The sequence below is a fragment of the Rutidosis leptorrhynchoides genome, chromosome 3 (genome assembly GCF_046630445.1).
Source record: "Rutidosis leptorrhynchoides isolate AG116_Rl617_1_P2 chromosome 3, CSIRO_AGI_Rlap_v1, whole genome shotgun sequence".
In the NCBI taxonomy this organism is placed as follows: Eukaryota; Viridiplantae; Streptophyta; class Magnoliopsida; order Asterales; family Asteraceae; genus Rutidosis; species Rutidosis leptorrhynchoides.
This window is the reverse complement of record NC_092335.1, coordinates 684,279,729-684,351,817: the sequence shown is the minus strand read 5'-3', so window position 1 is coordinate 684,351,817 and position 72,089 is coordinate 684,279,729. Positions and strand designations below refer to the sequence as shown.

At 35.1% G+C, this 72,089-nt stretch overlaps 2 protein-coding genes and 1 pseudogene across 2 annotated transcripts; 1 reads left to right on the top strand and 2 right to left on the bottom strand.

Annotated features, from left to right (window-relative positions):
* The first annotated feature begins 17,390 nt into the window (after nt 1–17,390).
* Nucleotides 17,391–18,519, top strand: LOC139899458 (autophagy-related protein 8i-like). Its single transcript, XM_071882285.1, has 5 exons — nt 17,391–17,457; nt 17,551–17,606; nt 17,718–17,770; nt 18,169–18,287; nt 18,383–18,519. The coding sequence occupies exons 1-5, from the start codon at nt 17,418–17,420 to the stop codon at nt 18,484–18,486; spliced, it is 372 nt and encodes a 123-aa protein (XP_071738386.1). The 5' UTR covers nt 17,391–17,417; the 3' UTR covers nt 18,487–18,519.
* A 9,673-nt stretch (nt 18,520–28,192) lies between these two features.
* LOC139899457 (ERBB-3 BINDING PROTEIN 1-like) lies at nt 28,193–32,452 on the bottom strand (annotated as a pseudogene).
* A 4,555-nt stretch (nt 32,453–37,007) lies between these two features.
* LOC139899456 (uncharacterized) lies at nt 37,008–41,196 on the bottom strand. The gene is made up of 7 exons (XM_071882283.1): nt 40,864–41,196; nt 40,441–40,746; nt 39,359–39,567; nt 39,234–39,282; nt 39,034–39,123; nt 38,886–38,948; nt 37,008–38,757 (listed from the first exon to the last, which is right to left on the bottom strand). Exons 1-7 carry the CDS (start codon nt 41,029–41,031, stop codon nt 37,225–37,227), a joined length of 2,418 nt encoding a protein of 805 aa, XP_071738384.1. The 5' UTR covers nt 41,032–41,196; the 3' UTR covers nt 37,008–37,224.
* Nucleotides 41,197–72,089: the final 30,893 nt, after the last annotated feature.

Genomic DNA, 72,089 nt, shown 5'->3' with positions numbered 1-72,089 from the left:
ACCTGGTTCGCTAAGACCACCGCTCTGATACCACATGTCATAACCCGTCCTTAACCATAAGAACGTGTTAGATAACGTATGATTTCATTGCGAGGTATTGACCTCTATATGCGACATTTTTAAAAGAAAAACTGCATATATTTTACATTACAAACCATAATTCTTATTTTTGATACAAGCTTTAGATAATAAAAAGATGATTATCGTTTAGCGATAATCTTAGACTTACAAACTTTACATATAATGATAACAACACGATTTCTAGCATATTTTACAATACAAATCCTTGGATATGCAGTTTTGTTTTTGACACAAATATGAGTACGCAAGATCCTGCTCAAATTCAACATGTTGCAGCGGAAGCTTTTAGTTATCACCTGAGAATAGACATGTTTTAAAACGTCAACATAAAGTTGGTGAGATATAGGTTTAATGCCGGCAGCAATATATATATATAGACCACACGATTTCATATATAAACATTTAATAAAAATATTCTAAGTGGTTGAGCACTTGGTAACCATACTTAACATTTAATCACGTCGCATATTCCCTTTATTAAGAAATCTTACTACACCGTACCAAGGTGTAGTCACGAAACGAAGTACTGTGCAACCGTTGAATACTGGTCGTCCAGTCCGGTTGGGGTTGTCAGGCCCGATAGATCTATCAACAGGATTCGCGTTTACAATACCGCTGTAAATATTAGTTACCAAGCTACAGGGAAGTATGCCAGTTGTACAACTCAACGTAGAATATATTTTTCAGTTACTTGTGTCCATAGCGTAAAACATAAAATACATGTATTCTCATCCCGAAATACTTAGAGTTTAAAAGTGGGACTATATACTCACTTTGCCTTGAAGATATATATTTTAACTTGGTCTCCGATTGATATCACGAACCTATCCATATACAATATATCAATACCTTTTCTTTTTAAACAATCGTCACATATATATACTTATAATACTTTTAATACTTTTAATAATTCCTTAGTCCGTAGTTAGCAGTTCCGATGTTAGTAATTCAATTTTAATGGTTTATTTTTAGGTGTTTAATAACCCCCAATGAAATAAATAAAACCCCCATCGTATATGTATTGGTCGAGATTAATCTTGACCCACGGTACCGGTGTTGTCAAATGACGTGTTGCGTACATAAAGTACCGGTGTTGTCAAATGACGTGTTGCGTACAATCATGGGATCTTATGATTAATCTTCTCGTATTGTTTACGGGTGATCCTGAACCATATAAAATTAAATTATGAGTACATATATATAAAATATCATGTTATTTTAAAAAGATGTGATTTATTTAATTTTCTCCAATTATTTTCGTAGCTAAACTAGTCTTGGATATCCGATTTTGTTTTGGTCATAGTTTCTTCGTTACAACTCCGTTTTCGTTGATTCAACTTGCCTCTTCCTTGGATCGAGTCCCTCTTTAAGACTATGAACTGTAAATACCTTAGTTTGTATTCAAAATCACAGGTCATAGGTCATACTTTGGTGAAACTTATGAAGTTGATCATTTTTCATCATGTAAACAACCTTAAATGATTATTTTTCTAAAAAAATACTTATACTTTGAATTAAATCATGAAATTTTTATGTGTTAACATATTCATAAGAAATATCATTTTTCCAGAATATAAACCTCCAATTCAAAGTTCAAGATGGTTTTTAATTATCTAACCCAAAACAGCCCCCGGTTGCACTCTGACGTCGTAAAAACAGTTTTTAAGGTGTTCTTTGAAAAACCAAGTTATACCTTGTTAAATTAGCATATATTTATGATATATTACAGGTCTTGAAGTATTTTAAAAGTTAAGTTAGAAGGATCTATTTAGTTTGCAAACAAGTTTGAAAACATTCAAACTATGTTCTTGTTGTTAAAATTTTATACCACAAAATAAGATAGCTATATATATATGAATCGAATAAGGTTATGAACAAAGTTACTACCTCAAGTTACTTGGACAAGATTGCTGTAAAAGAGGAGTAAAAACCTAGAACCAAAAGAGTGATGGAGTTGAATGAAAGATTGGAAGTAAACTTGTGTTCTTGGAAGGATTCTTGAAGTGTTTTTGTAAGAGTTTTCTTATGGTGATTAAGTGATGTTTTTATGGCTAGATCTTCATGAATACTAGCTGAATGGTTATGGAGTTTCTTAAGAGTGTGTTTTTGGTTAAAGAAATGAGGTAGTAAAATTTGAAAATGGAAGATGTATTTAAGGCCATAAAAACATGATTAATGGAAAAACATGGACAAAATTTCATGTTGTATTTTTATGTAATTAGTCATACTAAACATCAAAAGTAGTTACCTTATACATAAGGCATGAACAAGAGAGTTACCTTATACATAAGGCATGAACAAGGGCTGGTTGGTGGTGATTTGATGTGTATATACCAATAGTAAATACGTATAGAAGCTAGGTATGATACGAGTACATGTACTCTAATATACGTATAGAAATCTTCTGAAAAATGGAATGAGAATTCCAATATAGCTATCTTTTGTGAATATACTTATATTGTTTTATGTATTTAAGTCCTTAAAAAGTGATTAAATACATTACATATACGATATATGTATAAACATTATAGGTCATAAGTATTTATGTCAAATAACGTTACGTATGGTTATCGTTTTGAAAACTTAAATTAGTAGTTTCAAAATATACTTATAACTTATTGTTATTAATACAAAATGAGATATTAAAACATTCTTAGATCATGTTAAATATGTATATATACATATATATACACAAACGTATAATTATCATATATTGTATAGTTCGTGATATCATCGGTCAAACTAGACGGTCAAACGTTGTGTAAAACTCTTTTCGAAAACATAAATTTCAACAATTTGAATTGCTTATCATGTTGGTAAGGTTTAATTTATATAAATATTAATCTTATATATGTAAAACAATCGGAAAAATCCGGGTCGTTACAGGTACTAACTTGCTAGTTGTTGTGTGATAGATGTCCGGCTCAGAACTTATTATCATATTCAGCGACTCCGAACCCGATTCCCCATATGGTATTACAGTCATTAACCTATCCGATGACAAAAACGACACCTTTGGGGAAGACTCACAATATCCGGATGAACTAACTATAGAGGACCCGGAAAGTGATCCGGAGGAGGACGAAAAACATGAAATTACGAAAGACGAGATCAAGCGAGGAAAGAAACGAAAGGCTAATGAATTAGAAAATTCAAATCCCGAGATTAGTAAGGATGTTGTGGCACCAACTCCACTAGACACTACCACCCCTATCCCCGATATCCCTATTATTGCTATCCCGACATCTGGTTCTTCGGCCCCTCAGCCAAAACGTAGGGAGACAGCTAGGATTCGCGTTGGGGGATTCCCTGAACATAAACGTTTTGGGATATAGGCTGAATGATGCACTGTTGTTTAAAACCATGGGATCAAATAACGTTTTGTACAATATTACTAGTGTGGTTTGCTTAATGTTTGATGTAAGATAAGCTTATGTAAAATAGTGGAGTGTGAAATGCAATAATTTTCCATGGTTGAGTATTATTTGGATGGTAGTAATTGATTTCCGTACTAAGCTATTAAGTATGAACTTTAACGGGTAGGTACTACCCCAGATATAATTATAAAATGCTAATAAGAAGAAAAGGCTTTTATACTAATAACTGGTTCATATTATTAATAAGCTGCGATGTACTGTAAATACACACTACATCTATAATATTCCATGTGAATAATTATTTCTTTTTCTCATTCTTATAGAAGAAAATGGCGCGAGTGAACCGAATGACGGAACAAGAAGTCGAGGAACTCATAAATCAACGAGTGAACAACAGAATGTTATGGGTCGAGGCTGCAAGAGCTGCTGCAGTTAACCCAAATCCTCATGTAGGATGCACTTACAAGACTTTTCAAGGTTGCAAGCCTTCATCATTCAGTGGAACAGAAGGACCAATCGGTTTAACCCGGTGGATCGAAAAGATGGAGTTCGTGTTTAAAATCAGTGGTTGTGTTGAGAAGGACATGACCAAGTATGCATCATGCACTTTACAAGATAGTGCACTCACATGGTGGAAAAACTATGTGAAGGCTGTAGGAGGAGATGTAGCTTATGATACTCCATGGGAAGAATTCAAAACAATGCTAACCAACGAGTATTGTCCAAGGAATGAGGTTAGGAAATTGGAAGCTGAATTACGAAGTCTGAAAGTTGTTGGTACTGAACTCACCAATTACAATCAGCGATTCATGGAATTAGCTTTGCTATGTCCCGAATTGGTACCGACCGAAGAACGAAAGATTGAATTGTACAAAGATGGTTTGCCCAGAAATGTCAAGGCAAATGTTACAGCCTCGAAACCTAAGACTATTCATGAAGCCATTACTATGGCAAATGAATTAATGGACCAGATTATTCTGGATAAGAATACTGATGTTAAGACATCGGAAAACAAAATAAAGTGGGAAGGTAATCATAATCGAGGTCACCATCAACAATCCAACAAGAAACCAGAAATGGTACAAGGTGCGGGTAGTGGGACCAACGCAAGATACGTAAGACAACCACCTTATTGTAATAGGTGTCACAAACATCACACAGGCTTTTGCAGTATTGAGTGCAACAACTGCCACCGAAAGGGTCATCATGCTAAGGATTGTTGGATTTCTGTCGCAAGAAATATTAAAACTCCTGCCACTAACGCAAATGGAACTGCGTTAGCCAACGTTATTTGTTATGGATGTGGAAAGCCATGACATATCAAGACTCATTGCCCGAATGCAGAAAAGAAGGAAGAACCTGCTCGTGGAAGGGTGTTTAATGTCAATACTAGAGCCGCACGAGAAGACCCGAAGTTGGTTACGGGTACGTTTTCTGTTAATAATTTAACAGCATCTATTATATTCGATACAGGTGCCGATAAAAGTTACATGAATAAAGACTTTTACACTAAGTTAAATTGCTCATCATTACCATTGGATTCTATGTACTTAATTGAATTAGCTAATGGTAAGTTATTAAGAGCCGATAAAATCTGTCGTGAATGTGAAATAGAGATAGCCGGAGAAACCTTTAAGATCGATTTGATACCTGTTGAATTGGGAAGTTTTGATATAATTGTCGGTATGGATTGGATGTCCAAAGTAGGAGTCGAAGTTGTGTGTGCTGAAAAGGCAATTCGCATTCCTCGAAAAGATAAATCAATGATAATGATTTACGGAGATAAAGGTAACTCAAACCTAAATCTCATTAGCTGTTTGAAAGCTCGAAAGTGCCTAGAAAAGGGATGTTATGCCATCCTAGCACATGTAAAGAAAGTTAAAGAAAAGGGGAAGAATATTAACAATGTAAATGTAGTAAGAGATTTTCCCGATGTATTTCCGGAAGAATTACCAGGACTACCTCCTTTTAGGTCTGTAGAATTTCAAATAGATCTTGTACCAGGTGCTGCACCGATTGCTCGTGCTCCATATAGACTTGCACCGTCCAAGTTAAAAGAACTTCAGAGTCAGTTAAAAGAATTACTGGACCGTGGATTCATACGACCAAGTACTTCACCGTGGGGAGCTCCAATCTTCTTTGTTAAAAAGAAAGATGGATCTTTTAGGATGTGTATAGATTATCGTGAATTAAATAAGTTAACTATCAAGAATCGGTATCCATTACCGAGAATTGACGACTTATTTGATCAATTGCAAGGATCATGTGTTTACTCGAAAATTGACTTAAGATCGGGCTATCATCAATTACGTGTCAAAGAAGAAGACATTCCAAAAACAGCTTTTCGGACACGTTATGGCCATTACGAATTTTTAGTCATGTCGTTTGGGTTGACAAATGCGCCAGCTGTATTCATGGATCTCATGAATCGAGTTTGTAGTCCGTATTTAGATAAGTTTGTTATCGTTTTCATTGATGATATTCTTATCTATTCTAAGAATGAGCAAGAGCATGAGCAGCATTTAAGGTTGATATTAGAGTTGTTAAGAAAAGAACAGCTATATGCCAAATTTTCTAAGTGTGCTTTTTGGTTGAAAGAAGTGCAATTTCTTGGCCACGTTGTTAGTAGCAAGGGAATTCAGGTTGATCCAGCTAAAATTGAGGCCATCGAAAAATGGGAAACTCCTAAGACACCAACGCAGATACGCCAATTTTTGGGTTTAGCTGGTTATTATAGAAGGTTTATTCAAGATTTCTCCCGAATAACTAAGCCATTGACAGCATTAACGCGAAAAGGGAAGAAGTATGAATGGACTTCTGAGCAGGAGAATGCATTTCAATTACTAAAGAAGAAGTTGACTACAACGCCTATTTTATCGTTACCAGAAGGGAACGAGGATTTTGAGATATATTGTGACGCTTCGCGACAAGGTTTTGGTTGCGTCCTTATGCAACGGAAGAAGGTTATAGCATACGCATCTCGACAATTGAAGATTCACGAGCGGAATTATACGACGCATGATCTAGAATTGGGAGCAGTAGTGTTTGCATTAAAGATATGGAGACACTACTTATATGGAGTTAAATTCACTGTGTTTACGGATCATAAAAGCCTTCAGCATATTTTTGATCAGAAACAGCTAAATATGAGACAACGTAGGTGGGTTGAGCTGATAAACGACTATGATTGTGAAATTCGCTATCATCCCGGGAAGGCGAACGTGGTGGCCGACGCTTTAAGCAGAAAGGAACGGGAACCAATTCGAGTACGAGCAATGAACATAAAAATACGCATGAATCTCAACTCACAAATCAAAGAGGCTCAACGAGAAGCTCTCACTAAGGAAAACATAGGAAATGAAGTAATGAAGAAGTATGAGAAGCAACTCGTTATACGGGAAGACGGAATTCGATATTTCACAAACCGTATTTGGGTACCGAAGTTGGGTGGATTAAGAAAGTTAATATTGAATGAGGCACATAAGACAAAATATTCGATACATCCTGGAGTTGGAAAGATGTATCAAGATCTTAAGACGCATTATTGGTGGCCTAATCTGAAGACAGACGTTGCAACATATGTTGGGGAATGTTTAACTTGTTCCAAAGTCATAGCAGAACACCAGAAGCCGTCAGGGTTACTTCAACAACTAGAAATCCCAGAATGGAAATGGGATGGTATTACCATGGATTTCATCACAAAGTTACCTAAGACTGCTTGGGGTTATGACACTATCTGGGTGATAGTTGATCGTCTCACCAAATCTGCACATTTCTTGCCTATAAAAGAAACTGATAGAATGGAGAAACTATTACGATTGTATATAAAGGAAATTGTTTCAAGGCATGGAATACCTATTTCTATTATATCCGATCGTGATAGTAGATTTACATCGAAGTTCTGGCAATCACTACAGGAGGCACTGGGGACACGTTTGGATATGAGCACCGCATATCATCCACAAACTGACGGGCAAAGTGAAAGAACAATTCAGACTCTTGAAGACATGCTCAGGGCATGTGTGATCGATTTTGGAAACGGATGGGATAAGTATCTACCATTAGCTGAATTCTCGTATAATAACAGTTATCATGCGAGCATTAAAGCTGCACCCTTTGAAGCACTGTATGGAAGGAAGTGTAGATCCCCTATCTGTTGGAATGAAGTAGGAGATCGACAATTAACTGGTCCTGAGATCATACATGAAACTACTGAGAAGATAGTACAAATTAAGGAGAGAATGAAAACAGCCCGTAGTCGCCAAAAGAGCTACGCCGATGTCCGAAGGAAACCATTAGAGTTTCAGATCGGTGACATGGTTATGCTAAAGGTGTCACCTTGGAAAGGTGTAATACGTTTCGGTAAAAGGGGTAAATTGAACCCAAGGTATGTAGGCCCGTTCAAGATCATTGAACGTATTGGACCGGTAGCTTATCGACTAGAGTTACCGCAACAACTCGCCGGAGTACATAATACGTTCCATGTCTCAAACCTTAAGAAATGTCTTGCAAAGGAAGATCTCACCATTCCTCTTGAAGAAATCCAAGTCAACGAGAAACTGCAATTTATAGAAGAACCAGTCGAAATTATGGACCGTGAGGTTAAACGGCTTAAGCAGAGCAACATACCAATCGTTAAGGTTCGTTGGAATGCTCGAAGGGGTCCCGAGTTTACTTGGGAACGAGAGGATCAAATGAAACGAAAGTACCCACATCTGTTTTTCGATGACGCATAATAGGTACAATTTTAAAATTTCGGGACGAAATTTATTTAACGGGTAGGTAATGTAACGACCCGGATTTTTCCGATCGTTTTACACTTATAAGATTAATATTTACACAAATTAAACCTTACCAACATGATAAGCAATCTAAATTGTTGAGATTTATGTTTTTGAAAAGAGTTTTACACAACGTTTGACCGTCCAATTTGACCGATGATATCACGAACTATATAACATACGATAATTATACGTTTGTGTATATATATGTACTCATATGTATTTAACATAATCTAAGGATGTTTTAACATCTCATTGTGTACTAATAACAATGAATTATAAGTATATTTTGAAACTACTAACTTAAGTTTTCAAAACGATAACTATACGTAACGTTCTTTGACATAAATACTTATAACCTATAATACTCATACATGCATCGTATAGATATGTATTTTATCACTTTTAAAGGGCTTACATACATAAAACAATATAAGTATATTTACAAAAGATAGCTATATTTGAATCCTCGTTCCGTTTTCTCAAAGATTTCTATACGTACACCTAGGGTATAGGTACTCGTATCCACTGTTGTAAACGGCGTCCGTTGCGTCCGTTGCGACACCCTTTGCGACGTTTTGGTGACTAAACCGTTTCGGCCCCGTCCCGTTTTTTTATAATCCGGTCAACGGTCAAAAGTCAGGTCAAATGCAGGAAAAATTGGGTCAACGCCGGTCAAAAGTCATAAATTCTGTTAAAATCGGTGATAAGTCGGTCAAATCAATCAAAATTGAATCAAAATTGACTTAGTTTAGTATTCCATTTTGTATTATATTAACGCTAATAGCAATTATAGGTAAAAACTTGTCAACGAAGGTGTTCTAGCTCTAAAATATGTGTAAATATATATGTATATATATAAAAGTCAACATTAGTCAACATCCGTTTCGACCCCGTCTCGGCCCCGTTTTTTCCGTTGCGACGTTTTGAGGTCGCTACCGTTTCGGCCCCGTCTCGCGTCTTTTTCAACCTTGCCCGTATCATACCCATCTTCTAGATGTATTTACTATTGGTATATACACATCAAATCAACCTTTTAATCAACCATGTTACTGCCCTAGGTATAAGGTAATTGGAATTTGGAAGTTTGTTGACTAATTACATAAGATAACAAACTAAAATTTTGTCATGTCTACCTTAAAATCACGTTTTTAAGGGGGGGATAGGATCATCATTTTGATTCAAATTTTACTTCCATTTCTTAGCTAAAAACACACATCCTCGTGAGCCTTAAACACCTTAACCATCTCAGCCCACAACCATGAAGATCTAGCTTCAAAAACAACACTTAAACATCATAAGAAAACCTTTCCAAGAACACTTCAAAAATCCTTCCAAATTTACAAGTTTACTTCCAACCTTTTGATCCAACTCCACCAATCTTTTGGTTCTAGGATTTTACTCATCTTTTACAGCAACCTTGTCCAAGTAACTTGAGGTAGTAACTTTGTTCATAACCTTATTCGATTCATATTTATATAGCTATCTTATTTTGTGATATAAAATTTTAATAACAAGAACATAGTTTGAATGATTTCAAACTTGTTCGCAAACTAAATAGATCCTTCTAACTTAACTTTTAAAATACTTCAAAACCTGTAATATATCATAATGATATGCTAACTTAACAAGATACAACTTGTTTTTACAAAGAACACCTTAAAACTGAATCTACGGTGTCAGAGTGTAACCGGGGGCTGTTTTGGGTTGGATAATTAAAAACCATCTTGAACTTTGAATTAGAAGTTCATGTTCTGAAAAAATGATATTTCTTATAAATATGTTAACACAAAAAAATTTCATGGTTTAATTCAAAGTATAAGTATTTTTAGAAAAATGATCATTAAATGATGTTTTTGTGACAAAAATGATTACTTTCATAAGATTCACCTAGAGTTTGGACTATAACCTGTGATCCCGAATATAAACCATGGTATTTACAGTTCATATTCTTAAATTTTGACTCGATCCAAGGAGATGGCAAGTTGAATCAACAAAAACGGAGTTGTAACGAAGAAACTACGACTAAAATAAGATCGGGTATCCAAAGCTTGTTTAACAACGAAAATAATTGGAGAAAAATTAAATAAATCATATCTTCCCTAATTAATATGATATTTCATATATATTTACTCATGATTTAATTTTATATATTTCAGGACCACCCGTAAACAACACGAGAAGATTAATCATAAGACCTCATGTACGTACGCAACACGTCATTTGACAACACGGTACTTTATGTACGCAACACGTCATTTGACAACACGGTACCGTGGGTCAAGATTAATTCCGATCAACATGAATACGATGGGGTCTTTATTTATTTTATTAAGCAACTAATTGTGGACTACTAACATCGGACTGCTAACTACGGACTAAGAGATTATTAAAAGTATTAAAAGTATATATATGAAACGTTTATTTCTTAAAAAGAAAATATATTGATATATTACATATGGTTAGGTTCGTGATATCAATCGGAGACCAAGTCGTGTTATTATCTTCAAGACAAAAGTGAGTATATAGTCCCACTTTTAAACTTTAAATATTTCGGGATGAGAATACATGCATTTTATGATTTACGTTATAGACACAAGTGATCAAAAATATAAATTCTATGTTGGGGTGAGTTTTGGCATACTTCCCTGTAGCTTGGTAACTACAATTTACATGTGGTATTGTAACGCGAATCCTGTTGATAGATCTATCGGGCCTGACAACCCCAACCGGGCTGGACGACCAGTTCTAAACGGTTGCACAGTACTTCGTTTTTATATTACACCTGGTATGGTGTAAGATGTTATATGAAAGGGAATATGTGACGATGATTAAATGTTAAGTATGGTTACCAGGTGCTCAACCACTTAGAATATTTTTATGTTTATAAATATGAAATCTTGTGGTCTATATTTATATCGTTGCCGGCATTAAACCTATATCTCACCAACTTTATGTTGACGTTTTAAGCATGTCTATTCTCAGGTGATAACTAAAAGCTTCCGCTGCATCATGTTGAACTTAAGCAAGATTTAGAGTTCGCATATTTGTGTCAAAAATAAAACTGCATATCGGAAGATTTGTAATGTAAAATATGTTGGAAAACGTGTTGTCGTTATTACATGTAAAGTTTGTAAGGCTAAGATTATCGCTAGGCGGTAATCAGTATTATGTTGTTTAAACCTTGGTTTTTAAATAAAAGTTATGGTCTGTATTGTAAAAACGAATGCAGTTTTTGAAAAACGTCGTATATAGAGGTCAATACCTCGCAATGAAATCATATGTTATTGTATTCATCCTTATGGTTAAGGTCGGGTCCTCTCATGTGGGTTCAATGGTAGACACAAAGTTCACATGCATGCAGAAATTGCTGGTTGCATGTCTCCTTGTCTTAACACCACTAGCCAGATTACCAATAATTTGTTCAATCGGGTGCTCCTTTGTCCATTTATTGTTATGAACAGGTGAGCTGGTTGTGGAACACACAACATCTTGATCATCAGCTGGTTCAGTAGATTGAGCAGCAACAGGAGAAAGCTGTTCAACATCAGTAGAATCAGCACCAGCTTGTGATCTTTCAGAACTAGCAGACCTAGGCTCAAGTTGTAAAACTTCAGTAGAGCCAGTAGGTCCTCCTGGTTTGGACACAGATGGAACAGAGTGTTCCATTTCATCATCAGAGAATCCAGCAGCATGGATTAGTGGGGGTTGTGCTGCTGGCTCTTCATCATCTAGAGCTTGCTGAGAAGGCTCTTCAAACAGTAACTCTTCATCTTCATGATCAGTAGATGAAGTAGGGGCAGTTTCATCAAATGTAACATTAATGGATTCTTCAAAACAACCCCTTCTCTTGTTGTAGACCCTATATGCCTTTGACATGTTGGAATATCCAAGGAATATACCTTCATTAGCCTTAGCATCAAACTTGCCCAGCTGATCCCTATTGTTTAGAATGTAACAGGGAGTGCCAAATATATGAAGAAATGAAATTGAGGGTCTTCTACCTTTAAGAACTTCATAAGTAGTTTTCTGATGTCTTTTCACTATAAGAGATCTATTCTGGGTAAAACAGACAGTATTCACAGTTTCTGCGCAATACGAATTCTTCAACCCAGACTCAGCTAACATAGATCTTGCTGCTTCAATGAGAGTTCTGTTTCTTCTTTCTGCAACACCATTTTGCTGAGATGTTCTCACAAGAGAAAAATTCTGGGAAATACCTTTGTCAGCACAAAATTCTTCCAATGTAGCATTTCTGAATTCTGTACCATGATCACTTCTTAGCTGTTTCACCAGTTGCCCATTCAAAAGCTCCATTCTTTTGATAAAATTGATAATTTCATAAGCAGCTTCACTCTTTTGCTTCAAAAAGAACACCCAAGTGTATCTGGAATATTCATCAACAATAACCAGTGTATACTTCTTCCCACTACAGCTAGCCACATTAACAGGACTAAACAGATCCATATGAAGTAAATGAAATGGTTTCTCAATAGATGAGATTTGCTTTGATTTGAACGAGGCATGGTGATGTTTTCCCTTTTCACAACCAGGACACAATCTGTCCTTCACATAAGACATTGTGGGTAGCCCAGACACTAAACTTCTGCTGGATAATTTGTGAATATCTTTGAAGTTGAGATGTGAGAGTCTCTTGTGCCATAACCACTTCAGGTTGTCTGCTGCCTTTGAATAGAAACAAGTATCAGTTGTTGTGACTGCTGTGCTCATGTCAATTTGATACATGTTTTCATGACGTTTTGCAGTCAGCTGTGGCTTCCCTGTCTTATCAAAAATAGTGCCAATTTTTCTTCTGAATTGGACTATCTTATTCTTGCTTGTCAGTTGGCTTATGCTGAGTAAGTTATGTTTAAGCCCAACTACATATGCAACATTTGAGAATGTGACATTCCCATTTGTCAAAGTACCAAAACCCTTTGTATAACCCAACGAATTATCTCCATACGACACAACTGGACCATCCTTTTCCTGATAGCCCATTAGCAGGGACTTACTTCTGGTCATATGTCTCGAACAACCACTATCGAGATACCAGATTTCCTTGTTTTGAATGCCCTGCACAATAGCTTAGAGATTAGTTCTTTTTGGGAACCCATCCAAGGATGGGTTCTGGAAGAGTCATCTTTGATGATCTCTTCTTTTCTGCTGGCTTGCTAGAAGAAGCAGTAGCAGAGGAGGTTTGGATTTGAGTACACTGGTTAGCCAGGTATTTTTGCTGCCACACTTGTAGCACTTTCTCACTTTTGGCCATGGTGGCTGATCATACACAGATCTAATAGGGGCAGTAAGATCGGTTCGACTTTTGGTTACTGCCTCAATTAGCTGGTCAAGCTTGACTGTCATTATCTCAGTGATAGACAGCTCATCATCTGAGTCCACTTTTGCTTTTCCCTTATGGGCAACTATCTTTTTAGAACCAGTACCATAGTCATGGCGTATTACCTTGCCTTTATCATTTGACGAGCCAGCGTGGGAAGTTGCTGGCTTGTCTGCTGATGCTGAATGACCAGTATGAATCTTAACTGCTGCTTTTGACTTTCCAGTATTTCGTTTCACTGGTTTATCTGCAGCTACTGGGTGACCAGTAAGTTGGTCATCAGCTGGCTTAGCACTGGTGGAACTCGAACACGAAGGGGAATCAGTTGGTTTAACTTACCTTTGATTATTCTCAGTGATTTCCCTTTTAATTCTTCTTTCTTTTGGAGTCATGTAGTAGATGCTTGAGGGGTCAGTAGTCTCATCAATTGAGATACTGGCTTCTCTTGCTCTCACTTCATCCTCTAAAATCTCTTTCATGGCAGGTGGTGGGGCCACAACTGGTCTAACAAACTTATTTGTCAAGACCTTTTTACCCTTAACTATCTTGGCAAACGTATTTGGCAAAACAGATTAAGGATCAGTTTCAAGAATTGGGTCCATGAAAGTAACTTCTGCAATAGCAGCAGCAGCAGCAGCAGCATAGTCACCAGCAAAGAAAGCTTCAACTTGGGCAGGCACCTGCTTGTTAACACACTTAGCTGTTCGTTGAGCAGATGTACACCACGAAGCGACAACTCTTTTAAGATTGTCCAACTGGTCCTTGACTTCTGCTGCCTCAGCGTGAAGAGACTTTAAAGCAAAGTTTTGTTTTTCAAGTTTGGAAATATCATCTTTCAAGATTTTAATTTCATCATTTTTGCTTTCAAGTTTCTCATTTAAAGATTTGTTATCAGTTTTCAAAACTTCTTCACGCTTGCTGCCTCTACATAAGTCAACTCTTAGGTAGTCAAACATTTCGGCTTTTGCATCATCAGTATAAGTTCGAAAATTATCAACCTTATACATCATTTCAGTTTTTCATTGAGGAGAATCTCTTTTCTGATCAGCTTCCCTCATATCAGCCAAAAACTTACTACCACCATCATCCTCATCAGACTCCTCGACCTCTTTGGCCATTAAACACAATTTGTTACCAGTAGCATAACCAGCACCATCATCATCAGTATCACTATCAGAAGATGAAGACGAGCTGGTTTCATCCCAATCATGATGCTCAGCAACAAGAACCTTTTCTGGCTTTTTACCCTTCTTGTCAGTCTTAGCACTTTTCTTCATCTGAGCTTTCATAGCTTTGTACTTGTTCTTGTACTTATCAGCTTTTGAGAAAGAGTTAGCATGTGAAGTTGAGGGTTTCTTGGACATGCATTCAGCAGCAAAATGTCCAACCTTCCCACAGTTATAACACTCAGATTTAGGACCCTTGACTGACTTACTGCTATACCTAGCACTTGGCTTCTTACTCCCTTTGTATGACTTGCTGGTTCTATTTCGATTGAACCTTTTGAACTGCCTAGCCAGCAAATCCATACCTTCAGCAAACCCTTCTACATCACTTTCATCATCACTGCTTTCTTCAGACCCAGTACCACTTTCTCCATTACTATCAGCTGACTCTTCTTCTGCTAACAACTTTTGAACCAGTAAAGCTTTTTGAGCTTTCTTCTTTTTAGCAGCAGCAATAAGAGCAGTATCATCTGTTTTAGACGATTTTGAAGTGGTGGGGGCAGACCTAAAGTTTTCTTTCAGGTTAAGTTCAGATTTTGCCTCTACCTTCTCATGATTCCAAAGGGAACTGTAGAGATAAGAGATGTTAAAATTCTTTAAGGTCTGAGTGGTTCTTAAAGGGTCAGTAACAAGTTTCCATTTAGCAGGCAGTGAATCAATGAATTTGTTCACTTGTTCAAATTCAGTGTAGGTCACATTCAAAGTGATCAGGTCTGCTATCAACGAGTTAAACCTAATGAAGGTTTGCTTAAGGGTTTCATTCTTATAGGCAAAGAACATTTCATACTCTCTTTTCAAGGCAATCATCATGTTCTGCCTTACCTCTCCCATACCCTCATAGGTGACATCTAGGTAGTCGATGATAAGGTTAGCATTTTCTTTTCCCCTAATCAGTTTGAACAGTGGGTTAGGCAAATTTATTGCTAATAGGGTTCTGATTTTAGGGTCAAGTCCAACACGACGTTTATCCTCAGCATCCCATTTAGCAGGAGTGAGAATAACCTCTCTGCCAGGAACGACAGGAGTGTCAGCTGTAGCTGGTGCACTACCAATAGTCTTAGTAGGAACAAAAGGGCCATCTGTGGCAATGACAGGCATGAGTGGGTCAATAGACTCAAGGTGAAGCATGAATCTTGCCTTTCAAGTTTCATACTCATCTTCATCAAATTTGGGTGGTCCATTGGATGAGCCATTTTCAAGGTAAGCTGTATTTGAGTATGCAGCCATGAGAGAATTCAGATCCAAGATATTAATTATCAAGACTGAAGCTCTGATACCAGTTGTTGGTCCCTTAATAACATCGGTGAATACAATTTCTTCTTAATTAACTTGACAGTTAAACACGTTTAGTATTCTATCATGTAAATTAAATAGAGTCAAAGGTAATTTTCAACTGTTATTCTTTATTGATTGAATCACAAAGAATCACCACTATCCTTGGCGGAATGATAGTTGGTTGATACAGATCACCTAGATTATAGCTAAGAGGTAAACTAAAAGCTATTACACGTTTTGGACTCTAAATAATAAAACCCACACCACTAGTTGTTACAATAGTGGATACAACAATTTATAGTAGTCCTATTATCCGTGTAATTGATCCATTGTCCAGTGGTACATATGATGTCTGTACTTGAGGGCACACTTGTGTAAGAAGGCGTGCTCCCTTCTTTCCTCTTTGGTAGCTATTTGCAGGAACACCCCAATTCGGTTTGGCGCCACTATTTGTTTAAACAAATAGAATGTTGTGTTCCCTAGGCGTTGACAAAGATAACTCATGTCTGCACATAAGTTAAACTTCTGCATTCCCACGTGGTCTTGTAAGGTCACTTGTCAGCCGCCGACGCGTGTCCTTCTCTGTTCAACTTTGTCTTCGACTTCTGTTGAATAGTACGTTTGATGTAGACCACTCAGGGAAACTACCATGCTTGTAATGGAGCATGGATGTCTTGTGTTGTATGCTGTTATCCAGACTTACTGGTTCTTCATATGCTGAGTCACTTGATATTCTTGATTTGCTGAGTACACATCTTGTGCTGATTCGAAGAATACACTCTACCTTGTGCTGGTAGACTAGGCAGCATACTAAACACTCGACACAGCTATATCAGCTGACTATACATAAACAAACTTGTGCTGGCTGCACATAACATTTTAGTGTAAATAAATTCTATTTTGTCATAATTAAATCCTTAATTATTTTAGAGACTCAACAATGTTCCTTATTCGAGTCTGTATAGATAGTTTCCTTGAGTAGATTTCCTGATAGTTCGTGTCTTGTTCGCGATTGTATTCCTGTTTCAGTTTCTGCATAGCTACTTCTATGCATGTATATTGTTGAGTTATTAATATAAGTCTTGGCTTTTCAAAAAAAAAAAAAAATAATAATAATAATAAATAAATAAATAAATAAATAAATAAATAAATAATGCGTGGCAAGGTTCCAAATATCATATCATAAATCTTTTTCTATTTTCCTTATTTTTTTTAATTAAATAAATAAAATGATACGAAAAGGAGTATTATAGGGGTAAGAGGTTAACGTGTCGTATTTATCCAGTTTTCAGCTTCACTTTACATTAATTGGTACCTCAACCGGATAGAGAAACCAGAGATGGGGAAATCATCTACTTTCAAGGATACTTTCTCATTCGGTTTGTTTACTTTTATTTTATTACAGTACCTTTTATTAATATTAATTTTAAATTTTAATTTCGTCAGATAATTTTTAATTTTGTAAATTACAGAGGAACGATGCCAGGAATCACAAGACATCATCGCCAGATACCCCGATCGTCTACCGGTAAATTTTATTCATCAATTTCAATTTCAATTTCAAATAACTCAATTATTTAGTTAATTAAATTAGTTATTTGTGTTAAATAAATACTGTCTATATTTATATTTTATGCAGGTGGTAGTTGAAAGGTATACAAAAACAGATCTCCCTGAGATGGAAAAGAAAAAGTATGTTAAGTTGCTTGAATCACAGATTACTGTTTTGTTGATATCACAAGTTTATCATGTTTTCATTGCTTGCTTAATTAAACTGTTATGCATCCTAAAATATTAAAATTTGTCTTAGAATCATTGGTACATAATTTTACCTTAAACAGTTCCTTTATGTACAATTAAATTTCCATGAGCTGTTTGATTATATACCTATACCTATATAAGAATATATGATTGTCTCAAGTCTAAATAAGCACATTGGGGGCATTATCATATGCAGCCGGTTTGGATAGTTAATTATCTAGTTATGATTATTCCATATCACCTAATCAGTTAATCATTTTTGAAAAGCAATATTTAGCACTCAAGTGATATATATTTACTCATAAATTATTCTTGATTTTTTTGTTTAGATATTTGGTACCTCGAGACATGTCTATTGGGCAGTTTATTCATATACTTAGCGGGAGACTTCAACTCGCTTCTGGAAAGGCTTTATTCATATTCGTTGACAACACATTACCTCAAACATGTATGGTTCCAAATACGATTACACCTTACCAATGTACATTAGTTGTTGGATTTTAAAACAATCTGCTAATATATTTAAACAAATTTTATATGCAGCTAGCTTGATAGAGCACGTTTACGAATCTTTTAAGGATGAAGATGGTTTCTTATACATGCTTTACAGCAGTGAGAAAACCTTTGGCAGCATGAGTGATTTCTGATGTATTGTAATGGTTGGTGCATCTGCTGTTAATCTACATCTACACTTTTTATTAATGTATAAACTTATATAATCAACTGATATTATAAGTACTGTTTGTGTATATTCAGCCACTGTATTTAGTTCATATCTATAATATCCAAGCGGTACTTATAGGCATGTACTTGCGTATGGATACCTAAGGAGAACCTGTCAATCATCTACAAAAGTGTATGTCATCTAATAGTGTTTAGTCACGGATTGGTGAAATGGGTTGATATTTGTGTAGCGAAGAGAAGTTCAAGTTAGGTGTTAAGATAGGGAGAGGTATTACAATCAACCACTTAAACCTACTAAATCGATAGCTTACCCTAAATCAAACTTCTTACATCTCGCTTGCTCACGCGAAGAAGTTTTTCTCTAATTCCAAAAAGTAAAGCCACCATTCTTCAGTGATGAGCTCTAGCGAACAAATCTTATGTCTTTTTCCCTCCAAAGTAAACATGTCTGATTAGCTATTTACAAGTAAAACAAAGTTGTGAAATTTAATGTAAATTCATAGTAATATGCAATTTGAGATAGAGAACAAGCAAAACATATATTGATAATGACCTACATGAGTAGTACTCATTGTCAATATGCCTATAGAATACTTAAGATATATAAGAAAACAATTCAAACAATTGGTGGTGAATATACTCAGTCAGTGTATCAAGATAATAATTAGTTAACCTAAAAAAAAACCTCAAGTTTAGCTCAGCAATATGTGATCGAATACAATCAATTTGCCGCGGATATCTGTAGGGCTCTAGAAGCTTCATAACACGAAACTGTCGATGAAGATCATCACAACCTTGAAGAATATCAACCAACCAAACAAACAAAGTTTAATACTAAGATAATTCTATAGATAGATAGATAGATAGATAGATAGATAGATAGATAGATAGATAGCATAAAAAGGAAAGAAAGATGGGCGAAAACGACAACTCAGCCTTGTTTACTTCCTCCCCGACCTTGTTGTTACCAACAGAAGGTGTTGTCGCTTGAGCAGGCTTTCCGCCACCAGATAGAACTGAAAAAAGGCTTGAAGGAAGAGTACTCTTTTCCTGGCTTCCAAATTGATCGTCAATCAGTTCTGCGATGTTATTGATATATATATTAACCAATGGTTAACCCCGTCTATAAATCTTTTACATAAAAATTCAAACATTTCAATAGATTGGTATGAATTTTCTAAAGATGCAGTTTTTTAAGTCAGTATAGCCTCTTTCGGAATATTGATAGCATTTTTTTTATATAAACATGTTTAGTTATCTTTTCATAATTTGAACTTAATTAATCCATTTGTAGTAGACAGAAAGGTATTGGCAACGTTGAAGAACTCGGAACTTGGGAAGTTCTCGGCGGAACAATTTTTGGGAGTTCTCGGATCGGGAGAACTCGGTCGTTGAATGACGTTGACTTTTTAATATAAATATATATTTTCGAATATAATATATGTATAGATTTTAGACTTTTAAGATAATTTTTATGATACATCATATACTATATAGCTACAAACAAATGTTGACCGAGATTTGACCGAGATATTCAATTTATCGGGCGTTGATCGAGATTTAACCGATAAACTCAATTTATCGGTCGTTGACCGATAAAATAGGCCGTTGACCGATTTTTTGCCGATTCAGTAAACGAGAACTCGCCAGCCTCCTGAAAATGAGTTCTCGGCCGATTTTTTTGATTTTTGCAACCTTGGGTATTGGTGAGTGCTAAAAAGGGGGATTGAGTTTATAATTAGACAAAATTGCCCATTTCGTCCTTGTGTTTTCCACTTTTTGTCCGTTTCATCCCCGTATTTTATTTTTTGCATTTTTCATCCCTAAAAGTATTTTAAGGTCCCAATTTCATCCCTCACTCTAACGAAGGTTAACTGAGTCCGTTAAAACTATTTACAGGGACTATCCACGTAATCTTTAACTAATTAAAGAAAGTTGAATAAAAGATGGGCTAAAACCATAAAAGATGGGTTTTTTTTTATGAAAGTAAGATATCATGTAATGTTTTAATGAATTCTATGCTAAGTTTAGCAAGACGATCGATGAACTAGAAGCATACTGGAAAAGCAATATTATAAAAAAAATTACGGAGTACTATACTGGAAAAGTCATCCTCCATTCTCTATCTCTAATTTCTCTATTAAATAAAAAATGTTTACTAATAAATACAGAAACCTCATCATTCCTATTGGTCTTTGCAACTGAGAAGAAAACCCACCATATCCATAAACAACATATGACGACCCGACCCAATCCATTGGGACGAATACAATAACATGTGATTACATCGCGAGGTACTTGACTTCTATATGATACATTTTACAAACGTTGCATTTATTCCATAAGAGGCAATCTAATATTACATCAGAAATTTACATGTTCACCTAATATTTCATAATATCCAAATGACCTAATCTGCCATTTTCTTAATAATAATCTCTAATGAACTCCAATGACTCGAATGCAACGTCTTTAAATCATGTCTTAAATAGCCCCAAGTTATATCCTTAATATGAGCTAATGCATAGCGGAAGAATTCTTTCAAGTCCTGAGAATAACATGCTTTAAAACGTCAACATAAAGTTGGTGAGATATATATGTTTGATGCTAGCAGCGTAATAACAATGGAACACAAGATTTCATATTTCATAAGCGCTTTAATAAAAATATTCTTAGTGATTGTGCCCTTGGTAACCATACTTAACATTTAATTATCGTCACATATTCCCTTTCATATAACATCGCTACACCATACCTCAGGTGTAGTATAAAAACGAAGTACTGTGCAACCGTTTAGAACTGGTCGTCCAGCTCCGGTTGGGGTTGTCAGGCCCGATAGATCTATCAACAGGATTCGCGTTTACGCTCCTCACGTAAATATTAGCTACCAAGTTACAGGGAAGTATGCCAAAACACAATCCATCCTCGAATATACATTTTTGATCACTTGTGTCCATAATATAAAACATTTATAAAAACAGCGCATGTATTCTCAGCCCAAAATATTCAGAGTTTAAAAGGGACTATACACTCACCTAATGTATTTTGTAGTAAAAATACATATAACACCATTGGTAACTTATAAGGTTGGCCTTGGATTCACGAACCTAATTAATTATATATATTTACATATAGATCAATATCTGTTTAATCATTAAAGTTAATTTATAGTGTACCACAATCCTAATGCTCGAGATAGTCATATATACATTAACGAAAATTTAATTTGACCAAAATAACTTCCAAAGACCTTTACATAATTATAATCGTTTATAAATATAACAAATTTTATAGTTTTAAATATTTTTACAAAATTTATTATAATAAATGATTTCACAATTCATTTATTAACAAATAAAACATATATATGTATTTATAAATATACTAAGTGTTAAAAATAATATTTTTATATTAACAATAATATTTCCATGATATTTTTAATAAATGTATTAATTTTTATAAAAATACATTAAAATGTTAAAATGATAGTTTATAATAATAATAATAGTATTTCTATCAAAAATAATTCTTTTACTCAAACTAATAATTTTAATGTTAATAATGATAACCAAAAATAATAAATTGATAGTTTTATTAATTATAATGATCAAAATAATAATTTAATAGTTTTTGACAAAAATATTATTTGTTTTTAATTATCATAATAATCATAATAATAATAATAATTATCTTGATAATAATAATAATAATAATGATAATAATAATTATTTTGATAATAATAATGATACTAATAATAATAACGATGATTTTAACGACGTCGTAATAAAAATAATCATTTTTAATAATTAATACAAAAATTCAATTGGCTATAATTCCCAATCCATCCGTCAAAACCATTTGATTTCTAAATGAAAAGTTTATAGTTTTTCGCCACCTTTCCAAAAACATATATATTATATACCTTATTTTATCCGCAGGAGTAACTAATTCAGATTCTATCCTAAAATATATTTTGACAAAAATTAATATAAAAGCATGCATAATCCTAATTTCTCGAGCACTAGTCAGGATCACACTACTAATAAATAAAAGTCAAGTTTTGAGTGCTCACGTATCAATATTGAGATTCAATATTGCAGGAAGGTATATAAACGCCACGGAGATGATAAACACTAGTTTGACTTACGAGCAAAACTCCCGAATATTACCCATAACCTCCATAGATATGACCCATAATCTCCCTAATTCTATCCCATTCATGAATCCAGTTTTGGAATACTTGGGCAGAACCCCGTCATGATATTTTGTATAATTACTAATAATATTGCTCCCATTAATACTAATACTAATTCTAATTATAAGATTAATATTTTTAATCTTTATGATATTGATAATAAATTTAATAATTAAATAAATAAATTAAATGTTACGGAGTATTATATCTTAGGAGTGTATGTGTGTGTCGTGTGTGAGATTTACAAATGAATCATAAAACCGATCTTGTCGATTTAAATAACCCGTTTGTGAAAAACTATCCCCGCGACTCGCGGTGAATTACCTTTCCCACCTCCGCAACTCGCGGAGTGTGCTAACCAGCTGTCCCCCACTTTTGTTTCTTGTACTGACGAATTTTAAAAATATATATAATATATTTAATTATTTAATTTATATAATTAATTAAATATTATATTTTATTTACATTCATGGTAAAAATATAATTTTTACAAAATTTACCTTTACGTTATCACTTGACTAAAGTCCCGGTTCCGGTTTTCCAAATAAAGTTTCGTACGCTAAGAAAACTGACACTTTAAGTTTAGTGACTCGTACCTTTAACAAAATAATGGATTTTAAATTGTAAAAACAATCCCACTAAAAATGTAACTTAACCTTTTGAGTATTGTGGTCATTTACTTGTATAAATCAAAGTCTCGTTACTTTTCAAAGTGTATTTAAACTCAAAACGTTTTATATTTAATTAAATATCATATTTAATCATTTTATAAAGTACAAAAGTATATTTAATGAACACGTTTTATTTAAATATTTGTTTTTATTAAAATCACGGACCGTTAGCATTTACCGTTTGACAAAAGATTTCTAGAAAATTTCTGACTTTTAAGATAACGTTAAAACTTTTATTTTATTAAAATGACTCGTAATAATTTGACAAAAATAGTTTCAAATATTTATAAAATTCTATTACCTTTTACACTCGCCGATAAATATAATAATCTTATATCGAAACTTAATATTACATATCTAATACATTGTTATCGTTATCAATTAATAGACATATAACGTATATACACATAAATGTTCGTGAATCGTCAGGCTTGGTCAAAAGGGTCTCTAATTATCCAAATATAGATTTTAAACTTTCTAGACTCAATATTAGGGTTTTTGCTTATCGTGTCGGAAACATATAGAGATTAGAGTTTAAATTTGGTTGGAAATTTCCGGGTCATTACACAACTGCTATGATCGTATTCTGTTTCATCAATTATCACATTCATTTGATTATTAAAGTTACCTGCATACCATCTCTAATTACATATGCATTCATTCATCCATTATCACATTAATTGGAATATTGAAGCTTAGTTTTACGATGAATAAATTCATACTTATCTACGACTTGCAACTACTTTGAATTACATACTTGCAACTACTTTGAATTACTCTGAATCAGTTTCGCTCTACAACACCGATGCCAATTATCTACAACTTGAGTTGAGGTAGATAATCACTGCTCTACAACACCGATGCCAATTATCTACAACTTGAGTTGAGGTAGATAATCACTGCCAATTTCATCTCAATTAGTCTATTGGTATAACTTACTTTAACAGAGCTATTATGGCTACAAGAGCATTGACGATGCTACATTTAATCAATGCTGTAAATCATGAATAGTTGGTGAATCTTGTTTTGAACTCATGAAAAAGAAACATTACTAATGAATAATACTGATTACAGTATTACTAGACCAGACCTGTTGAATAAGTTATTTCTTTTCTTACTTGAATTGAAAATTTTTGGTTCAGCCACCCCTTATCCAGCCATCGGACAACCAGTTAAGCTTAGTCGATTTCGATGCGGTTAAAGTCGTTGGAAAGGGAAATTGTGGAATTGTTCGAATGGTGCATCACAAGTGGACAGTGCAGTTTTTTGCTTTAAAGGTAGTTTTGAAAAGATTCATCTTTAATACCTTGAAGAAACATTAGCCTGTGTAAGATGAAAGTGCAACTTTGGTGATGACTTTGGATTATTTACAAAAAGTACTTTAAACTCTAAATATAATCATATTTTACCCTATTTAATGGACAGTTAAGTTTTGTTAGGGTGAGGGATGAAATTGGGAACTGAAAATGCTTTTAAGGATTAAAATTGCAGAAAATAAAACACAGGGATGAAAATGGATAAAGTGAGAAAACAGTGGGACGAAATAAGCAATTTTGTCTTATAATTATATAGTCAATCCAAAAGGAAAATATTTTCTTGTAAATACGACGGCTGAAAAGGTGTATTGGTCAAAAGGCACCAACACTGGGACAATATTGTAAATATGAAGTCGGAAATATTGGTAAACGACCACACATAAAATTGGTAGCACACAACCTTTCAAATATGTGTCTATCATCACAAATTGGAGATCCAGGTACATGAGTTTATTAGTAAATATAAATATATCATATATAATATCTATATTGTTAGTTGTACATTATGAATTAAAATTTCTTACGTGTACGTCTATGTGTGTGTATATATATATATATATATATATATATATATATATATATATATATATATATATATATATATATATATATATATATATATATATATATATATATATATAGGGGCAGAATTAATGGGGAAGTAACCAATCGGGGGAAAGCAAAATTTTTTTTTTTTCATTTTTTTGAAATTTTTTTTCCGGCATCAAGATCACACGAAAATATGAACATTTAGAAGAGACACTTCGTGATGAATGTTATTATTTAGGCGGGAAAACGATCGACAAAAATAACATTCAAGATAATATTGTTCGTGAAGAATATGAACGTTTTTTTTTTCATGTTTTGTGGAGTAAAATTTAGCCCGATTTAGAGTTTAGGGTTTAGGGTTTGATGTTTTGGGTTTATTCCATAAACCCAAAACACCAAACCCTAAACTCTAAACCGTTCGTGTTAAAAACTCAATCTAAATCCTAAATCTAAACCCTAAACCCTAAATTTCTAAACCCTAATATCTAAACCCTATAAACCCTAATATCTAAACCCCAATAGCTAAAACCTCAACATACGCTCGAAAACACGATAATTGTTATATATTACTTTTTCGAGCGTTTTCCCGCCAAAATAAAAACATTTATCACAAAGTGTCTCTACTAAATGTTCATATTTTCATCCCATCTAAAATGTTCGTGAACAAAGTTTTTTCAAAAAACGAAAATAAAAAAGTTTTTGATTCCCCCCGCTTCCCCCCGATTGGTTACTTCTCTCTTGATCCTACCACTATATATATATATATATATATATATATATATATATATATATATATATATATATATATATATATATAGTAGAAAGTTTTTTCTGTTCTGGCTACCCGGGAAGGCGAGTAACCCGACTTCATACTCTAATGTACGCAGCTCAGTAATATTAGTCTCTGGTTGTTTCCAACCTATCCCTAGCCACCACTAAATATTCGTCCTAGACCGAATTTGAACCTAAGACCTTTTTCAAGGAACTCAGGACCCCAACCACTGGGCTACTTAATATATATTATATACTCTAGATTTAACTAACTTTGTGGTGTGACGCTTTCTTTCATTCAGGAAGTTCTAATTTACCCCGATATTCCCCATAATTTGCTTAAGGGTCAATCAAACGTAAAATTTAAAACCACGGATATTGAATTTTTCGAAGCAACTAGCACTCCAAACATTGACCTTTTCGAATTACGAGACACAGTTATGAACTTTTAGCATATTCATGATTCGCAAATTACCGATCTACATAAGGACTGATGTTAAGATTATAAATTCCAGATAAGAACACCTCTTGAACTGCATAGTTCTTCAAACTCTCAGTATGAATAATTTTATACGAGTTTCACGTGACTTGAAGATTTATAATTTTGGAGATAAGATGTTGAAAGATGTGGTTTTACATCAGTAAAATCGTGACATTCGAAGATGTTGTTTTACATATAAATTGTGAATCGACATAATTAAATGATGCAAACCACATCCTCCAGTGTCTCATCTCCAAAATAGCGAATCTTCAAGTCACGGGAAACTCGTATAAAATCTTTCATACTGAGAGTTTAAAGAATTATACAGTCCAAGAGTCTTGACCGGAATTTATAATCCTAACAAGAGTCCTTTTGTAGATCGGAAACTATGCCGACAAAAATCCACTGAAAGTTTATAAGTGTGTTTCGTAATTCAAAAGAAATCTACTGAAAGTTCACAAGTGTGTTTCGTAATTCGAAAGAAGTCAATGTTTGGATTTCTTTTTCCTTCAGCAAATTCAATATCCATGGATTTAAATTCTACGTTCGCTCAACTCTTAACCAAATGTTTGAAAATATCGGCGTGAATTTGAACTTCTTGAAAAAAGTGTCACACCAAATTTAGTTAATTTGGAGTAAACGAGCCCTCGCTTCGCGGCGGGGGCTCGTTTGGAAGAATGGTTGATGTTGGTGTTGTAAACAACTTATTAACAAGATAGAGTTTATAAAGATATAATACATTGAATAAAAAAGTAATAAAAATAATAATTGTAATTTCTCTGTTTCATGTGAATTCATCATGTTTACTTTCTTTTCTTTTTTTGCGAAGAAACGGAAACTTTATAATAAACTTTTTCTCGAAAAGAGAAAGGGAAACAAGATACAAGAAACAAACGTGGACAGGGCTCGAAAGCACTAAACTAAACCTAACAGAATATCCCGAACTACAACTAACTAAACCCGAGCTTTGCCAAGAGCCAACAAACAACACGACATACAAACTACAATATGGAAAAAAGATGAATATAGGAAACAATCAAACAACGGAGACAAGTAGTAGCTAACAAAACAAATCCAAACCTCACTAACCTTGAACGAAAAGGTCGCACCGTTTCCAATCCCGTCATGTTTACTTTCATGTGAAGTTAAACCGAAGAACTTTACTTTTTGACTGCAAAATGTTTCCAGTTTCATGTGAAGTTAAATGCGAAAGAACTTTACTTTTTTACTTGTAACTATATATAGTACGGAGTACTTTATATTATTATTATTATTATTATTATTATTATTATTATTATTATTATTATTATTATTATTATTATTATTATTAACAAATTTATTATAAAAATAAAATTAATGTATATAACAAAAATAGCTCGTTTAGTTTCTTGATCATGTTTGAGCTTGATTGATATAGGAAGCTCGAGCTTGTTTTGCTAAATGATCTTCAAATTATGTTCAAGCTCAAAAACTCGATTAACCTCGGCTCGAGTCAAGCTTTTAACGAATTGTGTTCAAGTAGTTCATGAGGAACCCTAATATTGTTTCGAATTGTTAATTTCTGTTTTGACTCACACGATGCACTCATCCAGTTTGTCATGTCATCTCTAATTGTATAAGTGTGTAAATCTCAAGCTTTTGAAGTCATTTGCATAAAAAAATCTACAAAAAAATTGAACCCAATAATAAACAAAGTCGGCGGGTCAATAAAAGCCAACATAACCATATTCAAGTAAAAATTAATCATTTGAACCCAATATGTGACTTAGGTCAAACTACCACAAAAATCAAATTTTCATCTAGAAGCTTCCTTGAAAATCTTCCAAAAATAATACCTTCTATTTCAATAGAAGGTAGCAACTAGCAACCTCTTGATCCATAGCAGAATCCATAAACACTCAAACACTGAACAAAAACTCGGTGGTATTTTTCTATCCACATTTGAACCCGATATGACCCGGTTTGACTTTTAAAAGTCAAATATCCAAAAATTGAGATTTCTTCTAACCCAACTTATTTCATTTGTTGCACATATCAAGGTTCTCTTAATGCCAAATAAATCTAACCGTCTCACGTCACACCTGGTACAAGAGTTGCAGACAAGTAGAACTTTTTATATCGCTGAAATTAAATCTTTACCTTTAAAGAGAATGAAGAGAAATGCGCCGACTTCATCTATAAATTTTAAATACTGTATCGATCGGCAATACTCGGGACATACATGGGATCAAAGAGATAATAACACGTGTATCTATCGGCTTCCTGGACCTTCTTACTATCGTATATCAGATGAGCGGTTATAGTAACAAAGTCTTATCATCTCAAACATTAATCGACGCACATTATTTTAGTAGAACCATTTTTGGGATTGCAAAAAATTGAGGAAAACCCATGTACGATGATGCCCATTACCCATGCAACTTGGAATACAAAGAACGTGTGTTTAGGTTTACCGGTGAAATCGGATATGAGGTGCACGGACTTAAGTTTACTATTGATGGTTTTATTTTGTAAAGTCATTCCTTTAAAATCAAGGAGTTGATCGTAGAGAACTTTTCAAATTAGGGAAGTCGACATGCGATATACACGGCAGTTCGTTTCAATGACAATAATATACCTGTTAAACCGCATCCATTGGAGCCTCGAACTGTAGAACTTCATGGGCTGGTAGTTGTAGGCGTGGACACCACATCGGCAAATCAATCAAAGCAATCCTGCATTTTAAAAAACTCATGGGGAGAATCACGGGATGATAAAGGGTTCAAAGAAATGGGTGCGCAGCATTTGATAACCCATTTCGTTGTACTTTTTATCATTCCCCGATTCTCCCCGTAAGTTTTTGACAATCCAGGAATGCTTTGATTCATCAGCCGACGTGGTGTCCACGCCCATAGCTACTAACCCATGAATTTCTACATTTCGAGACTCAAATTAATACGGTTTAACAGGTATATTATTGTCATCGAAACGAACCGCCGTATATATCGGATATCGACTTCTCGAATTTGAAAAGTTCTCCATGATCAACTCCTTGATTTTAACGGAATGACGATTCCAAAATAAAACCATCAATAGTAAACTCAAGTCTAGACACCTAATATCTAAGTTCACCGGCAAATCTAAACACGCGTTCTTTGTATTCCCAATTACACGGGTAAGTGGACATCATTGTACATGGGTACTCATCAATTTCTTGCAATCCCAAACATGATTCTATTAAAATTTATAATTCATGCTTAATTGTTCTGTAATGCGCTTCGATTAATGTTTGAGGCAATAAGATTATTTTACTGTAACCTCTGATATACGATAACAAGAAAGTCAGCGAAACCGATGGCTAAACACGTGTTATTATCTCTTTCATCCCGTATATGTCCTGAGTATTGCCGAGCGATACAGTATTCAAAATTCATAGATGAAGTCGGCGCCTTTCTCTTCATTTGCTTCCAAGGTAAAGAGATCATTTCAGCGATATAAACAGTTTTACTTGTGTGCAACTGTTGTACCGGGTGTGACATAAGATGGTCGGATTTATTTGGCATTAGGAGAACCGTGAACTTGATATGTCCAACAAAATCACCTGCAATTAAAGCAATTAAAGTAAGTTAGGATAGAAGAAAGCCTGTTAGAAAAAATCTCAACTTTTGGGCAAGTTTGACCTCTAAAAGTCAAACCGTGTCCTACCGGGTTCAAATGTGGATAAAAAAATACCACTGAGTTTCAGTTCAATGTTTGTGGGTTCTGTTATGGGTCAAGAGGTTGCTATTGCTATTTTGATAGAAGGTGGTATTGTTTTTGGAATATTTTCAATAAAGCTTCTAGAAGAAAATTTGATTTTTGTGGTAGTTTGACCTTTAAAAGTAAGTGGGTAGTTTGACCTTTAAAAGTCACTTAGTGGGTTCAAATGATTAATTTTTACTTGAAGATTGAAGATGGTTATGTTGGCTTTTATGGACTTGCTGACTAGGCAAAGAGGGCTTGTTTATTATTTGGTTCGATTTTGTTATAGATTTTTTTGATGCAAATGATAGCAAGTTTGTTATGATTTATTGAAGGATAAAGACTCAAAGAATAGTAATCTTACCAGGTTTTTCATGAAGAACATGATATGGCTTCAAAAGCTTGATATTCGCACACTTAACAATTTGCTCCGAACACATTTTTTATTTACTAAATCTCTGCAGCCAAGAGAAGAGGTAATTAGACATGACATGACAAACTTGATGAGTACATCGTGTGAGTCAAAACAAAAATTAATAGTTTAAAACATTTTTAGGGTTCCTCATGAACTACTCGAACACGATTCGTTAAAAGCTCGACTCGAGCCGAGGTTAATCGAGCTTTAGCTTGAACATAATTTGATGATCGTTTAGTAAAACAAGCTCGAGATTCCTATATCAAGCTCAAACATGATCGAGAAACTAAACGAGCTATTTTTATTATATACATTGATTCCATTTCGACAACGACAACGACGACAACGAAGACGACGATAATAATAATAATAATAATAATAATAATAATAATAGTAATAGTAATAATAATAATAATAATAATAATAATAATAATAATAATAATAATAATTAAAATAATAATAATAATAATAATTAAAATTAATAATTAAAATAATAATAATTAAATAATAATTAAAATAATAATAATTAAAATGATAATAATAATAATAATGATAATAATAATTAAGCTTCAATAATCAATACAAAAGTACAATTAAGCAAACATAAACCATTCTCAAACTATTTTTATGTGATTACCTTTCCGTCACACGTGCTTGTCTTTATATCAATTGAATAGACTTCATTCTCCTCAAATTCAGCATCATCGACTTGGGTAAAACAGAGGCACCAAAAAAGACATCTTCAACCAATAGAATGGATGCACACGAGTGATCACCTCGGCAATGTTGCCTTGACTATACATATTTTAGCAATTAACAATGTAAATATATATTAGCATTTTCGTACATTTTTCGTGGTAGAATATCAAACAAAAGTGCATATTTGTCACATATTTTAAGAAAATATAACAAATAACAGTAAACCTCTTCTTTCCAGATCTCACAAGCGTGAGTGCCACATCAGCAGCAGAATTGGCAGCAGCAATAACATGAGTGTGCCCAATCAAAGCTATAAAACTATCTATATAACATCCCATCGCACTGAAATCAACATAAAACTAATCATTCACACACCTTCTTATCAACAATAACAAGTTTCGAGCAATTTTATCGAATACACGTGTAATACTTACAGTCTCAAGATGTCACCTTCTTTTAAGAAAGTTCCATCACTGGCAAAAGGCAAATAATTACAGACCGTGTTCTTCACAGACAAACACGAACAAAATGCAACACATCCTTCAATCATCTTCTTTAACATTCTTGTACATACTCTCAGTTTGCCTGTGATAACAAATAGTGAACAGCGTATCACAAATCAAATCAAATAACTTCAACTTTAACAACAAATTAGCTTACAATTTCTAAGTGATAAACCAACTTACTCTAAGATATATGAATCCCCATTCTCTCAAAGGTCAACAATCTTGGCATTGGGATTGCATTCTGATAATACCAACTGCAATGCCACTGCATCATTTAGCATTATTTATCATTAGTAACATAACTACCAAAAATACAAAACACAACAGTTTCATAGACAGTTAACTCAAATTTATGTAACCCTAAGTTGAACTTCATCTCCCACGGCAATACATTACACTTAATTACATTGAAGAATTGTCCGTTACTCATCATAATTCCATATGCAAACCTATTACTTATGTAAATATTATATTATATGTCGACAAAATTAAAATAAATGAATAATAGGTACTGTTGACAATTTTAGCAGCTGCTTTGTATTTGGTGACAATTTCAGGAGATGAAATATCAATCTGCTTCTCTTCTCCTCATTCATCGTCTGACATGTTTCTACAAACATTAAGGATACAATTAAAGAAACGGTCAATTTAGAGAAAACGAATTTAGCAGCTGAAAAAGGGAGATTAGTAGATTACCTTACATTAAAGGGCACACAAAGGGGATTTTTTAGGGTTTAATGACGGAGGAAAGGATTCAGAACGAGAGGATCGAAAAGGTTTGGTGGTGTTTGTTAGACTGGGGCTAGGGTTCGTAAGGGCCGACGATAAGTATGTTTGGTTGCATCGTTAAGGGATATTTTCTTTTTTGAATAGTTATTTATCATTTCATTATATTGTCACCAACTTATCTCGATAAGCTCGCGTGCGATACTTAGTCTCTAATAAGTCAGTCTCGATCAGAACTTCTAATGATTCAAGTAAACAAAAGAGAACAAAGTAAAGAACAAATAAAAATTGAAGAAAATACTTATATTGATTAATAAGAAAGTTTTACAAAAGATATTACAAGAATATTTTGAAGTGTCTTGTGCCAAATGAAGTCACCTCTATTTATACTACTCCTACCACAAAATGGATGGCTAGGATTAAAATAAATCAATGGCTAGAATTCAAATACTAGAACCTTCATGACTCTAGAAATATCTATGATGTCTCTATATCATTCCATGAAAAAATCAATGAGAAAGTTCTAGTGTTCTTTCACATGCTTCTTGAGTCTTCTTGATTTGGGTTGAAAACTCTTAAATGGGCCATTATTTTAGTGAGTTGGACCATAAATTTAATTGGTTATGACAATATGATATATACAATATATAATATGGTGTTGTAAGCAAATTATCAAAAGTTCTTATAGTTCAATTTGTAAAGTTGTTGGGTTATTAACATTGATTTCTTGAGTTGTGAGAGTTTAATTATTTGCTTAGAGCAGTGGAAGTGGGGCAAGTCTCCCTTGCGTCACACCCCAAGTGACTTAGTCACCCACTCCCCAATTAAGTTACTTTTGTCCGCTTCCCCCAAGTCAGTCGCATATGCGACGGATGTTACCCATTTTTTTTTATTTTTGTTTTTTTTTCAAAGGAATAAATTATTAAATATAATAAAATATTATTTTAATACACTAATTGTGACCAAATATCTCAACTGAGATGAAGACTCGAATTGCAACCACACCAACTCTCGTTGTGTGTGATTCACTCCTATTTCGTCTAGCCTATTGAATTTAATTTACTCTCGTCTCCGAGTAAGCAAACAACCAATTAAGACAAACTAATTGTAAATTAATGTATTAAATTAATGAACTCTCGTCCTATCAAACAAATACATGACCAATTGAATCGAAAATTCTAGCTTTCATAAGAATCGTTCTTAAATTCAAACATCAAATCATCATAAATTAAAATAATAACTGATAAATAGCATCCAACACATAGGTTTATAAGTCTAGACAAACATTAGATAACTAGCCAATAATCATGGCAACAATAGAAATCAAACTAATAAATAATAAAGAAAATGTTGTTTGATAATTAAGAATCAACCTAACACGATGAATCTTGATGAGTGCTTGGATTGATCCTCGAAAACGGAATGATTGGAGCGTTAGAGTAAACTTGGAATTCCCCAAAAGTGACTGAAAATCGCCCCTTGTGCTCTCAAAATCGGCTGCCAAAAAGATAACCCTTGGATAAAACTGCACCCTTATTTATAGCAACATAAAAGCTGACAGACCCAATATGCGCGGTGCGCATATTTATGCGCGGCGCGCACTAGTAAAGAAAAAATGCTGCTAAAAGTGAAAACTGACTGACTTCCCTCGTAGGTTTAATGCGCGGTGCGCAGCCTTATGCGCGGCGCGCACTCCTGGAACCAACTTTTCTCACTCGTTTTTGCGTATAACAAGCCTTGGTCGCACCCCAAATCAACCAATACATATAAACTGCTATAAACTCGCCATAAACTCCAAAAATCACTCAAATAATACTTCTCGGCTCTCAAATCATAATCTCCATAATAATCACTAATAATAACCAAAATCGTATCCGAATGGACTAAAAATGACGGATATTGCCATGATAAATATATGAGAAATGTGCAATATCAAGAACTTTGATGACTTGGACCTCTTGCATGCTACAACTCAAAATCGTTAGAGAATCACAAGAACATAACACTCAAACATATGTTTGTGATTAGCAAGAGAAGTTATATAATCTCATAGGTTATAGAAGGGGTCTTTGTAAACTTACTTCAAATTCTTATCTTTGTGAGTTTACATAGTGTTGTATTAATCCTTATAAATGTCTTAGGATTGTCATCACTGAAAAAGGGAGAGTTTTTATACTTTGTAATTAGAAGCATATGCTAGCTTAGCTATGATCTTACTTAAAGGGAACTAGGGAGTTGATTTATCTCATTGGGGATTAATACTTGTCCAAGGTGAAGACAAGTTGATCTAAGTTAGAGGCAATCCTTCAGAGGGATAGAAGAATTAAGTTTGTTGTCTAAGGAGAAGTTCAAGGCTTGTAAATCGGATCTCCACCGGTTTGGAGAAAGGTGCTTAGTGAAGCAAAAATCTCGATTAGTGAATCGGGGAGTGGATTAAGGTGGATTAGTTAACATCCACCCGAACCACTATAAATCCTTGCGTTTATGTTATTTACTTTACTTTCCACATTATTACAAACATAAACACACCACACATTGGTTTGAGTTGATTGACGTGATCAAGTATTGTTCAAATCTTATTGATCATCGAAAAGGTTTTAAAAATCGTATTACCTATTCGCCTCCCCCTCTAGTTACTTATATAATATTATTACACAAACGGTTTCTTAGTTGGAAGCCGCATAATAACGCCATTAGCATCGTAAAAAGGCCCAGCGGGTTCATCTTCTCCATCTTCGGCGATGTAACGCCAACCCAAAGTTTCTTCATCTTCCAAAACTAAATAAAGAGAAATTCGGTTTGAACGCGAATCGACGGCTTCTTTTATACCATACAATTGTTCGTCGGTATGAAGTTGCATAGCGGACAATTCCGGAACACGGTCATAATACAACACGTCAGTGTGTTCGAACGGTACATTTTCTTTCAAAAAAGCTAACAAAACCTGTAATCCAAAGTCGCGAACGTCAATGTCTTATACACGCATGTATACGATAAATAGCAATTTTAAGTATTGTCATGTGGCAGGCCCACCTCCTGTTGCTACGCTATCCGAAAACCGATACTTTTGTTTTTGAACGGCATCTGAAACCCAATATTGTCGAATTATTTTACTTAGCGTATGTGGCATTGTGGCTATAATTTATTTTTTCTTTGTTTCTCTAAAACAAACTATGTATGGAATGCACTAAAGATGAAGAATCGTGGTTGCTGCTAGGGATGAAGAATAGTTGTAAAAAGAAAAATGGGTTGTGTAGAACTGTACACCAAATAACAAAATAAATAAGATTATGGAATTCTAAAAAGGGATAAAGAAAATAGTAAGCAAATGGCTACTGACGGCAATGAACCAATACAAATAAAGTTGCACAAGTCTCTAAGCTAACTTTTTTGCATCCCACATCGGTGGGTGAATTTAAAAAAACTCTCAATAAATTAAAGGCTCTTGGCTGGAATACGGACAGAATAGAAATTGGGCCTCAAAGTGTGCTTATACATAAATATATTGGGCAATTGGTGATATGTATTTTTTACCTCAAACATGTATACGATCACACCCTACCAATGTACATTAGTTGTTGATATTTTAATACAATCTGCTAATTATTTTAATGAATTTTATATGCAGCTAGCTTGATAGAGAATGTTTATGAATCAATCAAGGATGAAGATGGTTTCTTATACATGCTCTACAGCAGTGAGAAAACGTTTGGCAGCATGAATGACTTCTGATGTATTGTAATGTTTGGTGCATTTGCTGTTAATCTACACTTTTTTATTAATGTGAAGTTAAATAATCAACTAATATTGTAAGTCCTGTTTATGTATATTCAGCTATACTGTGTTTAGTTCATATCTATAATATCCAAGCGTACGTATATAGGCGTGTAGTTGCATACGGATACGAAGGAAAATAGGTCCATTTACAGAAGTGTATGTCATCAAATAGTAAATACCGTTTCATGTTTGTTCTGTTGTGTTGATTTATTTTTGACCCGTATTGGATAGGTGTATTTTGATGGAAGATTTTTAGCGCCTATATTTGGCTATTATTAGTCTCCTTTTCCTCTCTTTATTTCAACTACCGAATTCATTAACCTGACATGTGGTCAATCATTTTAGGTTGGGTTACCTGATTCCTAGTATACTTAAGATCAGGAGCGGTTTTACAATCAACCATAAAAACCTACAGCTTGCCTGAATCGAAAGTTTACATATGTGATAGCTATTTACAAGTAGAAACAAATTGGGAAATTATCACATTTTATGAATTGATAAAATATTGTCACTAAAATTGGAATACCAAGCATTACGAGTTTGATACGAGGCAGGCGTAACACTACATTGGTGGTTAGGCATTCCTATATTCATTCCTACATTCTGTCATGTAACCAGAGATAACATTAACATATATATTTTAAAGCAACATTCAATCTACCAAACAGCAAAAACATCATGACACATCCTTTGCAATTCATCTCTGGTAACATACAAAACCAATTTCACATAGAAATTGAAAGCAAGTTGTGTCTATCAACACTTGTCTACTCATTCAACAGCAACTTACATATCTATATCTATATCCCCATCAAAAACAGCCAAAACAAACATTGATCCCATGAAACTTAAATACATAAATTGACCCCATTAAATCAATAGGGTATTTTCTGATCTTTCCCAATTAGCTTATGACCTCCACCATTACGCCACACACCTCGCACTGGCACACCTTCATTCGGATCCAAATCTTTGCTCCCATTTGACGCCTCCTCCACATTGTAGTCGGACCCACCGTTTGAGTTTGTAAGATCGAGTATAGCCGCCATCGACCCACTACCAAGACGAGTCCTCAAAAACTTTGACGTCTTCTTTTGTTGCTGCTTCTTACTTTTCCCTTCTCCATATCCACTGTCGCTTTCACTCTTTGGCGGCTTTATAACAAGTTGGCCACCTGGCGACGTTCGATCATCAACCTCCACTTTTGATTTCCCTTTATTATTATTAGCCACCCGATACCCGTCTTTTGACAACGTCTCAACAACCTCATTTTCCGGCCTGTAGTTCGATTGCAGCTCTCGAACCGTACTTAAAATGCTATCGGTTAACTTGTTTGTTGAATTCTTTTCTATTACATATTTCCCTTTATTCTTTCGATCCTTAACTTTTGAGTTACTTATGGATCGATTAGCATTGTAAATTTCAATAAGCTCTTTTTCCTTAAGTGGATCGGGTAAAAGTCGGGCCAAATCGGGAACAAGATGAGACAACCCAAACTGATCCACATACACAAGATACGTCTCTGCATCAATAACGCCCTGCTTAAATTCAGCAGATATATCTTTGAAAGCAGCGTACTTATCCTGATCGTTATCCAAACCCGCACGGATCTTTTCTACCAAGGACCTGTTTGCAGCAACTACTTCCTCCACATTTTTAGTAGACGGCCCATTTGGCCCATTAGTTGGCCCATTACGTATCTGCAATGTTGAAACTGGAGGAAAATCAGATGCTGAACTTGTATTAACCAAATTCGGAGCTGACGTCGAATGACTGATTCTGCTTGTGGTCTTCCAACTGCTAGAACTTGAAGATGAAGCAGAAGTTGGAGCCTGGGCCTTGATTTGGGCTTGGGCTTGGGCTTGGGCCTGGGCTGGAACTGGGAATATCGGCTTCTTTTGAGCAGATAAAGGCAATGATCCAGTGTTTGCAGGTCTAGAAACTGAGCTTGATGCAGATTGATTGTTATTGAAACGGGTTGCAGTGGGCCAGGCCTGAGCAGTATTGAGGACATTGACTTTCTTTTTGCTGTGTCTTTTAAGCTTATCTGCCATAGTGTTGTTTAGTAAGCCGTTGGGCTTGGGTTGGGCTTGCGAACTAGAACTGGGGCCCGCGGAGAGTGGTGGAAAGGCTGATTGTTCAAGTGGTGTGTTTCGAGGTCCATGTGATGCAGCCGAAAGATACCTTGAAGGAGGATCAGAATCTGTTGATAGAGCTTCAAATGGTTGAATTAATGGTATGAAACCATTTATATCAACATGATGATTATCAGATGATGATGTAGTCGAAAGGCTGGCTTCAATAGCTTGAGATAGTTCAGATTCAGAAAGATCACGTTGAAATGTATTTCGCCTTCCACGTCTGTTGCCTTGTTCATTGCTACGTCTAAATGTGAAGCTGGTTGGTAGCTAAGGACACACAAAAAAAAAAGAAAAAAAAAAAGAATAGAAATCAAAAAATAACAAAAGCAACAAATATATGAACATTAATAATTATATTGTCTTTTACAAGTATGAATACAGAACAAGAAGTCGACCTGTAGAGCAGCATTTCGCCTTGATCGTGACATATGACCCCCATGTTCTTGAGCATTGTGCCTCTATAATTTAAATTAAAAAATGAAATATTATAATAAATCAACTAATTGTTCAATGAGTTAAATGGATGATTTAGATAAAAGTTACCTTCATTTCAGCTTCGGATACAAACACAATGAACTTCTTAGATAGGCAAGTCTCATCTTCACACAAAAAATGTTCTTGACGAAAATGAATCTACAAAATGGTAACTTGATTAATTAACTAGATAAGACAAAACGACATAAAAGAAAACTCAACCACAACAATAATAAAAAAAATATAGCAACTAAAAAGAAACAACTTGCCTCCAAGTCATCATAATTCTTGTAATACTCATATTTACTGGGATTTTGTCTGCATGGTATGACAAGTCAATAGGTTAAACAGTTTGTATAATAAGATGTTTTTAATAAATAAATGTTTGTTTAACCTTTTGCATATGAAACAATGGTAATGTTCAGTCTCCATATGTGTAAAAAGCTCATTATCGCCATAAAAAGGTGACCTACAAAATTCACAAAGTGGATGTCCTTGGAAACCACCTCGTTCACTTTCGGTTCCATCAACTTCAGAATCACCCGTATTTATATGCTGCTTTAACTGGGCTTTGTTATAAAGCTTTTGTTCACATATAAATACCTGATGTATGTATTCCAGATGTACACAATATATGATTATGTCAAACAACTATGATAGTAATAATAATAATAAATAAATAAAATTAAAACAGAGTGTTCTAATCTAGTATATGAAATCCATTATTCTACCATACCTTATATGTTCACATTTTTCCCAACTAAATCTAAAATTAAGAATTATTAAACATATTAAAAATCATAAATGTCTGTTTATTATGGCCATTCAAAATTCAACCAAAAGTGCAGATCTGATATACATATACTACTTACCAGATAATGTAGTAGAAAAACAATAAGATGAATTTACAAAAGTATGAATGTAACATAAAGGAGTCAAGTTTCTACAATGATGGCATTCACGAAAACAAACCATAAGTCTTTATAAATCAAGGGAAACATGCAACCGATGAGAAAAAGTCAGATGATCAACAAAACTCAGTAATAAAATACCTCACAAGAGTTCTTGAAAAAAAAGAGTCTCACCAGATTATTATTATTTAAAAAATAACTACAAGCAAAATTAACTGCAACGTGCAAAAAAGTGCAAATAATATAGTTTATGTTTCTTCAAATGAAAGAGGGTAAAAGTCACATTAACGAGGATGAGAGTCGGTACAAAAGACTTTTCCGAAAAAAGAGAAGCCACGTTTTAAGAAAAACTGTCAAAGGCTTAAAGTGAAAAAAAACACAAATATCCTTATAGAATACACAATTTTGAGAGTAGATATGGGTTCGATGGTAGAATAATACAAATTACACAATCATCTCTTTTTACATCTATTGTGATTAGGGCATAGTCCTGCTATCAATGTGATTAATAAATGATAAATAGCCAATGTATGTAAAAACAACATAAACAAAGAGAGAAATCAACCTTTCTTCCTTCAAGGCACAAGCTGCACATGAACAACTTATGTTGATGAAACAGATGCCCCTTAAGCTGATGAATGTCACGAAACCTAGCTTTTCTTTTCAAACCATTACCACCAGTATTCACCTCAAGCTTATCACAAACACTACAGGAAAGCCTACACATAGCCTTGATCATTTTATACTGATCAAGATCATCAAAATAACACTGTGTATCTTCATGATACCAATACAATCCAGATCGACCTTCTTTACCTTCACTAGGAAAGACTGTAAAATCATTAATCGCCTTAGTGTAGTCACCTAACGCCTGTCAATTATCAAAAACCTAAAACCTTAACCTCAATTACTCGATCAGTAACCTATATATACAGATACTTGTAACAATATACATACAAATACATATATATATATATAAATATAAAACCTTTGTAACGAAGGTGATTGTTGACTCAGTTTTGCAGATGCAGCAACGGCGATCACTGCAGATGAATCGAAGACGAGCAACGCAGGTTGAACAAACGTCTTTATGTCCACAAGATCCGTACGCTACCCATTCTAGAGCATCAGCACACACAGCACAAGTATCGTCCATATTCTGGATCTACGTGTAACGATTGACTGAACCGGTATATGAAACTGGTCGATTAAATCGGTGACGATTGTAATTGATGATTTGCGTCAGCTAGGGTTCGTGCAGGGGCAGAAGAATTTGGGAGTTTTAGGACTGGTGATATATAAACGTGGAGGAAGAGGGCAACTTGGGTACAACAATAAATTAGTTTAATTTAATTCAGATTTGATATATTTGATATAGTATTCGGTTTATTTAGGATAAGGTTAAACCAAATATCGTCCTTACTGTTTCCGGTTGTCTCACTTTGACCCTCGCACTGTGCATGAACTTTGAAACTTTTATACTTTATCCGATTGTATTTTGTATATTTCATTATTAATCTTTTTTCCGAAAATAACGAAATTATATAACTAAGTCAATTCATCGATAGATGGAAGGTAACCGATTACAACCAACTAGACGCAAAGACTTGAAACTAGAAAACAGAATAAAACACCAAATCGTCGCAATCTACAATCGAGCTGAACCGAGCCTAACTAAACAACAATACCCAAAAGACTAAGAAACAACAAAATAACTGCACAACAATCACTAAAAACTAGAACTAACCGTACATAATCCACCAAAGAGAACCTAAACCATACCTACACAACTAACCAAACACAACACAACAAATAAAAGCTAACCAAACACACATTTGCAAGCCTTACGTCCTTGGAACCCGGCTTGACCACTTTACCATCAACGTACCTTGTCACTGCGCACTTCCTTCCCTGACCGAGAAATCCAGGAGCCACTGCCAATCAATTTAGCCGACGACTGAGGCAACAAGCCTCGTTTCACCAAACCATCAAAAAATTGGAGACATATTGTAGGATCGTGTAAACAGGTTTAAACGATCTTAGTCTCAATAATGAGTGCGGAAAATCTCGTTATTGGGTTTTATACTCAAACCTTAAGAAAACCTTTGATTTTAATGATAAAATCGACTTAGATATGTTAAAGATCGACTATATTGAATGCTAGAGCACCAGGGATTCGGATTGTACATGTAGAATAGGCTAGGATACGTAACTCTAACAATGAACCCGAAATCCTCTATAAATACACACAGCACGCTGCAACCGTGCGGTTGCACCTTGCAATCGTGTGGTTGCCTTCCTATCCGTACGGTTGCATTCTGCAACCGTGCGGTTGCATACCAGCGGAGAAACTTAAACACTAAAGCACTTAAACTTGATCATAATGAACTCGGGGACTAATTATGCACCAACAAACTCCCCCAGGACCCAGTTCATTATCTAAAGTCACAAAATTTATTTTCCCTGCAAAACAACTTAACACACAGTCAAACACATTCAATAACATAAAAAGTAAAACATTAAAATCAAGTTATTACAACCAAATCGAACTTATACCAAAAGAAAACATTCAAATTCACAGTTCACGAAAATAAGAGCATAAGATAGACACTAAGCATGGATATCATAAGCATAACAAGTACAAACAACACGATTAAACTGAATTGCCTGCTCCACGTTTGGCAACTCATGAAAGATTGGGTGTTTCCCCAACATTTTGATATCATTCTTGCTCAAATTTCGAATCCACCTCGGATCAATAATCCTTATCTGATCCAAACTTCCATTAGGATTATCCAACACAATCACTGCTTCTTCAATTCTACCATCATAAAACCACCAACGAAAACGATCACCAAAATTCTGTGGCATCTTACGAACCGGTGCAAACCTCATAGTCTTGGCACGCTTATACCGAACTACTCGAACTATGTTCCCAGTTGAATGATCAGTACGATAAGAAACTTTCGGGAACTGCGGTTCTAACACAGACCAGCCGTACTTGAACTCTTTCCGAATCTTAAACTGCATCCACTGCCCCCATCCATCAGACTCATGATAGAGCAGTGTTAATCTTGCTAGTTCCATCATCTCAAAGTATGGTAATGTTTTCATATCAGCAGCATGCTTAAAATAATCTACCCCATTCTCTCTACGCACTGCGAAACAATTCAAGTCCTTCAAATATGCCCAACTAAGAATCTTTCCTCCAGTTACCTTTCCCGTTCGATCATAATATAACTTGTATTTAGGTTCCAAAGGTACTTTCTTAAACCAAGTTTTGGTGCAGGATCTTTGATACTCCCTCCATTCTTTGTTTTTCTGTTTGTTTATAGTATCCAGATTTTCACCCTCTTTATTCACACCAGACGACTCACCTTCCTCAACCGTTCGCTTCTCATCCACTTTTCGATTCAGAACATCATCACTTTGTTGATTAAAAAGATCAGCAAATTCAGGCAAGTCATCTTCTTCAGCATTTTCACCAACAATTTCATCATCCGAAGCATCCTCAACTATAACTTTGTCAGCACTATCATCACTCGAATGACCCTTTCCACGTGTACCAGCAGTATTTGGAGTGTTTTCCATGGCAATCAACTTATCTACTTCTATACCAAACATTCTAGCTACCTCCTCATCTGTCATTGTATGTACAATTTCCCCCTCCTCCACATCATAGTCTAGCGAACTAATCATTGTACCTTGATGGTCCAAAAAATATGTTAACTTATGAATATCAACAGACAAAGGTTCAGGAAAATGTACCTCCTGAATCTGACTTACATTCTCAGTCCCCTCAGATGAAGAGTCTGAAGAGAATTCACTTTCTGTAGACAAGAGATCCTCATCTATGTGCTGCATCTTTAATCGAATTGTTCCATCTTGAGGATCAGCTTCTAACTTACCCTTAAACTTTTGATCACGGCGATCCAATCTCCTGATCCTCTTAGCCTGTTTTTCTATTAACTCTTTCAGATCTGAAGCTAACTTTTAAGACTTCTCAAGATCAGAAGTCAACGAGTCCACTTTAGCTTGTAACTCATTTACCTTCTTCTTCTTGTCTTTATCCTTCTTCGTCATCTCATCAACCTTGTTCACTAAATTTAGCACAGTAGCCTAGAGAGTAACAAATGTCGGATTAGCACTTGCGAGAACCATAGCGCTACCCTCCTGTGTAGACTCTGCTTGAGATGTTGTTACAGGTCGAGTAGGTTGAGTGGGAGGTACTGTAGACGCCTGAATATGTTGAGAAGATTGTGCCTCAGTTCTTTGATCAGCAGAAGCTCCACCAGCAGAATCCACCACCCTTCTCACATGACCTCTATTTCTCTTTAGCCTTCTTAAAGGTTCATCCACCTGAACTTCTTTCCTCTTCAATGACATCAACAATTCACCACCTTCAGTAACCTCATCCTCCAAACTGAAATTCTCAAGATCCTCAGCTGTACGTCCTGATTGAGAACCAACCTCCATCACCTCATCTTCATCCTCTGTTTTAGCAAAATCAGGAACAATATCTTCCTTATCAGAATCATTATCCTCATTTCTCCACATTCGAGGATTCCTTGCAACATAGTCAGCCTTTTTCAGATGGCCAAACAAAGGACGATTTGGTGGTGTCGCTTTACCCTTGTAGTAACTCATACACCTCACCACCTCATCAGTCATAACCTTTAGCTTGATAAGGTCCTTATCTTCTCGAATAAGCTCTGTATGCTGAGAATCAATAACTAGCTGAAGAAATCGAGGATAAAGCAAATACGGATCAGCCTTAAATTTGTTGTTCTCAATCAAGTAATCAAATATAACTCCAGAGAAGTTGAACGGAAGATTGAGAATTAAGACCACCATCATAGATTGCATCACAAAGTTTAAGTCATCATGGCCTTCCCTTCTTGAACTCAGACAGTGAACAATAACATGAGCCAAGTACTTGAACGTAGGACAGAAACCTGAATTAAACACTTTTGACTTAGTCAAATCACCAGAATATTTGCATCTCTAGAAACAACCTTTGACAAGTCCCAAATTTAACCTTGTTTTCATATCAGCCTTATCAGGAAAGTTTAACAGCCTCCTAATATGACCTTCCGTAACAACAATTGGCTTACCCTGAACAACACTATTCAGCACATCAATCCTTCGTTCACCATCCATAGCTTTAGACAAAGTAACATTCTTCCAAAATTCACGTTGATGAGACACATAAGCAGGCACTTCAATAGTGATAGCAGTGTAAATCCGAGAATGCTCAAGAAACTCCATAATCTCATGATAATCAGCCAACGTATCAGTCTTATTCAAGTTTGCAATCATGTTGTTGTTAGGTCCAACCTGCAACTCATTGTTATGCTCAGAAGCCTTCTTTAAACGAGACTTTGTCACCCTTCTTGGTTTAGTCTTCTTGTCAGCACGTGACTGACCGGAACCTGAGCCTGTACCCCTGACAGTAGGAACACTTGAAATGGGAGTTCCAGACATATCTGAAATACACAAACACAATATTGCAAACCCAAAAATTATCAGCTTAAAATCACAATTAGGGTTTCTGACATGTACCCGTACGGTTGTAATGGAAACAGATACGGTTGCACATGTAACCGTACGGGTATATACTAATTAATACGGATGCCTCAATGCGTGTTCAAATTTTATATCTGCTGTTCAACCGTGCGGATGCACAAAACAGTACTCGGTTGCAAGCACAACCGTGCGGTTGCAGGGTGCAACCGTGCGGTTGTATTCATCCGAACTGTTAGGGTTTTCAAAACCCAAATCGACCAAAACGAGTATTGATCATCAAACAAATCATTGTAATAGCAACTACAACTTTCGATTAGTAAGATTAAAACAACGATTTCAGTTAAAACACATCAACACTCACCATATTGATCCTTGAGTTCATAAAAATAAAAACTAATTAAAACTAGAGATTTAATGGATGAAATCGAACCTGTAGTAGATCAAATTGATGAGAAACACTAGTAGAACCAGAAAAACAAGATCAAAAGCTCCCCTTAACACTTTCTAATTTTTGATGATTTGAATACTTAGACAAATGAAAGCACAAGCAACCCACGGTTCTGATTTTGGGTATTTATACCCATCCTGCAACCGTGCGGTTGCAGGGTTGTAACCGGTTCAAATTTATGTAACCGTGCGGATGCAAAGTGTATCCGTGCGGTTAGATTTTAAGTCCAAAAACCCTTTAGTTTCACTTAACCGGACGGTTACATGGTGTAACCGTGCGGTTGCATCGTAAAACCGTTCGGTTGCATCAGAAGCACCAAAACCTAGTTTTCCAATTCTCATTTCAATTAGCTCTAATTCTCAACCAATTCAACTCACATATGTAAACCAGTCCATAAAATCTCAACTTCACTCATTCTATCAAGATCCAAAAGCATTTTATCCTAAGCCAAATAAGTTAATACCCGACTTATAAAATTTTAATTTTTACGGATCTTTTCCACTCATCCCTTACATACTTGCTTACTCCCCCTGGTCCACACATACAGAGTTTATGAAGTAACCACCAAATGATATGCAAAATATACAGTATAAGACAAAAATGTTTTTGTATTTTCTATGCAAACTATTAGAAATTAAAATAATGCATGCATATACCTATGATGAATTAAATCAATAAACTAACAAGGTGAATATCACAAGCATGAAAACAGATTAAACTATCAAGAAAGAAACTATACAGCTAAAATAGCATACACATATATTTTTGTGAGAAGATGAATTAATCAACATTTTTCTTGGGATCAGAACTGAACTATCATTTGCAATTATTAACATCTTTAAATTCATTCATTCCGAACTTTTTGTTCCATTTTGATTTTCAAGCACTTACACTTTCAGTCTTTAAAAATCAATAAACTTATCAGACTTACCTCTCAGACTTTTTGAAAATCACTTGCACATATGTGTAAATAATCTTAAACTCAGTCCTCAATTGAGATCGCACAAATTTATTAGGTAGTCAATTGAGCACAATATATTGACGATGTCCGCTATCACCTTGATGTACTTTCGACTAGATTGAACAGGAACATCTCACGATGTTTCTAGCAACCCTGTCAGCCATGAGCTTCTACCTTAAACTTATACCTTTCGATTCAGAAGGCTTTGTTTATCTCAATTTTATTGCATACTCCGTAAGAACACAGTTACCAGTCGCTATAAACCCCATGCTTGAGCGGAAAGCTAATAATGATGGAATGATATGATGAATTTGGGGGTGATGGAATTCTAAGTCAGAGTACCCTCCAGAAGATATCCCCAGTTATCTAGATCCATCGGCACAACCCATATCACAGACAATAGATGTAACGTCCTTGATAAGCAAAAGCTTGCTAAAATTATGATTTCCGGGACAAATAGAACGATTTGAGTTTTCTAGATCTGAAACTCTAACACTTCTCCCCCTCGGATATAGATAACTTAAATTGTTCTGACCAGCATAGCGTTTGATCATCTTTCACACGTAAACTTTAACTTTCTGATAGACACGAAGTCTTAACTTTCATAGCATGAATTCTTTGTAGTTGATGTGGTGCATCATCTTTATTTCTTCGAAAACATATATACACGAATTCTTTGAAATACACGAATTTTTTTTTTTGGATTTTCTGATGTTGCTCTTTTGCTTTTGCAAACATAAACATAAATTAAAATAAATAGATACAAATTTGATGATAATGCACCACACTTAGAGATGAACCACACTACATCTTTAATCTTTGGCGTTGAAGCAGTCTCCTTTAACAATTTTCTCAAACCGATGAAATGTCTGTGATACAGAATTTCACTTTTCGACCCGTTCATAGTGAGAACACCCCCCTTTGGATACCTGACTAACCTATGGCGTTTCGGCCCAAGCAATAAAGGTAAATAGAAACTGGTATAGGTTCGAACAGAGTAAACTCACCTTGTGGACTTACTTGGCAATCCTTCACTAGAGTATAAATCGTAGTAGGGGAGACCTCAACCGTCTGTTGAGTTCCTGAAAAATCATTTCTCAATACATTCTCAGTGATAGTTAGGTGACTACCGTCAACCGCTGTAAACCTTTCCGCGATTTTCTTGCCAAGATTATTTACTTTATGCACAAGTGATCCTCTCATTCAAAAATTTAATCCTCAAAATTTATCAACATTCATCAACTAAACATGTACTAGTTACTTTTTACATAGAACATTTAACATGCAAGTCCAGTAATACAATCATTTCCCATTTTCACTTAGCAACTTCTCATTTTCTGATTTTTCTTATTTTTATGGCTTTTTCATTTTTCAATGTTTTTGTATTTTCTGATTAAGCAATTTTATCAACTATTCTACTCAACAGAAAGCAAATAAACACAGTCTTTTTGGTTTTTCAATTTAAGAATGCATAACAGTAAGTAAAATGATCATGCAAACATAAAAATGAACTAAGTATCATGCAAAAATGATGCAAAATGCAAATGTAAATATATAAATGATACAAATTGGATGGTCACTTCAATAACTCCTTGTCAGACACAACCTCCGCCCTATCTTTCACACCTAAAACATTTAATAGGAATAGAAAACGGGGTCTATCAAATGCTTTTGTAAACAAGTCAGCCCTTTGGGTTGTTGTACCTACCTGAAGGACATCTATTAGCTTCTTTTCATAACAGTCCCTAATGAAATGGTACTTGATCCCTATGTGTTTGCTCTTAGAATGATTAACAGGGTTCTTAGTAACAGCAATAGCAGCAGTATTATCAACATATATAGGAGTTTTAGAAAGTTGCAAACCGTAGTCCCGAAGTTGTTGTTGAATCCAGACAACTTGAGATGTACAACTTGCTGCTGCAATGTATTCAGCCTCACATGTTGATTATGCGACTGCTGTTTGTTTCTTACACTGCCAACTTATCAACCTGCTACCTAGAAACTGACAACCTCCAGAGGTTGATTTGAAATCTCTCTTACAACCACCATAATCAGAATCGCTAAAAGCCGTCAAATCGAACCCATCTTTTCTAGGATACCATAAGCCCAAACTCGGAGTTCCCTTTAGATAACGCATGATCTTCTTTGTTGCTAACATATGATTCACATTCGGCTGTGCCTGATATCGAGCACACAAACAAGTTGCGAACATGATATCTGGACGAGACGCTGTCAGATACATAAAAGAACCAATAATGGCCCTGTACAGAGTGGGATTGACCTTCGGTCCTGTATTTTCCGGTGTAATCCCGTGATTCATCGATAAAGGATTCTTGGCAACACGTTCATCTTCCATTTTGAATCGGCTCAAGATGTCAGCTACATACTTCGATTGATGTAGAAAGATGCCCTTTGAAGTTTGATCCACCTGTAACCCTAAAAAGAAGTTAATGGCCCCTAGTGAACTCATCTTGAATCGTTTTTTATAACGTCCTCAAACTCATCAACCATTTTCTGATCAGTTGACCCAAAAATGATATCGTCCACATAAACTTGTACCAACATAATGTCGTCCCCCCGTTCCTTAATAAATAGGGTCTGATCGATGACCCCTCTTCTAAAACCGTTCTCTATCATATAGTTAGATAGAGTAGCATACCAAGCTCTCGGGGCTTGGTGAAGACTATAAAGCGCCTTCTCTAAAAGATACACCTTTTCTGGATGATGTGGATCAACAAAGCCCGGCGGCTGAGTCACATACACTGTTTCTTGTAAAGTACCATATAAGAACGCACTCTTAACATCCATCTGAAACACTTTAAAACCTTTCCACGAAGCAAATGCCAAAAACATCCGTATCGCCTCAAGTCTGGCAACCGGAGCATATACTTCATCATAATCAACTTCTAAAATTTGTTGATAACCTCGAACCACCAACCTTGCCTTGTTCCGGATCACGATGCCCTGATCATCCGTCTTATTCTTTAAAACCCACTTCAGACCACACGGTTTACAACCTGAAGGTGGTATTACCAATCTCCAAACACCCAAGTGATTAAATTGTTGAAGTTCTTCCTGCATTGCTGAAACCCACTCATCGTACTGCAAAGCCTCTTTGAAATCTTCTGGTTCGATTTGCGATACAAACACACAGTACGCATTTCTGAAGATTCTTCCGGTCTGATTTAATTCAGTATAAAAAGCAGTAACAACATTTGCAGAGGGTGTTACGCGCTCATCCGAAGCAGAAGATTCACATGTATTAGCACCTGAAACACCTACAGGGTTAATTACATAACCATCAAAACGTTTAGGGAGAGATACTGATCGGCCAGACCATCGAAGTCTGCCTACTTCAGTAGTGTCATCTGTATTAGTTAGTAAGGGATCGACAGTAATTATTTGTGTGGGTTCCGCATTCTGAAGTGGTTCCCTCAATACAGTTCTATTTGGTTCATCCTCTATCAAATCCTCGTCTTCTTCATCCAGATACCCATCCTCCCCCTCAGACTGTAAGGTCGATTCTTCTAAAGCTGGAATGGAATCACCTGAGTCTGAGTCATCATCATTAGACCCTGTTAGTGGTGCTCTGGTGTCAGTTGCCTTAGGCACTTGAGATTGCACACTCACATCAGACATACGTTCTGCTGAGAGACGCATGTTATACATCATTTGTGCAGCAATCTCTTCCTCATCTGAATCATCTTCAGGAAGATTGAAAGAATTAAATAAGTTATCATAATCAAACTGCCACGTATACCCTTTACCCGACGGAATCGCTGCATGTCTTTGAATATCAATTTCGGTACATTCTTCAACACACCTTGAATCCAAATAATAAACCCGTTTGCACGCATTCCCATAAACCAAAAATCTACCTGTCACAGCCTTCGGATTGAATTTCCCACCTGTATCCCTAACCATTACAGTACAAAGAGAACCAAACGATTCGAGATGTTTGATGTGAGGTTTCCTTTTCAGAAGCAGCTCGTAACTTGTCTTGCCATGACGTTTCACAACAAGCACTCTATTCATCGTATAACATGCATTCAGAACTACCTCACTCCAAAAAGTAACTGGTAATCCTGAGTCGGCCAACATGGTCCTAGCAGTTTCAATGAGAGTACGATTCTTTCTTTCAGCAACACCATTCATCTGAGGAGTATAGGGTGAACTGAATTGTTGTTGAATTCCTCTTTCATTACAGTACTCTTCCATCTTCTTATTTTTAAACACTGTCCCATTATCTGTTCGGATCCTTCGAACCCTCAATTTGTACAATGTTTCAAGCCTCGTGATCAGCAACTTGATTTGTTCGAACGTATCAGCTTTACTTTTCAGCATCAAGACCCACGTAAATCGTGAGTATTCATCAGTAACCACTAAGCAATAGGAGTGTCCAGTAATACTCTTCCTATTAATCGGACCAAAAATGTCCATATGCAGCATTTCAATAGGAGTATCGATGGAGTGATGTTTCTTTACCTTATGTGGTTTCCTAGCTTGTTTACCCTTCTTACACGACTCACACCCATCAGGATCCTGAAAGCCTTTAACATTTACCCCTTCTACCAACCGATTGTGAACTAAATGATTCGTTTTCCTGAAACTCAAATGCCCCATTCTTTTATGCCATAACATTGACTCTTGCTCAGAAGCTTTGGACACAAAAGCCTGATGTCCCGTAGCTGCATTTACATAAGCCTTTGACATATCGAGAATGTATAAGTCTTGACATCTTGGTGCCGTCATAAGAATCATATCATCTGGAACTTTATAATCTTTTCTCATAATATAACACTGTTGTTCATCAAATAAAACTTTGTGCCTTTTATCGCACACTTAAGAGACAGACAGCAGGTTATTGGACATTTCTTTAACATAACTCACTTTATCGAAACTGACTGATGAATTTGAAACCATCCCTTGAGCGGTTATAAACCCTCCTTGATCACCAGCAAACGAAACAGGTCCACCCTTAATAGATTTAATATCATTCAGCAGAGACATGTTCCCTGTCATGTGCCTGGACGCCCCACTATCAACAATCCAAGTATTTTTGTTTGGACTGTAGGCGACCTGCACAAGTAATAAGAAAAATGATTAGTTTAAAGGGGATACCCATGCCTTCTCGGCAATGGGTCTCCCATTTACATTAACACCCTTTTCATTTTCCCTGAAAGTAGTGCCCAGACCACTAGTCCCATTAGAACCCTCCTTAGTCACCCACATTTGATTTTTTATGTAAAGGTTTCTTAAAATAAACATTATCCTGCTTAACTCTTATATTGTGTTCAGTCTTGGACGGATTCTCATAAATCACATGTTGATTTGACCCTTGAGAGTTTGGTCTCGACGATATCCGATCCTTCAAGTTTAACGCCTTGAAACGAGTAAATTTTTTTTTTTTTTTTGAAAAACTAAGTTACTGCCCAGACAGGGCATTTGTCGCGGCGCGGCTTGCCTTGTCGCGGCGCGATACAACACAGGAAAAATAACACTTCTTAACTCAGTTTCTGTCACCAACATTAGGCCATTGCCGCGGCGCGGAGCCTCTGGCCGCGGCGCGACACAACACGGTCCAGGACCTGACCTGCAACTTTAAACTTTAACCAATTTTTACACAATTTCATCATTCTCAAACACATCAAAACTGCATAAATCATACTCAAACTTAAGAAACCAGTTTCTAACATCATTAAACATCCACAAACAACATTTAGACATTAAAATCATGTTTTCATACTCCAACCATCATTTGGTCCCAAAATTTGACAATAACAAACATGACACAATCCAAAATACTTGGCGTTTGATAAGCGGTACCATAGAGCTAGATTTCAGGGAAGACTTGCAATACCACTTACGCTAGTGCCAATGCTCCACTAACGCTTCAAATGGGCTCTTTACCTTCGCGGTGAACTTTAGTCCCTAAAACATAAAACATCAAGGGGGTAAGCTTTTACACTTAGTGAGTTATAGGCAAGTAATAAAACTTAAAACATAAATCAATGGGCATAAATCACAATACTTATCCTTCAACCTATCGGTTGCTTGCTTACTTTCAGATCCGATTCATTCATACCATAGACATGACTTACTAGGCTGACCCTAGTAATCATGCCTAAGCTAACCATAGGCATACTAAATATGCCTAAGCTATCATCATTTCATTTCATCATCATTTCATACATAGACACTTAATTGTGTCTAAGCTAAAACATACCATAGGCAAGATTACTAGCAATGTAATAACCTTGCCTAAGCTAATCATCAACCATAGATACAATTATTAGGCTAACCTAACAATTGTATCTAAGCTACACAACTAGTGCACTTAGTCGTTACTCTCTTGCACGGATAAAATCCGAGAACACTAAGCCACTCTTGACCCGCCCATATTACCCCCTATAAACTCACCTTGCTTACACGAAATTCCTTGATCACTTGTAACCTCTTTTCCTTGATTAGCACCTATACATGAGCTAATCCCATTAATCACACAACTCAATCAAAAATCACAACTTTCATGAATATTTACATCTTCATATACTTACACATTCACTTAACCCCCTAATCACAACAAACATACATATAGCTTTTGATCTCATCTTTTCTAAGATAACAATATTACCAATTAGACTTCATATCTTTAACCAGGTACATTACTAACTCATCTCTTTTATCTATACATGCAACTTTCCTTTAATCCTTTCATTACCCAACAAATGTGCATAAAATCCAATTCCATTACTAACACCCTTAAGTTATCAATTAATCAAATTCCATAACTTACAATAATAACAATAACCCATACATGAACATCCTTCTTTAAAATTACTAACTAAAACACATAAACATCTCATTGAGACATTTTATCAAACACTTGGTGTGAATGACTAGAATTTGCACTAGAATATCATTAACTTCACCATAATCATACCATAAATTTTTAATGCAAGTTTGTACATGTATCTACTTACAAAATCATAAGCAATTTCATTCTAACTCATACCAATGTGCACAATTCAGCAAATAACAACTTCTTAAGCATAAAACTCATCATTATCACACAATATGAGCAATACTTAGACATAAAATTCATACCTTATTTTCTAGAGTTCAAGAACCCTAATTTGTGCACAAGAAGAGAAATAAGAAGAATTAAGACTTGCTAGTGTGCTTAGAATATCTTAGGTTTCACCAATTTGAACTTGCATGTGCACAATTTGATCAATTTATGGTTCTCCTTCTTCCTTCTCCCTCAATGTCGACACACACATATACAGGAGAGTATTCTGTATAATTTTTGTGAATAAAAAGGATTTCCAGCAATTTAATTTCTTTTATTTAAATTAACTTTGGCTTATTTACACTTTCTACCCTCCCCATCACATCTATAGTTAAGGAGGTCCTTAATTCTAACTTTGCACCATTAGTCCTTCTTAACTTAACCAATAAACTTAACTTTTGTCCATTTAAGAAAAATAAAGTAACCTTTGCCATTTAAATTCTTAGCAATAAAATTCACATAAAATAATACCTTAAATAATTGGGATGTTACATCAAGGGAGAGACGGATCGATAATTTTGAAAACTTTTAGGGGGACTCCATTCGATCCTCCTCCTGGGTGCTATAAATCATTTAGAATAATGAACCGTCCTGTGACCTCCCAACCCGCAGTGTAAACAAGCACGCACTGTTTCAACATTATCATTCCTAAAGTAGGAATTGAAACTAGGTCTACGAGCTGGTGGAGATCTGTTTCTAAAATATCTGGGTGGAGATCTCCTATTTACAGGAGATCGCTCAGGAGTTCTTTCAGGAGACCGTTTAGGTGGAGGAACATACTTGGGCTGCGAATTTTCAGCAGGTTTCAAGAAGTCCTCCTGTAAAAACCCGTCCTTATCCTCCTGGACAAAGTCATCAACATCTGGTTCCATTGCGATGATCGACTCCAATTACTGTCCTTAAAATGAGCAATTTCACAGCGGAAGACTTAATTCGTACCTGAGAATAACATACTTTAAAAAGTCAACATAAAGTTGGTGAGATATATAGGTTTGATGCTAGCAGCGTAATAACTATGGACCACAAGATTTCATATATAAAAATATAATACACTCGCAAGTGTATAAAAAGTATTCCAAGCAATGGGCACCCGGTAACTAGCCTTAACAAGAGTGTGTACCCCTGAGTTATAATAATATGTACACCGAATCAAGTGCGTTCCGTTAACCTCGAAGTACTAAACACCCGTTCTTCTAGTTTAGTAGTGACTAGAACAACATCTGGGTGGGGGTGTAAAACCCGATAGATCTATCTTTAGGATTCGCGCCTACCAGTTCATAAACCAATAGTTAAAGTTACCAAGCTAGGGGATTTTTGATTCAAACCCATGTAGAACGTAATTTTAGTCACTTGTGTCCATAACGTAAATCATTTATAAAAATAGCGCATGTATTCTCAGCCCAAAAATATTTAAAGTTTAAAAGGGGACTATATACTCACCATACTGTATTTTGTAGTAAAAATACATATAACACCATTAATCAATTATAAGGTTGGCCTCGGATTCACGAACCTATATCAGTTGTATTTATATTAACACACATCTTTGAAATCGAACGAATATATATTATTTGTTTATCTAGACAGTAATTTTAATTATACTTAATTAATAATGATAATTATATAAAAAAAATGATACTATTATTGTTATTGTGCTTATGTTACTAATAACAGTTCTAATATAATAAGAATGCTAATACTTATGAAAATTGTACTATTTTTATAATAGTAATACTTAATTATATTCATATTAATGATGATAATTTTTAAAATGACAATTTTAATAATAATAATAGTGTTAGTAATATTTATAATAATACTACTGATAATATTAAGAACAATACTATTTAATAGTAGTACAAATTTTGTTAATATCATAAACTATATTAATGAAACCAATCGTGTTATTATTATTAATATCAATATCAATATTACTGTATTTTTATTCAATAGAATTGATAAACAATAGTAACAATCCTAAATAATATTATTATTTGATATTGATAATAATGTTAGTATAATTCCTAATATTTGTAATATTAATAATTATACTCTTAATTATAATTCTAATATTAAATGTTAATTATTATTTATAAATTATTAACATAATAAGAATAACAATAATCCTAATAATATTACAAATAAATAATCACAAAATAAAAATAAAAAAATAAAAGAGATAGTAAACTACCTCATAAGGCTCTTCAAAAAAAATATGGCAGTTTGAAGACTCGAACCCGGATCCCTTAGAAACCCGACACACTCTCTAACCACTCGTCTACCTCTGTTTTTCTGATTTAATACTATCCTAATTCAAATATATACGGGTTCCATTATTCACCATCTTCTTCGTGGATTTCCTTCGACCAGAGATACCATTTTCAACAATCAGTGTTTTAATTTACTTGTTTTAGGAGCCCAAATTAGTTCCCGATCGATAATAAGTGTGATAACCATTTAACAACAGCGAAAGAAAAAAAAAATTAAAGGATTAAGAATACCAGTGGCCTTTCTGTTCGTCGCACATCAAACAAAAGAAAATTTTGATTAAGAGATTGGGAACGTTTTTAGCTCAGACTTTCTATACGAAAAACGTTAAAAAAGATTTTTGTAATCTTTATCTAACCTCAATTTCAGTTAATTCATAACACAGACTTCGAATTTTTGAATGAACAATTTCTTTATCTTTTTGAAATTAAACCTTAGACTTCAAAATTAAAAATCAAACGAAGAAATTATAGATTGAAATCTTACAGACAGTTTATATAAATGATTCTTAACACGATGGTGTTTATAATTTTTGATAACTGAATCGAATTCGAGTTTTGGCAAAGAAACCTCGTGTACAGACATATCGAGCTTTTTTAATGGGTCTTATTCTGATTTTTAATTCTTCAAATGGCAGGTATAATTCGCTGTATTTAGAGGACTAATCGAATCTATGCTGCAGTGTTAAGAGATAATTGATTTTTGGTTTGTACTGATAATAATCGACATAAAGAATCAAGTAGGTTATATACAAACAAATTTAAAGGAAAACTGATTGAGACCTGTACCCATTTATCATTTTATTAATTACATTTAATTAAATTATTATCTAACAAATATATTCATAATAATTATATGGAAAATTTTATAAAAATAAAATACGAATAATAGCAATAATAGAAATATTAATATTAATTAAAATAATACTATAACAAGTTTTACTCATCACACTTTATATATAAAAAAAAATAATGCTCTTAATACTAATTTTAATATTAGTAGAAATTTTATGGTAATGTGGGTAATATCTTTGATATAATCCATTTTATTTTAACTTGTAATAATTTTTAATATACTAATCTTTCGTATAATAAGCAATGATAACAATACATTGAATATTTAATAATATTAATAATAATAATAATAATATTAATAATAATTAGAATAAAATAAATAAAAATAATGATAATAAAAATTTTAAATGAAAGTTATGATTTTTAATATTAATAATAATAATCATAACAAAAATTATAACTTTACCACTAATTATAATAATTGTGATATTAATAATGATATCGATAATATTAATAATAATATAACAATTCAAAGGTTTCAAATTCTTATATATATATGCTTTTATTTACAAATAATTGTTCGTGAATCGTCAGGCTTGGTCAAGAGGGTAACTAATTATCCAAATATAGATTTCAGACCTTCTAGACTCAACATTAGGGTTTTTGCTTATCGTGTCGGAAGCCTATAGAGATTAGAGTTTAAATTTGGTCGGAAATTTCCGGGTGGTTACAGTACCCACCCGTTAAAGAAATTTCGTCCCCGAAATTTGATAGAGGTCATCATAAATAACAATATGAATGTTTTTATGACAAATATGAGGTAATACTGGAGTTTTATCATTATTGAGAGATATAGATAAAACGATTTGATTAAGTAAAACGCACGAGTGAAGCTATCACAAAAGAGTGAAATAAGTAGATAAAGATATTCGTTTCAACCGATGACGTGATTATAATTGATTTTCGGGATTTAAGGAATTTAAAGGAAATCTTACATAGTAAGATTTGGTTTTTTTTCGGCGTTTAAGATCTTCTTTGATTTGCTGCGGCAATCTGTTCCGATTTTTCTATCGGATACTTTACTATAAATCTACTCCTTCGTTTCCTCTTCCTGTCCTCGAATCAAGCGAACAATGGTCCGAAATTCGTATGTATGAAATTCAGAATGAACATAGCTTTTGCTCATAGAAAGAAATGGTAATGGCACGATTTTGATTGGTCAAACTACCAGAATATTCCGAAAAAAAAAAAATTTAGAACTATCAGGGTGATACGTTCTAATATGTTTGGAGATTGGTTAGAATGTAAAAGTCGTGTAACATGGCATATAATGATGGTACTGTGAATCATCACATTCTATTATAAACTTAACTTGACTTACTGTAATATAATGAAGTTGATCAAGTTTCATTATATTATACTAATTCATGCGTCAGTTCCTAACACTACTTCAAAACATTCATATTCTAAATTCGAAGGTTTCAGAATTTAGAAAATAACACAGTTTCTTTTATGATGTGATACAGATATCGCGAGAAGATAGATGATTTCTGATAAGAATAGTTATATAAATATCTTTAGAAACATTGAGGATACTTATAATGAAAGATATGATAATATCTTGGAACTTCTAATGCCGAAGGATGATGATGAAGAATAGTGTCAGTAAAGGTTTTAGAGTAAGGAGTAGGGTATGTACTAAGGATTTCAGCAGGCACTGAATCTTTTAAATTCCTTGAAGTCAAACTTATTCTTGGTGATTTGTCCACGACTTACTTCATAGTTTCGCATAATCCGCTTTTTGATACTAAATTTTCTATTGAGTGTTTCCAATACTCCGTTTTTTTTTTTTTTTTTTATTATCAACTTTTGGCTATTAAGACCATCTACAACATGCTGCTTCGTCAGCATTCTCAAAGTTAACGGATCTGGGTCATCGGTTATCAAACTGAGGTGGTTTCAGGAGAATTGTGTTTTTAGATGGTTAAACGCTGATGATGGAATATAAAAGATTCTCCGGTAACGACAGCGAAAGAATAACGTGTATATATATCGAAGCTAACCTTTCTGAGAAGTCGAGGTTAACTTGCTGGAGCTGTGACAAAATTGGCTAATTTGAAAAGGGATTGCAAAGTTATTTTGGGTAATAATAACACTAAAGGAATTAACACTGCTGTGTGTTAAACGTTGACTCAGTCTCCGAGGGTCTTACAGGAGCATAAGTCTTTTCTTCCGTAGATGAAACGCGGTTGGTTCATCCTCTCGATTGAGGGGTTTTCAAAAATCATGAAAGATTTGAACACGCATTGTAATTGTCGAGATACATATGAGGTTTTAGATGAAATTAAGTGGCAAACTTGAAGAATTATTTAGTTTCATATGTTATAATCAATATTTTAATTTAATTCATTTTAATTGTCCAAAGTTAGCAGTCCAATAGTCCGATGGTTCAATGATTCATATATAATTTAATATATAATATTCGAATTAAATAATACGTATCGTGACCCGTGTACCGGTCTCGGTGTCGATCACAACTCAAAGTATATATATATTTTGGAATCAACTCCGACCCTGTATAGCCAACTCCCACCTTCACATATAGAGTGTCTACGGTTGTTCCGAAATATATATATAGATGGGTCGATATGATAAGTCGAAACCTTGCATACGTGTCCCGTTATTTAAAGTGCGTAAAAGTAAATACAGAAATTAAATGACGATAAATAAAATTGCGAGAATGTAAATTGCGATAAATTAAATGTTAATCAGTTAGCTGGGAACAGTTAGCCGGAACAGTTAGCGTGGAATCCTATCACAATTCCAATTAGTTAATTCGTTTGTTTCTAACACTTTTTATTTTTGTCCAATGTTTTCTTCGTTATGCCACTTGTTGGATTCTGATAGGTCAAAATCCAAATATGAAATTTGAATAGAAATGGTTATTCTGTGGTGAACGGATACGTATATCAGTAGTTGTAAGTAGGATAGTAAATGATCGTTGAATCAGATTCGAAGAATGTACAGTGTAACTTATTAATGTGAATTCTAAATATTCCTCGGGTGCTACCCACCCGTTAAAATATTCTCATCATTAATAGTTTGTACGAAAGAAGTTTTAATTACAATCTTTATGAAAATATACTTGCATATATATTTTCTTCGGATGTAATTATGAATTTAATGAGTCAATAGAATATTATACTCAGTTGATTTATTGTTGGCACTTGATTACATGATCTCTAAAACATTAGAGATTACATAATTGCCATGTCGAACGAAGGTAAATGAGGTAGAACAATACGTAGAACGAATTTAATCGATGTAGAACGATATGTAGAACGAAGATCATACTCTAAATACAGATGGTAATATTGAGGCGTGTGATGTTGATATTCGAAGTACAGATTGTGATGTTGAGAGTTACGGCGCGGTTATGGTTTAGGGATGATAAGGGTACTGTCGACGTCGATGATGTTGGTACTGATTATGCTGCTGGTGCTGCTGCTGGTGTTCGTAACCTTCGCACCAGTTTCTCCAAAGTCGTCACACGAGCGCGTAGTTTGTTAACTCCTTCTAGTACTACAGGATGATTGACGGTTGAAGCGTGCGAATGAATAAGATTTCAAAATACAGGATAGTATGTAATCGTGAAGAGATACTCAGAAAAGAGAAGAGAAAATGGTTTTTCGAACAAGTCCGCCGGTAAGTGATTCTGGTTCATCGCCAAGGGGACAATTTGGTGAATGGAAAGGATCTTGGATGTGAAATGATTTTCGGATGTCGGATGATATTCTAACTATATAGAATATCTATGTATAATACTAGAGATTTCGTAGACTACTAAGAAACCTACGGCATTTGTTAGGCAGGTCTACAGATGTGCTAAGATATGAATTTTCAGATACGCTAAGATAGAAATTTTGTCTATACACTATTGATGCACTAAATGCGGTAAGACGTGTCTAGACTTATGATTGATAAGTAGACAATTCCCTAAAGATGATAAGCAGATGGTTTCCGACAAGAAATGATAAGCAAAACTTTTTGACAGATAGACACGGTCAAAGTCCAGACTCACTAATGTATCCTAACAACTTCTCAGTTGGACACACTAATGCAGACCTGGTTCACTAAGACCAACGCTCTGATACCAAATGTAAAAACCTGTCCTTATCCTCCTGGACAAAGTCATCAACATCTGGTTCCATTGCGATGATCGACTCCAATTACTGTCCTTAAAATGAGCAATTTCACAGCGGAAGACTTAATTCGTACCTGAGAATAACATACTTTAAAAAGTCAACATAAAGTTGGTGAGATATATAGGTTTGATGCTAGCAGCGTAATAACTATGGACCACAAGATTTCATATATAAAAATATAATACACTCGCAAGTGTATAAAAAGTATTCCAAGCAATGGGCACCCGGTAACTAGCCTTAACAAGAGTGTGTACCCCTGAGTTATAATAATATGTACACCGAATCAAGTGCGTTCCGTTAACCTCGAAGTACTAAACACCCGTTCTTCTAGTTTAGTAGTGACTAGAACAACATCTGGGTGGGGGTGTAAAACCCGATAGATCTATCTTTAGGATTCGCGCCTACCAGTTCATAAACCAATAGTTAAAGTTACCAAGCTAGGGGATTTTTGATTCAAACCCATGTAGAACGTAATTTTAGTCACTTGTGTCCATAACGTAAATCATTTATAAAAATAGCGCATGTATTCTCAGCCTAAAAATATTTAAAGTTTAAAAGGGGACTATATACTCACCATACTGTATTTTGTAGTAAAAATACATATAACACCATTAATCAATTATAAGGTTGGCCTCGGATTCACGAACCTATATCAGTTGTATTTATATTAACACACATCTTTGAAATCGAACGAATATATATTATTTGTTTATCTAGACAGTAATTTTAATTATACTTAATTAATAATGATAATTATATAAAAAAAATGATACTATTATTGTTATTGTGCTTATGTTACTAATAACAGTTCTAATATAATAAGAATGCTAATACTTATGAAAATTGTACTATTTTTATAATAGTAATACTTAATTATATTCATATTAATGATGATAATTTTTAAAATGACAATTTTAATAATAATAATAGTGTTAGTAATATTTATAATAATACTACTGATAATATTAAGAACAATACTATTTAATAGTAGTACAAATTTTGTTAATATCATAAACTATATTAATGAAACCAATCGTGTTAATATTATTAATATCAATATCAATATTACTGTATTTTTATTCAATAGAATTGATAAACAATAGTAACAATCCTAAATAATATTATTATTTGATATTGATAATAATGTTAGTATAATTCCTAATATTTGTAATATTAATAATTATACTCTTAATTATAATTCTAATATTAAATGTTAATTATTATTTATAAATTATTAACATAATAAGAATAACAATAATCCTAATAATATTACAAATAAATAATCACAAAATAAAAATAAAAAAATAAAAGAGATAGTAAACTACCTCATAAGGCTCTTCAAAAAAAAAATGGCAGTTTGAAGACTCGAACCCGGATCCCTTAGAAACCCGACACACTCTCTAACCACTCGTCTACCTCTGTTTTTCTGATTTAATACTATCCTAATTCAAATATATACGGGTTCCATTATTCACCATCTTCTTCGTGGATTTCCTTCGACCAGAGATACCATTTTCAACAATCAGTGTTTTAATTTACTTGTTTTAGGAGCCCAAATTAGTTCCCGATCGATAATAAGTGTGATAACCATTTAACAACAGCGAAAGAAAAAAAAATTAAAGGATTAAGAATACCAGTGGCCTTTCTGTTCATCGCACATCAAACAAAAGAAAAATTTGATTAAGAGATTGGGAACGTTTTTAGCTCAGACTTTCTATACGAAAAACGTTAAAAAAGATTTTTGTAATCTTTATCTAACCTCAATTTCAGTTAATTCATAACACAGACTTCGAATTTTTGAATGAACAATTTCTTTATCTTTTTGAAATTAAACCTTAGACTTCAAAATTAAAAATCAAACGAAGAAATTATAGATTGAAATCTTACAGACAGTTTATATAAATGATTCTTAACACGATGGTGTTTATAATTTTTGATAACTGAATCGAATTCGAGTTTTGGCAAAGAAACCTCGTGTACAGACATATCGAGCTTTTTAATGGGTCTTATTCTGATTTTTAATTCTTCAAATGGCAGGTATAATTCGCTGTATTTAGAGGACTAATCGAATCTATGCTGCAGTGTTAAGAGATAATTGATTTTTGGTTTGTACTGATAATAATCGACATAAAGAATCAAGTAGGTTATATACAAACAAATTTAAAGGAAAACTGATTGAGACCTGTACCCATTTATCATTTTATTAATTACATTTAATTAAATTATTATCTAACAAATATATTCATAATAATTATATGGAAAATTTTATAAAAATAAAATACGAATAATAGCAATAATAGAAATATTAATATTAATTAAAATAATACTATAACAAGTTTTACTCATCACACTTTATATATAAAAAAAATAATGCTCTTAATACTAATTTTAATATTAGTAGAAATTTTATGGTAATGTGGGTAATATCTTTGATATAATCCATTTTATTTTAACTTGTAATAATTTTTAATATACTAATCTTTCGTATAATAAGCAATGATAACAATACATTGAATATTTAATAATATTAATAATAATAATAATAATAATATTAATAATAATTAGAATAAAATAAATAAAAATAATGATAATAAAAATTTTAAATGAAAGTTATGATTTTTAATATTAATAATAATAATCATAACAAAAATTATAACTTTACCACTAATTATAATAATTGTGATATTAATAATGATATCGATAATATTAATAATAATATAACAATTCAAAGGTTTCAAATTCTTATATATATATATGCTTTTATTTACAAATAATTGTTCGTGAATCGTCAGGCTTGGTCAAGAGGGTAACTAATTATCCAAATATAGATTTCAGACCTTCTAGACTCAACATTAGGGTTTTTGCTTATCGTGTCGGAAGCCTATAGAGATTAGAGTTTAAATTTGGTCGGAAATTTCCGGGTCGTTACACCTCCTCCTCAAAATTAGGACCTTTAACAAATTTAATTGGTGATCTGTTCCTAATTTTTATTGGTTTCTGATTTGCCGGATTTCTCAAAATTTTAACAGTTTCACGGTTAGGTTTTTCTACGTTTTCAGACTTCTCAACCCCTATTTCAGTAGTCTCAGATGTACCTAACCCGTCAGCCTTATCTTGCTCGGTCGATTGAATAGGGACATAATCTTCTCCGAACTGTTTCTTCCGGAGGTGGGAAACTATAGTCATGCTCAAATGGGAGTGGACACTGCTTATAGTCACTACTAGTTTTTCTACCTCCTACATTCTGACAATACTCTAGCACGAAGGCAGACCTCTTGTAAATATAAGCCTTTTCCTTTTCAGTTTCAAAACTAATCTTAAAGGATTCTTTATCTCTCTTAAGCTCATCTATCTCCTTAATCTGCCTCATTATGGTCTGAGTATTTAACAGCACATTCGACTTCAAATCTGTCACCTGATCGTCTAGAGTCTTAATAATGTCCCTAAACAACCACCAAAATCGATGACACATGCTCTTAACATATCCTCAAGAGTTTGTATAGTTCGCTCACTTTGACCATCCGTTTGTGGGTGTGGTATCGGGCAAAAAGTCACGTTTTTACCCCCTAAATCAAGGCCTAAAACAATAAAGATTAAAACTTTGTCGGCAAAATTATCGTTTTTTCAGTTGGTTTTGTAGATTAAGTAATTACAAAGGCGATGCAAAAAGAATCAAGCAAAACGGAGCTAAAACGAAGAATCTGGAGCGAAAACGGTGAAAGTCAAGAAATCAAGTTACGATCCAGGAAACAAGGCTGACCAGGGCACGGATCCGGCTTGCCATCCGGCTTGCCGTATGGATCCGGCCTGCCAAATCCGCCCCACCATCCGACTAGGCAACACGGATCCGGCTTGCCAAATCCGGCTTGCCATACGGCTTGCCTGCCGGATTTGGCTGAAAACTTTGCCTATTTAAAGGAGCTCCCTCCACTCATTTTCAACACACTCAACTTGCAACACAATTCATATTTTCAATTTTCTTAGGTAGTTTTTAGTAGTAGTTAGTTAGTTTCTACTTTTCGGAGGATAATCCGAGTCCCTCGGATCCCGGGGCAGATTAAGTCCGGCTTTTCAGGCTTTTATCCGGTACGCCTATCTCTTGTATTAAACATGTATCCTTACTCTTATTGTTTAATAAAGCGTTCTGATATTTCCATGATTGCTTAATTTATCTGTATGTTGCCATGATAGAAGTTTGGGTTAGTGTAATTATGTTAATTTAGTACGGTTATTGTTATACTGCTGAACTAGGAAGTCTGATAGATTTGTATGCTAGCATCTTAAGGATTGACCAACTTAGGTTGTGATCAGGACTTGTCCACCTATATGAAATTAGCTACTTCATAGGATTAAGACCCCTGGTTATACTGTATCTGAAGATTCTATGAACTCGGTATGGCCGGAGTTCCCGAGAGGCATCTAATGCACTTTTAGGACACGGAACCTAGGAATTGAGACATGAATGACCTAGTATATCTATTGACTGTTCCGAAGAGACCTCTTAGGAGCTGTTAAGATCTAGTTAGTGCCTTTACTGTATGACCCAAGCCTATTGCATGTTTTTGTCTGATTGTTGCCTTAGGACTTAGTCATATCAACTGTTTAGGTGCTCTTTAGGTTTCTATCTACTTTACTATCAGCCTGTTAACTATAATGCTGTATAATGTTTGTTTTGTTGTGATCTCACTAGTATGAAGTAACGGTAGTTAGTTATCATCTAAGGTTTTGCCAACTTAAACCAACGGACTCCTTCCGTTTGTGATCAGTGTTCAATCAACACGGCACGCTGTTATTCAGTTATCTAAACTGATAACGGGGATTAGGATTAGAGCTCAACCCACTAACACACCTAGTACCTTACTTAGGATAACCTCCGAGGTATTGTACGCTTCAGTTATACGACCAAGTGACATACTTCTCACTGCTCAAAGAGAACTCCGAGAGTCAGAGACAAGTAGGTCTGTGTAATTGGCTCATCCAACCAGATCTACATCGGTCCAAACATAGCCTTAACATAAGCATAATTACCTCAACCTAACCCAATACTGATATCTTGGTCAACATTCCCCTGATCTGCATACTCCGGATATCCTCCCACCTTTTTACTTTTCCGCATTTAGGGCATTTAGTTAAAACCAACTACTATTTTCTATCCAGGTAATTTAAATAAAAGACAATTATCCACTTGATCTTCAATTCGTTAATCAGCATAAAAAATTCGACACTAGGTTAACTTACACTTCTACACCTTAGAAAGTAAAGTAATTTAGGCCCCGCAAAATATAAATAAACGAAGACACTGTGTGCTACCGAATCGGACACCCTGCGACCTAACGACGCCGCAGAAATAAAACCGTCCGTTAGTTGCATATCAGGAAGGCTTCTTCTTTGGCGCCGCTGCCGGGGACTCGAATATTTTGATCGAGAAAGATTTTGAGCAGACAAAGTATTGTTTGGTGGTGTCTAAGAAAGACAATTATACACGGACGTTGGTTATTGGATTTCCGAACAGTCTCCAATTATATTGGAACCAAAAGGATCCTGCCTCTCCTGTGTCGGCCTGGCCACCTCTATACGAGTAATCTGTGAAAAGTCCTATCAGTTAAGATATCCGATCTGGTTAGCGACCGAATTTCAAGAATAATTGTTTTTATTAAATTATCGATCCTTTTAGTAAATTAATATTTTCTAAAAGTTTCTTTTAAGTCTTTTTTCTTTTATAAAATCTAGAAAATTTAAAAATGGAACAACAAGACACCCTTGCTTCTATGCATAAATCATGCTTAGAGGAAAGAGGAGGACCAATCACCTTAGGAACCGAAGGAATTCCTGAAATCAGTTCACACATGATTAAACTAGTCAGTATGATCTGTAAATTTCAAGGATTACCGACTGACGACCCTAATTTTCATATAAATAAATTTATCAGTCTGGTTGACTCTTTTAAGAAGGACGTAAACGAGAAAAACATTTTAAAACTGCATCTTTTTCAATATTCGCTTTCTAAACACGCTTCAGCATGGTTTGATGCACTTAACCCGAATTCAATCAATACGTGGGAGGATTTGGCCACTAAATTTCTAAACAAATATTATCCACCCTCCCTGCAAACCTGTTTAAGAAATGACATCACTAACTTTTCCCAAAAAGAGAATGAGTCATTGTGTCTAGCATGGAATAGAGTAAAGATGATGCTTAAAAGATGTCCGGATCATTCGTTAAGTCGGGCAGACATAGTCTGTACGCTTTACAATGGTTTGACCAAGGATGATAAGTCTCTCCTAGACATGGCCTCGCAAGGCAATTTCATGTCTCGAACGGCAGATGAAGCATGGGATCTCTTGGACACGATAGCCACACAACAGGAAAGCTGGAACAATGAAGCTGCTGAGAAGGATGACGTCTTCACGCATACGGTAAAAATGCTGGAAACCAGGTTACAAGATCTCACCCTCACTCTTCAAAGTTTACAAATTCCTAATATGTCCGATGCTACTAGAACCAATCTAAGGTATTCTTACCCTAGATGGGCACACAAACAGCACAATAGCTCGGATCATAATATAATATTTCCATTGCACAAATCTACCCTCCACTCTAAGGAAATTTTAGCTGAATTTATGAAAAAGCAATACATGATAAACCTTCAAGTCATAGAATGCCAAAACAAGTTTGACACTTTGCTAAAGACTTTTGAAGAATTAATCACGAATTTTCAGCTTACGCTTAAAAGTTTAACCACTAAAATTGAATTAGAGTGTAGTGAGTTTGATGCCCTCGTAATCACTCGAGGAGGAAAAGAAACAACTGTTAATGTACCCATACAAGATTTTTTCGATAAGGAACCTGTGCCAATTGACCCAGTCGTCAATCCACCGGAACCTATCTCTCCTAAGGCCCCAGATACCATTCCGCGCGCCCGCATACCTTTTCCAGGTAGGCTTAGGAAGGAAAAACAAGAGGCACAATTTGCCAAGTATTGGGACATTATCAAGAATTTACATTTGAATGTACGTCTAGTAGATGCTTTAGTAGAAATGCCAAACTGCGCTAAATTTTTCAAAGAACTGCTTTCAAACAAAGAGAGATTAAGAGAGATAGTTAGCTTGCCCTTAAGTGAAGAATGCTCATTAGTGTTACAACATGGAATTCCCCCTAAGTTAGGAGATACAGGAAGATTTACGGTACCTTGCTACCTGCAAGATGTCCAAATTAGTAATGCGTTAGCAGACTTAGGAGCCAGTGTAAACCTAATGCCCTATTCATTATTCAAGAAGCTAGGATTAAACGATTTAAGACCAACCAGGATGACTATCCAACTCGCGGACAGATCAGTTAAGATTCCTAAGGGAATAGCTGAATATGTCCTAGTTAGAGTGGATAAGTTTGCATTCCCCGTTGATTTCGTCATTATGGATATTGAGGAAGACACGAAGGTCCCACTCATTCTTGGCAGACCGTTCCTAAACACTGCCAAGGCCGTAATTGACGTTCACGAGAAATCACTAAAGTTAAGGGTTGGAGAAGAAGAAATCACATTCAATGTTGATCGTCTCATGAACCATCCTAAGGAAGAGGATGTGAATCTCTCTGATTCTTTTCAAGAACTCGTCAACAAATACTTGGAAGAGACCATGGCTATTTGCAGTCAAGATCAAATTTCTAAGGATCTGTTCTTTACACCTCCTCAAGGAAATCTTGATGACCATCCCGCCATAGATCTCAGTCGACACACATCTCCCCTCTCTGGAAGCAACCTTATTGGCAGCACTATTCAAATAGCACCGCTAGGACAAGGCATTCCTTTACCTCTACTAAGGAGAAGACCGAATGAAGAATCAGATTTCATTCCGGTATTTCAAGAACCCCAGTCAAAGGAAGACTGTGGGGATTTTCCCGAACCTACCTTCGAAACTAAAGAAGAAGTTTCTGAAGAGGAAGCATTGAGAAGGACAATTTCCAGAAATGAGGAACAGATAGTATCCGTGACCGCTACTGAAGAATCAGAATTCCAGGAGAGGTACGACTCGTTAGATTGTGAGGAGATAGCTAGAATGAAGCCATCTATCGAGGAGCCTCCGGAATTGGTATTGAAGAAGTTACCCGACAATCTGGAGTATGCATTCTTAGAAGGAGAATCGCAACTCCCTGTGATCATATCGAAAGACCTCAAGCCGCAAGAGAACGCGAAGTTGATTCAAGTTCTGAAATCACATAAGAAGGCAATTGCTTGGAAGATCTCCGACATCAAAGGGATCAGCCCCAACTATTGCACCCACAAGATCTTCATGGAAGACGATTTCAAGCCATCAGTTCAGAGGCAAAGAAGGGTTAACCCTATGATTCAAGAAGTCGTCAAGAAAGAAGTAATCAAACTTCTGGACGCCGGTCTGATCTATCCGATCTCCGACTCACCATGGGTCAGTCCTGTTCAAGTGGTACCCAAAAAGGGAGGGACGACCGTCATTCAAAACGAGAATAATGAGCTTATTCCAACACGGGAGGTCACCAGTTGGAGGGTTTGCATAGACTATCGTAAACTTAACGATGCAACCCGAAAGGATCATTTTCCGTTACCTTTTATTGATCAGATGTTGGAACGTCTATCAGGAAACGAGTACTACTGTTTCCTAGACGGTTTTTCCGGCTATTTTCAAATTCCCCTCGACCCAAAGGACCAGGAGAAAACAACCTTTACTTGTCCTTATGGAACATTCGCCTATCGTCGTATGCCCTTCGGGCTATGCAATGCACCCGCTACCTTTCAGTGATGCATGGTGGCAATATTCCACGACATGATTGAGCGTTGTATGGAAGTCTTCATGGACGACTTCTCGGTCTTTGGAAGTACCTTTGATTCATGTCTGTCAAACCTTGACAAGATGCTCACCCGGTGTGAAGAGTCGAATCTAGTTCTCAATTGGGAAAAATGTCACTTCATGGTAAAAGAAGGGATAGTTTTAGGACATAAGATCTCCAAAGCAGGGATAGAAGTGGATAAGGCTAAGATTGAGACCATCTCAAAACTTCCAGAACCCACCACAGTAAGAGCGGTGAGGAGTTTTCTAGGACACGCCAGTTTCTACCGACGCTTCATTAAGGATTTCTCAAAGGTCACCCGACCTCTCACTCATCTTCTAGGGAAGGAAGTCCCGTTTGTGTTTGATGAAGAATGTAGAAAAGCATTCAACTTTCTGAAAGAGCAGCTAACACATGCACCGATCATGATAGCTCCTGACTGGAGTTTACCATTTGAGATCATGTGTGATGCGGGCGATTTCGCAGTTGGATCAGTGCTTGGACAACGGGTAGATAAACACTTTCATCCAATCTATTACGCCAGCAAAACCTTAACCGGAGCTCAAGAGAATTACACTACCACGGAAAAGGAGCTGCTAGCCGTAGTATTCGCCTTCGACAAATTCCGTTCCTATCTTATTTTGTCCAAGACTACGGTCTACACAGATCATTCAGCCCTCAAATATCTTTTCACAAAGCAAGACGCAAAGCCAAGACTCCTACGATGGATCTTACTCCTTCAAGAATTCGACATCGAGATTAAAGACAAGAAAGGGGCCGAGAACGTCGCAACGGATCATCTTAGTCGTTTGGAAAACCCAACGATGGAAAAGCTTGCGGAACAAGATATCAGAGATAAGTTTCCAGAAGAACAGCTTATGAGTTTAGGACAAACTCACATAGGATCACAGTTTACAGATACCCCATGGTATGCTGACATGGCCAACTATTTAGTTGCCGGAGTAGTACAGAAAGGGATGAGTACCTCCCGAAGAAGGAAGTTCTTCAGGGATGCAAAGTACTACTACTGGGAAGACCCTTACCTGTTTAGAATTTGCCCTGATCAGATAATCAGGAGGTGCGTAGATGAGAAACAAGCAGCAGGGATTCTTCACCAATGTCATCATGGAGCAACTGGAGGTCATCATGGAGCGAACTTAACAGCAAGAAAAGTCTACGAATCAGGATTCTACTGGCCATCTATATTTCGAGATGCGCAAGAGCTTGTAAAGCGTTGCGACGCATGCCAAAGACAAGGCAATATCTCTATGAAGAACGAGATGCCTAGGACTAATATCCAAGCTTGCGAAATCTTTGATATATGGGGATTAGACTTCATGGGCCCTTTTCCAAAGTCTAACGGGAAAGAATACGTCCTCGTAGCAGTCGATTACGTCTCCAGATGGGTGGAAGCTCAAGCATTTCCGACAAACGATGCCAAAGTCGTCACAAATTTCCCGAAGAGACTATTCTGCAGATTTGGAGCTCCCCGTGCGATCACTAGTGATAGAGGCACACACTTCTGTAACACTCAGTTCATGAAGGTGATGCAGCAATACGGAGTTACCCACAAGATATCCACTGCCTATCACCCGCAGACCAATGGACAGGCAGAGGTCACGAACAGAGCACTTAAAAGGATATTAGAACCCACTGTCGGCCATCATGGAAATAAATGGGCCGAGAAGTTAGACGATGCTCTGTGGGCATTCCGGACTGCCTACAAGAATCCTCTAGGAACTACACCCTACAGAATGATCTATGGGAAAGCTTGTCATCTTCCGTTGGAACTCGAATACAAAGCTCTCTGGGCGCTGAAGACCTGCAACCTCGATCCCTCAGTTACCGGTAAACACAGAAAGATGCAATTGAACGAACTCGCCGAATTGAGAGACCAAGCATATGAAACGTCGTATATCTACAAGGAACGAACGAAACTCGCGCATGATGCCAAATTAATTCCTACAAAGTTCGCCCCTGGAGATAAGGTTCTTCTCTTCAATTCTCGGTTCAAGAAGTTCGCGGGAAAATTTAGATCAAGATGGAGTGGCCCATACAAAGTTGTACACGCTTTTCCACACGAAGCTGTGGAGTTGGAAGGACCTACGGGAAATTTCAAGGTCAATGGCCACCGGTTGAAG

Coding starts and splice junctions, on each gene's coding strand:
- LOC139899458 (XM_071882285.1), top strand. CDS start 17,418: ATGGGGAAATCATCTACTTTCAAGGATACTTTCTCATTCG. Junction 17,607..17,717: donor GATACCCCGATCGTCTACCG/GTAAATTTTATT, acceptor TATTTTATGCAG/GTGGTAGTTGAAAGGTATAC. Junction 18,288..18,382: donor CAACACATTACCTCAAACAT/GTATGGTTCCAA, acceptor TTTTATATGCAG/CTAGCTTGATAGAGCACGTT.
- LOC139899456 (XM_071882283.1), bottom strand. CDS start 41,031: ATGGACGATACTTGTGCTGTGTGTGCTGATGCTCTAGAATGGGTAGCG. Junction 39,568..40,440: donor TGTGCCTTGAAGGAAGAAAG/GTTGATTTCTCT, acceptor TACATACATCAG/GTATTTATATGTGAACAAAA. Junction 39,283..39,358: donor CATTGTTTCATATGCAAAAG/GTTAAACAAACA, acceptor CATACCATGCAG/ACAAAATCCCAGTAAATATG.